The following is a 55,781-nucleotide window of genomic DNA, read 5'->3' as shown; positions in this document are numbered from 1 at the left end:
AGTGAAGTGGGTAATACCCACTCCAAAATATTTAATGTAGTGGAGGGTTTACATGTTACCTATTCTATCAAACAGCCTAAGCACGGCACATCAAACGAAGTTATACCCATATAAGGAGTTTGGATGATACTTTGAAGTTTCGCAGCCTTCACGCTTTGCCTCTTGAGCATTCTGAAAGATAAGCCAGTTTGTGTGTATCTACAATGGATATGCCCCCATTTACGCTGGATAGAACCTCTAAGCGTCGGCACAGCTACCCGTCATAACGGAGGGAATGCTCTAGAGTTAAGAGAGTTAAATTATTAGACATTGAACAGGCAGCTTCACACTGCTAAGTCGTGCTTTCTTTGCCTTATCGCAGCGCAAGGCATCCTCAGTTGGCACAGAATACCCAAAGGTAATGTATTAATACATAAAAGGCAAGAGCAACTACACGCGCACTGTAGGTGGGTGTTGATGATTCCGCACATCAACGAAGTCATTCCGCCTGCAGCTAATCCAGGCAGCATCCAATGGAACGGTCACAGCAAACACTACTCCGATGCAGATGCCCCTTAAGCGTAACAATTCAATCGACCGTTTGCTCCAATATTCACCAAGTAATGCAAATTGCCCTCGCTGTGTGTCTCTCATCCTAAGATTCTGCTGAAGACTAGCGAGTAGATGCGTTGCAGCTAAAGGCACGAAGTATACTAGTACAGTGAGCTACCATTGTTTCTTGGCACTTAATGGCACATGAAGGAACATCTATAGGAATAAATCCTTCAATACCGTGCAAAAGATGCCTAGAGTAGAAAGTAACTAATCACTTTTCATTTGTCAAAGCGAAATCACGCAATGCCCGCTTCGCTTTTGCCTTGCTATAGCGGATCCCCATAGCTTCCCTTGAATAGAGTGACCCCTGTAGCGCAGGTCGAAAATTGCTCTATGATTAAATCTGGCCATCGCCTGCCATGGAATCGCGTAGAGCGATTTAAGTACAGCAGTACTGCAGCGAATAGCGCAAAAATAATGTGGTACATTTGCATGTAGCAAGGGAAGCCGTAGTTAGTGCCTTCTAACAAGCCCTTTCTGTTGTTGCACATAAACCGCTAATTTTAGGGGATGCCCTAGAGGGGTAGTGAAGACGTACATACAGAACCTACGGGGCAAAGCGGTTCTAAGAACTCATGGCAAAAGAGTAGTCTTCGATTTGTACTATCGTCTCCAGATCGCTTTCATAGTCCTTGACGTCTTCTTCAATGCCCAAATCATCAAAGTCTGCAGCATCTCCCTCAGGTGAAGAACCTCTGAAGCGCGCAGCACCACAGGTCCACGGTGATCCTATACCGGCAAGCAGCATCAAGTAACTTTGCCTGCCCATGAATAATTGCACCCTCAGAAACCAATGCCCACGAAGGAGACGACATATATTTTCATGGCCTTTCAACTTGGGTAGCTGCTTACAGTCCACTTGAATACGCAAATGGCCCCCCTACTGCTAGAGCAAAGAGGGCGACACCGCCAACGAGGCAACCAGCAATCAAAGTGTTATTGTTGCTTTCGCCTGAGGAGCCGACATAACAATAATTCGCATTCTACACATTGGGATTTTTCTGCGTAACTTCCCAAGTCCTACTATAGGTTGACATATGAGCCGTAGGGCCTTGATATTCTCAAAGAGAGCAATGAGCCTGTTGGTTTTCGAAACTTTAACGAGAAAGCCTGTAGGCTTCTGTTGTATACCTAGAGGACAGGCAAATGATTCGCACTATCCAAGAATAATTTGGTTGGAATAAAACTCGTCACGTCTAAATTGCTTACTTTCGCCTTCCGTCGATTCTTCTGGTGTAGCGATTTCAGGTCCAGCTACTTCTTCACTCTCATACTCCATATCCTCAAGACTTTCGCAAAATGTAGGACTGCAAGCCTCCTCCCATACGTGATATAGTCTCGTACAAGACTGCGAAGCTTCTGCACTCAATTTGTCGGTTCCCCTATTGAGCCACAAAGGGGAAGAATAAAGCGATTGCCCGAACGCCTTTGCCGTACTGTTTATTTGGGCTCGGCATAAGAAAATTTCTCACCAAAAATGTACATTTCTAGAAATGCAACCAGTGGAGGAAGCATTGGCTAGGGCACTGGAAAGGATATGCTGCCCATTTGGTAGCAAATGAAGGGAAAGCATCGCAGCTGTTACGCAATTGCTGAAGAGATTGACGTTTCGATATTGAGTTTACCTGTGCCTCTGACGGATGCTGCAAGGAGCATCGCATGTAGTCCATGAAGTCCATTCCGCCTCAGCCCCCTCGCAACCAGGCTCTGTTTTCAGTTACACGTATGCTCAAGGTATAATGCGACGAGTTCATAGATATCGTAACTGGCGCCCTCGTGGCCTGTGCCCAATTCTATAATCTGTTACAGAGCAGAGTATGGCGGAGTCTTCTCCCGAAATAAGTACCCTACCCGAGCATGGCTGCGTATTGCATTCCACGTCTTCCGATAGAAGGGCACATTCACCACCCGCTGCAGCCCTCGTTCTTCGTCTCGCACCCCCTCCACATTCAGCAGAACAAGGAGTCCAGCTGCCCCATTCGCTACAGTCGAAACCAGCTGCATCAGACAGCACACTAGAAGTGTTCAAGTTACGTTAAACTCAACGTCGAAAAAAATGTAACGTGAGGCAGTGTCGAATCCTAGCTTACATTTTAGCCCTATCTGCCAAAACGGCAGCACCGCAATCTGTAGCATCACAATTGAACCTACAGTAATGTGACCTTTTAGTTGCCTTCCAAGAAAATGCCACTATCACCAAATGAAGACCCTAATTTCACACATTTCTGCTGACGCGCGTTCCTGTGGGGAGTTATCGTAGATGCGTTTGAGGTAGGTGGCTCACAGGGGTAGCGCATGTCAGATACGACACGTACACGCGGAAAGGCATACCTTTGCATATCGCGGGACATGGCTCTTCACCCATGACTCCTAGACCATCGTCACATACATCTGCACCTGTAATCCTAAATCTAACTCTCTTGCCTCCACAGAGAGTGGAGCAAGTGCTCCATTCTGACCATGGAGTGCATGTGGCGCCCTCAGTGAAGACTCTTGATGCCTGCTCCGAATGTATGTTCAAGTTAATAAGAGAGGTAGGATTACCTGCAAAGTCAAAAACATATGGGGTTAGTGCAGCTGCTAGGTCAATTCGTGCCGTTTCTGAAAGTCGTCCCTGTCTGAAGTGTGCAGTGGTCAATAGTCCGCGTTTCCCACTCCCCTAGGTAATTAACCATATTCGTACCAATTGAATGAACGGGATGGTAGGATTCTGGATATGCGTAGGATAGCTGTGAAGAGTAGTATTCTGCAACCTTGAGAAGGAGTAGCACCCATCGGGATATATCCCGTGCCCGCCGCGGCAAGGCCGGACACACCATTGCGGCAGGCTGGCGAACTGGAATCTGCCAAGGTTGGCTACGGCACGAGACACAATGATGAACAGAAGAGTACTAAACGCATATTGCTATGTGTGGGAGCCATTTTAAGTGGCACACTACCGCAAGGCACTTCGTGTGAGCGCTGTGGCACCGCCAAGCTATGGAAGCCATCGTCACGCAATCTCGATTGCTGTCCGGAGTCGAAACCTCTACGGGCTTTATTTCTCATTACGAAAGCACTAATAATGGTTGTCAAGCAATTAATAATGTATCTGAGCCGAAATTCAAGTAACGATTACCAACTGTGAGCAGTACAAAACTGACTCCGCATCAATGGATCGTGAAAAATGCCTGCCTTGCAGGCATGGTCTCAGCGATGCTTCCACAAAACTTGCACGTCTTTATTTGCCATCAAGTGTTAAGCATAGGAATTCAGTAAAATAGGCTTTTCCTTTCGCCTTAGATCCGGTATTCCCGTGCTTCATGTCCAGCTCGCTAGGTCACTCCCAAACTTATTCAGCCCTCAGGTAGTGACCCAGTGGGCTTCTCAGCATTGCTTCTTTAACTACTTGAAAGGATTCGTTCAGTATGCACTAGTCTGAGCACTAGTCGAGCAGTAATACATTGCATAAACGTTCGAATAACCCACAGAACTAGTCTCGGTACATCGCTAGTGCGACGCAGCGTCGTGTGCAGGTCTCCCCGGAGTCTGGCCGGCTACTTTTTGCATGTTAGACTAATATGATAAGAATCCAATACTCAGTACTAGGTTGAGTCAAAATAACTTATTCTCGACGAGGTTCGTGTAGAATATACGCGATGTTCCTGGGGAGATTTCTGCAAGAGATTTCACTGGAAACGAGCTAGAAGAATACGTTAACGAGTACTCGCATTTCTGAATCACCTTCTTTCTTTAAGGCTTGCTCACCGCACCAGGGCCTACTAAGAGCAAAACATTTTTTCCAACTGGCATATGCATGATTGTGAATAGGACAAATATATGCAGTCCAATTTCAGAGCTTGTTTAGACCATGTATTGCGAACACCGACAAGCAGACGCACATGGCCATCAGCCTGATCCCGAAATAATTTGCTGCTGAAGATAAAGATAGTGCTAGTTTAGGCGCAAGAAGTCAATATCCCCAGAGCAAGTGAAGTGTGTAACTGTGGCTCAGAGAAGCCCTACCTTATTTGTTTCTGGTGGCTTTCTAAATTCTGAATTTATACTAACCCAGCTTCCTCTTAAACAATTGACTAGAAAGCTGTAACTTTGGTCCTTCTGTGCTTCTTGAAAATGCAGACGCTCCTCGTACATTGACTAACTTGCCACATTGTGAAAGCATTGTGCTTAGCCACAGGAAGGTCAAGACCCTTAACACCGTATCTCTCACGCAATAAATGTAATTGTTTGGATTCCTACTGAGTAGATTGAAACCGTGTGCTCTATCTTTTACCTGTCGCAACAGCTAATTAATACTGTCATTAGAAAAATGGCACGTACACATGGTCCATTTATCGCCGTATGTTCTCTGAGCTAGTAAATCTGCAGCAGGCTGTTACCTACACAGAATCCCCATTGGCGTCTGATGGTCATGGAATCACAAACTGGCAGCTGCATGACCGGAAGCCCCAGTGTGCTGTGCAAGAACTGGTAGTACAGGAAATGTCGAAAAATAAATGAGTTGGGTGGCTTTGCATCATTGATAAGCAAGACTACCTTCAAATGACAATGGCTGAGTAAATTATCTTGCATAACAACCTTGATGGTAGTGATCCCACACCTAAAGCTTCGATTAAACACAGGTGATTGTGATGACTCTAGCAGAATGCAGACTCAAGGCTCATTCAAAGTCACAGTTCTACCGATTCACCTTCAGAACAGACAGGTCAAAAATCTCCAATCCCAAATTAGCACGATCGAAGCAGAAGCTAAAGATTTTCCCCAGCTCATTGGTGGAGTCCCTCCGTGGCGTGCTGGGGATAGTAGAACTAAAGTAACCCGTCAGTCTCTAAGGACCACTACTTTCGAAGGAATTCGTGCAATCTAAAGATGATACTCCAAGATCCTTCCCACGTTAAAACGGGCCTCGACAACAGCACGTACACTGCTACCCTGCGACTTACTAGTCCGCAGGCAGAAGGCGTTTCCCAGAATTTCATAAGGATGGGCCACATCGCAGAAACTCTTCCTTGTTGGTAATATGAGGAGAAGTCGTTGGTGCCTCACCGTAGAATCTGAATTTTCATAGCTCTTGCTTGTCCCAGTAAATGCCGATTCTAGCACATGTGGGTACAAGCTTAGTGCATGATATTTCAATCTTCTCTATTACTGCACCCACGTCCACTGTGTGGCTTTCAAAAAGAAAGCAATTAGCTAGGAAAGTTTTAAAATATAGCTTTTTTCGAAAATGCGGCAACTGCTTGGAAAGGCTCAAGCAGAGGTAAATCTTCTGGTGGAATTCTGCACGGCTGGTCCAAGGGGCCGTTTACTGTTGTTGTCGCAGTTGCACGTCTCAATAAAAAGCGAGTGAATGGTTCACAGCTTAGAGCTTGTGCTAACGCAGCTGGAAAAGTGAATCTTCACAAGTTAGGAAGGTTGCAAAAGGACGTTTGTGAAAAGCTCAAGACTCCTAAGGTAATGACCGGAATAGAAACGATTCTACAGGCCTGCCTGAGGATGTTGGCACCTATTGAGTATATTAGTATATTCTGCACGAAGCACAGAGAAACTATAGACAATTCTAGAAGAATTATTGTGTCTAATACTTCCTCTCCACGAGGTCCGTGGTGATGGCTCCTTGCTTATGGTTTATTTTACAACACTGCGTTGTGCTGTATCCAAACTTTTGAGGCTATCTATCCCACATTTGAGGGCAGTCAAAGTAGAGCTCGCACGATAAATATGCGTCTCTACATTGAGCTCGCAAAATTATTATTATAAAAGCCAAATACTTTAAGGAGAGAGGCTGTCCAAAGAGCTACATGCAGACGCTAGTGCAGCCCTGATATGCGCTAAGACACGCCAAGTTTCTTGCTCTGTGTTTGTGTGCAGTAAAAGTCTTGGGAAGGCAACCAGGCACAGCTAAGACCTACCTTCTCTCAGGCGGAATGCTATACACTCAAGCACGACGATGCTCGCTGCGACGTATATTCCTGATCAGACTGTCAATATATTGGGAAGCCGGATAAAGCGGGCAAAATTTACTTAGGCAAAACCTAGGCTTTCACTACACAAGAGATTTACTCCTCCTTACTTACTAGCAATCCATTGTTTTGTCCTGCCGGTAATACGTTGTAGTACGGAGAAGAGCATGTAGCCATATTTCAAACATAAAAACACACGGCTGGGAACAAAAGGAAGGGATTGATGGACGGTAGGAGGAAATACAACGGTATTCGCAGGTCTCGAGAGGGAGCATTCTCAGAGAAATGAAGCCTCTGTGAAGTCATTCCTAACTTCCGGTATTGTAGGGGAGTTTATCTGCATCAACAGCAAAGCCCTGTGAACTGAGGGGTCCAGTTATATTGGTGCTAAATATGTGGTCTCCTTCGAAATGACTGACCACGAATGCCATCAGGATTCAGTCATTACTGACAGGGTGGCGTGCGATGAACCTGAGGCTACCCACCGCATTAAAAGGCTTGCACACGCAAAGTAGTGCCACCCCTCGACTCTAGGGGTTCTGCTTGCCTTTCACCAATTGTATGGAGTTGCAGCAGCACCGCTAGCAGAATTCCACGGCAGTAGTGGGCAAAACAAGGGAAAAAAGGGAAGGCAAGAGGCCTGTACCACTGGGGTCACTAGACACGAATCGGTAGAATGAATAACACCTCCTTAGAAGAAACTTCTCCCTCACCCTGCATCGACCCCTTCAGTTCGCGCTCGCGATTGAGTTGACAAAATGGCCCACATTGTATTGAGCTACCAAGCCATACCGATTCTGAGGTACAATGAACTGGGAGTCTGAGTTGAGTCTTCTACAAATTCAGTGCATCACCGAATGAGGGTCGGGTATACTCTTCGGTGGCTAAAACGCGTCAGCAATGTCCGACAGCTCTAATGCTCTCCTTACGCTGGCCCCGCGGAGGAAATGCGGTTAACGGGGGCGGGTTTACTGAGGAAAGCTACTGCCTACATCGTCCAGTTTTTGTGCCCTTTTCGATGGGCTCGCTGGGTAAATTAATGGCTGTCCCGTGCTCTGCGCAATACTGCAACTTTTGGCACGATCTAGGCAAATAGAGAGCCGCACATGCGCAGCGGAACAACAGAAACAAATACGAAGTACGCAAGGCGAAAGCCGCTTGCTTTGATGCCTTTAGGCCACACTTGCAGACGGCATGGCATATGGAAATACCTGCTTTATAGGATTTCACAACGAACGATGGAAAACAAGCGCAACTGAGCGCTAAATGGGTGGAATGATAGGGACTGGACAGCTAGCTGCTCAAAGTGGGCTGATTACACGAACTGTGACGGATATGAGCCTCTACCTGGAGGAACATCACAAGTAAGACACAAGACGGAGTACAGTGATATAATATATATGCATTTATAATGTCTGACAGGTCTCTTTTTTCCTGTGAATTCTAATTAGGCGCCATGAACGTATCACAAGCACAATACGAAAAATGGTGGGTAGTGCTGTCCCGAAGCATCCAGGGATTTAGGCCTCCGGGTTTTGAATCCATCTGCACGAAGACAATCTCTATCATGTGCTTGGAAACAGCAGTGAGCCCTGGTGGAGCTGTGCAAGCAAATTTTATCGAGCATGTTCCGAGATGTGTTGGTGCATGCGAACACACGTGTGCTGGTGCATCCCATGGGATGCAGGCTACTCTAGAAAGGACCTCCAGGTGGTCTGTGTGCAAGGTGCATCGACGCTAAGGGTTGGACGCGTCCTGCTGAAATCTTTTTGCGCGCAACACTGCGCCTCTCCTGAAATTCCCCGGTTCCACCCTATTAGCCGACGAGGAAGTGCCTCGCCTTCTTCGGTGGCTGCTTAAGTCCTGGTCTTGCTGTGGCTGTTGCTGTTGCTTTCGGAAAGCATCGGTGTCCGGAACAGGCTTGTTGGAAGTCTAAAGCAAGCATACAAAACAGAGTCGATCACACCAGTGCCTGGTCATTGGAGGTGTCGAACTTGAACTTGGCAATACTACGTGCATACTATCGCCAAAAATGCGATCCTCCAAAAGTTATTACACCAAGCCGCTACCCGTCCCCTTCCTTCGTGAAATTGAAGCGGTGTGTGCATTGTTCCCCACCATTACAACGTTTGCATGTGGTGCCTCTAGGCCGTATTCCCACACCGTATCTCGGACCTGTTGTTCGTTGGCAGCCGCCTCTGTTACTGCTTCACCGACTCGCTCGCCATTTCCTGGAAGGCTTTTCTGCCCTTTGCTAGTGATGTGGGCAGGATACGTCACACCTTTGGCCGCTAGGGGTGGGGTAGGAGGAGGGGGTTCCTGGCCCTCCGTAGAGGAGGCCTCTCCAGTTGGCGATGAATTCATCGCTTTGAGAAGTTCCTCCAGGAGAGTACGAACGGCGAGCGAGTCATATTTTTCTCTACTAGATGGCAGGACCATATTTTCAGCCACGCGTTGAAGGGCGCTATCCATTGTTGCAGGGTGCAGCATTACGGAAGGGGCCTCACGTGACATTTCAAGAAGATCATTCACAGTCAAAGGTACAGCAGCCTCTGACATACTTGTGGCGTGCGAATGCTGCCGAGGCAACTGAGCTGGAGCTCCTGTCGAGGCTCCAGATGAACTGCAATGCGAAGAGCCAAGGGATATTCTCCAGTCCGTTTGATGTGTAGACTGTTGATGAAGCTGTTGTTGCGGCAGTTGTTGTTGCGGCAGCTGTTGCTGTGGCAGTTGTTGCTGTTGTTGCGGCAGTTGTTGCGGGATCGGTGCCCACTGGGGTGGCGGCATTGGCGAAAGCGGCTGGACAGAGAGCTCTTGAGAATGAGGCTGCAACAGTTCAGCCTCAAGGCACTGCATCTTTAATGCACTTCCTGGAATGCGGTCGCCTGCAGCCATGTCCTGAACTTGCTGGAGTTGCTGCAGCTGCTGAAATCGTTCACGTCCTTGTTCTGACCATGCCACTGGATTTCGCAGCTCGTTTTTCAAAGGATTTGCATGCGGAACGTTCCTGGGATTTATTGATGAAGCTTCGGTGTGCTGAAGACGGTGGGGTAGTTGGAGGTGCGATTGCGGAGCTTGTTGCTGCTGGAGCTCTTGTTGCAACTGTTGCGAGAAAATTAGCAGCTTCGTCTGCTCGTCTATTTGTGCGGCTCCTGGCAGGGAGGCGCCGGTTCCGCCTATGTTGCCTTTGTGGGAGTCGGCTTGCTGTTGGAGCTGCATCATGTGGACTTGGTGCTGCAGCTGTTGCACATCGTGGGGACCTGACGGTGCTGATAACGCGTTAGAGCTGTTGTGAGTTTCCGCCTGTCTGTACGGAAGCTTGTTTGAATGTTGCTGTTGCAGCTGCAGTAGCTGCTTTATAAGGGAGTGCTGCAGTTCCTCCAGGTGTTGCAAGAAACCTGGCTGCATATTCTGCATGGTGGTCCCAGGGAGGTCGTGTGGCATGCCGGCATGCTGAGGCTTTGCCATGCTGAGTTGGTTGAACAGCTGCACATCTTGCCACTCACTTGCTGGTGCTGCAGGCATCATGCGTTGCTGCTGTTGTTGCTGCTGCTGCAACACATGTAAATGCTGTTGCTGCGGCCAGCTCACAGGCGCAGATGACGGGGGTGCAGAAGTAAGGAGCTGCTGTGTAGGTACACCTCCCGCTGCAGCGGCTGCTGCAACAACAGCTCCGAGGTGTTGTTGCAGCTCCATCACGAGGCGTTCGTCTGCAAGGGAAGGTAGGGGGCCTGCAAATTTTTCTGCTGCCGCATTTTCTTGGCCGCTCCTAACTCCACCACCAGCACCTGAAGCAGGATATCCAACACCCTGTAATCGCTGTACTTGCGAGGCCAAGAGGCGCTCAGTATGGGGTAATTGAGCCGGCGAGGCATTTTCCGAGCTTCCCACAGTTGACGGCATGCAAATCATAGATCCCTGCGAGTTTGCAGAGGCCCGTAGTGCTTGCAGGAGTGGCGCCGGCTGGGTTCGTGGGCTCCAAGCGCTGGAATTCACGAGTGGCTGCTGCCCGCTAGTCAGTTGGAGCACTGAGGCTGGGTGCGCAAAGTGGGGAGAAAGTCGAAGTCCGCAGCTGCTACTTAGAGCTGGTGACGGAGGCGGGGTAGGGGGAGGTGGCGGCGTTGCAGCAAGGTGTGCATGCGAGTAATTGAGGTGAAGATACGAGGGCAAGGAGGGGTCTCCCTGGTAGAGAGATGATATATCAACGACTGCTCCCGGCACGGCATCTGCCGTCCCAATTATCTGCAGTACTGTTTCCTGCAGGGCAGGCATCGCAGGGGTGTGACAAGTACGAGGGGAAATCAGAAATAACGCATGCGTGTGGGAGAAGCGCCAGGCAAACTATACAAGAAAGCACAAAGCGTCTCGTCTTAAACATAGATTACGTGCGAGATGGTACCTTCATCTTCAAATGGTGTATCTTATTGTGTAGATAGCCGCCTTGGGCGGAAGAGAGAATCTCAACCCCGTTCTTCTTAGCTGCACAGGAGAGCAGACCTCGCTGAAATTATATTTATTTAAATACACTATAACGGCAGCTATGAAAGACCCTGTGTCACCCACCAGTAGTTGCAACAGGCCCCCCTCTCTTTGCATAGTATTTAAAAGCATCTAGCGTCATGAATCTAAAGCTTACCAACTTCGAGCACCGGCACGTTTCCGTCTGAACTCGGTGTAAACAGGTGCGTCAAGGCATACTCCGGTATAACAAGCTTAAAGCAGCCCTGTGGAACACAAAGGCATTAGAAATTTGTGCTTCTTTGCACTTTCTCTTCGGAATTGAGCTGAATCCTCTATCTCCGAGTGCAAATACAGTTGTTGCTGAGTGCAAAAATTTTCAATTTCTATGACACATGGGCGTGTGTTTCGGCAGCTCACCTTGGGCTTGCATATTTTCTTGCCGTTGTCGATTCGCCGCTCCTCCTCTTTGTGCATTGCTCTGTCAAGTGCCACGCGTGAGATTTCCATAAGAGCACGAGCCATTCCATCGCCAACACCAACAGCGGTTGCGGTTCTCTCCAGCAAGCAGGGGAAAAGCTCCCCTCTCTTGGATACACTTACTTTCAGTCCTGGGCCATTTCGCGACTGAAACTCCTCAATGCCTGAGAGTGTGAGGTTATACACAAGCTTTCCGAGCAACTGGAATTCAACCAACCACTCTACGGAATGCAACAAGCATCCTGATGTATATATCTGGAGTTTCGTGCCGCATTGTGAGGAACCGCTAATTCCAGAGCAGGCGGATTCTGCAGGTACAACTGCTCACCGACTCCCTTCCTTCCAACCAGAAATCCAGCAACATCTTCCCCTATGAGAAACTTGCAGAATTTCAGGGGTACATTTGAGGGAGCATTCTGTGAGTTGAGAATAGTTGTAGTTTTCCTGTTGCCAGCTGATGCGGCAGCTGCTGCCGACTCTGCACGACAGGTAGCTCCAAAATCAGCAGAATGCGTCATTGGCACCGGTCCAAGATGGGCGCCAAACCCTGGATGCAGACACTTCTCTTGTAGATGTGATTCAATGGGTGAGAAAGAGCCAATGAATCCCGGTTGGGGCTGCTCAGTGAGAACATGTGAGCCATTGGCTGCATTCAATGCCTGCCTCGTTGCTAGAGGCTGCGGAGTATATGGAGGGGCATCAGCCGACAGTACGAAGTCGGAAGGCACAGGCTTCCCTTCCACCGAACGTGGCGCAGCCTCTTTCTGCTTGATCTGCGGTTGAGTGCCCTTGGGCGTTAGCTGGCCTCTGGTATTTTCGTGTATACCGACCAGGCCTGTGACGGATCTCGGAGTTTGCAGCGAGTGTCCATCCTGTGGTGGTCTCTCTTCGGCCTGGCTGTACAAGGATCCGATTGGGCCGTCTTGAGAGAGTACCGGGGATAAAGGCGTTTCTGTTGCCGAAGAGTCCATCGTTCGAAGGGGAGCTGCAGAGCGATGCAACTGACACTGTAACGCTTCCACCTTCTTCATTGCTGTGAACACGCCGTAGTGTGCATGCAGCCCAGATCTTAGTGTAGGAGCTTTGCTAAGGCTACTCGGGAGCATAAAAAACTGCGGCCATAGGAAGGTACTGCAGGACCACTGAACGCTCTTGCCATCGTTCTGTTATCGACAGGGAACACCATACATATGCTCATGCTTGCCTTGTGACTTCTGGGTAGGAGGGTTCATCATTGGGATTCAGCTTGCCGGCGCCTCAAATTACTGCCGGTTTCCCTGTTACCCAGCGAAGAATGCGGTCCTCGACTTGTCGATGTATATCGCTTGAATAGCGTAACCAATCGTTCACTTCTTCGCCACCTTCCAAAAAGCGACGAGGGCCTCCAGTGTATGAAATGGAAGTATATTTGAGAATTTAGCTGTTGCTGCCACAAAACTGCCTCCGCGATTTGGGAGCTACGCAGCAGTGTACTTTCACGATGAATACATGTCAGGGGGTGCTCGAAACAGTGTTTTCCTCGCGTTCGGTGCTCTTCTCAGCGAGCTGCACCGAGTTTTGATAATTAGATGCAGAATGTGACTCCATGTGTAGGACTAGATGCTGGTTACAAAGTGGCCAAGTGCCCGCCAGTCACTGTTGCCACCCCACAGGACACAGGGCGGTCACAACTCGTTGATCAGAATGCAGCTAAAAAAGAACAATGCTCGAAGTTCCTATATATGTCCAGTTGATGACCTACACTTTTTTACCTGCACAAGACGCAATTCAGCCTTCATTTATGGGGTTGCTGATTTCACGTCATCGGGGTGTGCGAACAAACTTCTTGACCATAGTCGTGGACCCAGCACGTAAAAATAGGCCAAATCAGCCTCCAAGGGTTGGCAACATAAGATTCGAATGAGTGCTGAAAACTACGTGGTATCACGTGGCGGAATGATGACAGGTCACCTGGGCGACGCTGCGGTCTTCGGCGGTTCACGCAGCTTGAAGGTGTGGACCTCCTTCCCTTCTGCCGCAACTGATGTCTATTCGCGTGTCAAATAAATAAGAATATTTCATCAACGATCCATAAATAACGTACGTGATGAAGTGAGCGATATGCTTCATCGACTAGCGCTGGTGATAGGCTGGTACCGTCAGCGGCGACACCCCTTCAGAGCCCAACTGGTATCCCTACCATGCCGTGTTGAATGACGTTCTGCATGTGCCTTCTTTGAGCCCCTTTATGCAATGTATTAAAACAGGTAGTCTGTTCCTAAAATTTATGCATCTTATTGGAGAATATTGCTTTAGCCGTGGTCTACTGCACACATCCTGTATACCGAAGTCAAGGAAACACTGATGTGGGGCCAAACCAGAGACGTCGTACAAGGCCTGCTACTGATAACGCTTGAATTCGTACTCTAGCAAACGGTAAAAGTAACCTACAAGCGTTCTTCAATGACAGCAGCACTACAGGGTTGCCCCTGTCCACGCATCACTGCGTCGCATTGATCGCACGATTGTCACTCTTCTCGACAACAGCTGAGTGCTAATTCGAGGCAACATACCAGCCCAGGATGCCACTTATAGCTCCGGTAATCTCAACACTGGCAATCCTCATAAGCTGCTCTTCCAGCAAAGGACGTACGAAATAATCCCTCCAATCCACCACGAGGTGAAACAATATGCTATGAACCCCTAGCATCTACTGCACTCCCCTGCCCACGACTATACAGCAGCGCCAAATACTACCTAATCCTGGCAGTAGAGGCAATTAACTAAGCATGTCTCAACCTGCCTAGCTCAGCTGTCAGCCGCTGCACTTCCATCTTGATTGGCCAACATAAAGCAATTTTAGCAGTATTGGTCGTGCACACGGCCGCCGTATAATTGTCCCATTTCTGCCTTAACTAGGTCGTGCGCATCTGTCGTATGTTTTCAAACATTTAAACGGCAAGGCGAAAGCGCTAGGCAAGGACGTTCTCGTACTTTCCGCCCGGAACAACTGAAAAACAAACGCGATTGCAGGCAGCTCCGTGCACGTCAATAAGAGCTGTGCCCCACGCAACTTGCCAATAACGCTACCGAGAAGACCAAAAAGCTCCCCAGAAAAGCGATGTTACCCATGCAGCAGTACCATTTAGAGCCATGCAAGTGGTCTCCTAGGCGAAAGCCGGGAATTTCTGGGCGTCTCTACCAACGAATTAAGCAAAATAGCATTACACCTTTTTTCTTCAGATATGGAGGGAACGCCTAGGCGTCTGGCATAGTGACATTATGAAAGCAGTTGAATTCATTGAAGTTCGGTAATGCCCGCAACAAACGAGGATCGAACGGACAATCTGACTTCGCTCCCATCCCTCCTGCCCATGTGCGTATACGATATGGGAATGCAAGCCTGAACAGAAAAGAGGCCGACAGCAGTAAGCCACGTTCTTTAGCAAACTACGACATGCTGCACTTTCGGCAGCTTATAAAAACAGCTAAAGTCATTTTTTCTTCCTCGATCGGATTTCCGACCCCCTCTAGAGAAACGATGGATTTGGCCACTGTGGCTGCCACCACTCCTCGACAAGAAGCCGCATCAATGTAACCATGAACAGTTCCGCAAATGCAGGGCCTACAAGGACCAACCATTCGCGTTATACGTTCATGGTAGCTTCGTAGGGGCTGGAGACTGTGGAGGATGAGAAAGGCAATAGACTACACCAGGAAACTACGGTTTCCCCACGTAAGCCGCCGCACGTAGGCACATTCGGTGCATCTTAATCATATGAATCGGTGCAAACATTCCGTGCGAGCCCTATCCAAAGGCATAATGCAAGGGCAAAAAGTACCACTGACGCAGTCGAGAGACCGCGGCACACGTAGGCAGCAGGACAAGACCACAAGTGCACCTTTCGCTCGGTTCACTAACTCGAGGAACGTGCAGGCAACATATTTGCTGCCCACGTCCAGAGCGCACAAAGCCATACACGAACTCCTTAGAGTCATACGGAATAACTCCCGAGAAAGGATTGCGTGCCGAGCTGTGGAATGAGAAAATCTCGGCAGGTTCAGCCATGCGGCATGTACACCGCGGTACAGGGCACCTACCGCAGCGAGAATGCAGTAGGCCCCGTCCCGTGGTATGTTCTTTGTCCCCCTCTACCCAAGGATGTGCGAGAAATATGTGAAGCTCGTCTACCCAAAACAGAGGGGAAGCAAATATGTCTAAAAAACGTCGAAACTGGAGCAGGTCTAGTGCGACGCAAAACTCCTCCACCGTTCGAATCCGCATGTAAACAACGTTGAGCAGAAACTTTCTGAGCGCCGTTTCCCTTAATACCGCGAATCACTCTTCAGGAATACACGATAAGCGCGTCTTCTGACTTACCATCCAAACTACCAATAGGCACAGGGATGGAGAGCACATGGCAGAGGCAAACTTAGGCCCTGCTAAAACGAGGTTATTGCTAGCCCTGGGAAAACCGCCTTAAACGCCCTTAATTAGGCAGCGCTTAGACTCACCACGCGGAATGTCCGAAAACCCTGCCTCCTTGAACACGTCAGAAAGCTACAGCATTCCAAGCCTTAGGATCAGTACACGTCTCGACGCACAAATCAACCTCTTGATATCGTAGGTGAATACAAGAAACCACATTGTACGCAATTTGGAGATACCAACATCCTCCGAACGCTTACAGCGCTTGAAAAGGAGGTCTCGTTACCCGTGCATTCCATGTTCCCAACTTGAGCATCACAATGCATTTACACAACAGAAGAGGAGAAGCAGAGCACATATCATTATCCACCTCAGGAACTCAATGCACGCTACCTACTCTGTCAAAATATGAGCCACAGCATGTGTGTCTTGGACAATAATGTGGGACACCTGCCCCACAGCCCCACAGAAGCAGGACCGCTCAGAATGAATTCTACGTTTGGGGCTGCCAAGTGTGCATTTCTTCTTCACAAGCTTACCTTTGGGTGCCCTAATTTTTTCCTCCACCTGTAATAAGCGTCTTCCTTAGCACAACAGCAATTATACAGGTGTACAAAGGCTCAGGAGCGCTGTGCATGAGGATATACGCGAGCTGCACTCCCATGGCAGGCATTGTGCACTCCTGGCCACAGTCCATAGCAATTTAAATTCCTGCTAAAATAGACAATGTATGTTGCCTATGCAATATGCTTACCATTGAGTTTGTTTAAATATCTTCGCATGCGACCTTATGTTCCGATATAGAGGCATTTTGAGCAGTCATGCCTCACTTCAGCTTTAACCGTGTAGCCCATTACTTTTGTGGCTCACATGTATCCGGAGGCCTACATTAGACTCGGGTAGCCCCTCCCAATCCCGCGGGTTACCGACTCATGTTATGCCCTTTATGCTCCTCTTGAGGTGCAGCGGGGTAAGCTACATTTAAAGCACGCTTACTTCGCTAGCTATACTTAATTATGCACTAGCTAAGAAACGATGACCAACGCGTTTGGGTGCTCGCATATCTTATTTAATTGTTTATTGCCGAGTAGCGTGGCTCGGTATACACAATGCTGGGTGTATGTGAGTTCGCTGCTATGCTCAAGTGGCTATGAATGGTCGGAGTGCTTTGATAATGCAGCTAGAAACTCTGAATGTAATTCTCTCTTGATGTCTGAGGTCGATGCCTCTCTACGAAAGCATTATATGGAGCTTTACATGGGGTCTCGATATGCCCGCCAACACGAAGTCTGATGGAAAGTCAGTAACTGCCTTGAGGGAATCCATTGGCTTCCCCAAGAAGGAGAGGATCAGCTAGCCTTCGGGTTGGCACACCCCCTGGTCACTCAGACCGCTATCACCCAATTGTACACATTAATAATTACATGCATTCACAGATTTTGTACTCGTCACATCGGGCTACGTATATCGTGCGGCAACTAGCTATCATGGACAGCCAAACCAGTCAGGCACTACTAACTTTTGTAGAAGGGATTGCAAGGCATCTGAATAACACCAAGAGTTGTAAGTCGGACAGCAGTGATGAAAACTTATGAAGTTATGCCAGCCCTACACCCATTTTTGCTTTTTTGGGATTGCGCAGCCTACTGTCGAACTCTATTAACTGGGGAGCTGACAACTTCATGTACCATATTGCTGATTCGGTGGTGCATGCGTTCCCTGCTGTAGACTAAAGCTGCCAAGTATCCACTTCGAGCTGGCTGCCACGCAGCAACAATCTGCTGGGGGGCACCAGCCACTTCCAACTACAGCAAGAACTGTATGTTCGACCACGAGCAGACACTGAAACATGGTATACTATATAACTCCATCGACAGTGTCCACAGCTGTGATAACTTTGAAGGCATATTATATGCATCATTTTCTCTAGTTTGTATATGGGTGAATATGGCGTGTGCAAACGACACGACACCATACCGTAATCCTCCTCCCCGAAAGAACGATTTAAACGATCTTGTTCAACCGGGCAACCCAGCAAGCACAGCGTACGCTGCAACTGGGAGCAAGGCTCCAGTTTAGAGGTTAAGAAAATAGGGTATATTTAAACCCCCATCTGGCTGGCCTGAAGCAGTTCATACACTATGTCGATGCGTTGGCCAAAATACAGCGCCATCTGGGTAGAGCAGTGATGCTGAGACACTAAGTATGCAGAAGCGCAGGAATATATGGTATGACACCTTGTGTGCTCACCCACATCATCCATTCGCTAATCATGCTCATGGCCGTCATATCATGCTAAACAACAGTACAAGACTTTTTACTTAAAAGGGCGTCACAAGCGTCCTGGAACCAATATCGTTCAGAAGAAGGCAATGTTTTATTCCCTGCCGAACAAAGCACATATGCGCAGTTCACGGAGCTTCTGGCTTAGGAAGGTCTGGCCCCAGCGAATTCGCAGTAAGTGCAGCTTTTGCGGACGCTCCACTGCCCGGAGGTGCAGAGGCTCCTGGCTCGGCGAAGACACTTCGCTCCACGGCCGCTCACAGGGCCATTGCCAAAGACGGTTTCTTGGTCGCCGGGGCCTTTGACGCTGCGGTAATCGTGAGCCCTCCAGCTGAACCTACTGCCTGCGCAATTGATGCTCGAGGTGCAGAAGGTGCTGCTTGTTTTGGTGGTACTGCTGGGGCTACCCACCCCAGCGATTGTCTTGCGGACCCTCCTGCTATACTTGAAGGCTTCGCGCCTGCCTGCAACAATAAATATACAGCATTGGGTAGTATGGCATCACATTTCCCACGTGATGCCGTCGCCTCTTGCAAAATGCACGCTACTCTGCTCTAGGGCTGGCAAGTTCCACAGCACTTACCTTTCCCCCCAGTTCTTCCGGGAGGTCGTTCTCTGCAACCGGACTTCCCCAGTTGTCTACGAAATCGCCCTTCATGGTGACAAAAATCTTCGAGTTGCCGGCGGTTAGGTGCGCACCCGACTTAGACATGCACGGGGACACAAGTAGGGGCGCTCCTTGCGGAGTTAATACTTTGACACCGTTAGGATCAACAAGCGGTGCGATTACTGAAGGTGCAGCGGCTTTCTTTGTTGATTCAAGCAGCTCTGTACGTTCATCGCTTGTCGCTTTAGACCAGTCATACCCAAGCCAGGAACGAACCGCAGTGCTGGACACGACTGCGAGCAGCACCAGCGTTGCACACGCAAACGCTCCGCACAGGCAGCATGCCACAAAGGTAGCAAAGGACAGGCCAAATGCAAACACTTCATCTTCACTCTCGGTCTCATCCTGAGTCGTTCCTGTCACAGCGTCGGCATTAGGTGACACGTCGGCACTCAGTTCTTCACCAGACTCTTCCTTCGTGCTCTCCTCAGCTACACCGGCATGCTCATCAGTTGTAGGATAGTCATAAGGAATCTTCGTTTCATCCGATGATGAGGTATTAAACCTGCTTTGGCCACCCCCTGGAGACGCCGATGGCACAGACGAAGTGGGAAGGGATTCAGTATTGCTGGACACCGTAGTATTCGGGCTGACAGAAGGCGATGCAGCGGCACCACCTGCGCTATCCTCAGATTTGTTGCTTTGATGAGGCACATTTGTTGAAGACCCCGAAGGGGGGTCATCTTCCTCTTCGTCTTCAGCGACTTCATCAAAAGCATCGTCTGCGCTATCCTCAGATTTGTTGCTTTGATGAGGCACATTTGTTGAAGACCCCGAAGGAGGGTCATCTTCCTCTTCGTCTTCAGCGACTTCATCAAAAGCATCGTCTGCGCTATCCTCAGATTTGTTGCTTTGATGAGGCACACTTGTTGAAGACCCCGAAGGAGGGTCATCTTCCTCTTCGTCTTCAGCAACTTCATCTGAAGTTTCATCATGAATCGAGGCAGCACGTTCCAGAAAACTCTGCTGTAATTCAGCTGGTGTTCTTGATGCATAATCTCCAAAGGCTGGCCTTGCTTCACCGTCATTTATAGAAGCAATTGTATGTAGAGCCTTGGTTGCCCGCAGTTTTGGGGAAGGGTTCCCCTTCAGAGACACAGTGTCTTCAAGCGCAGCTGACTGGATATGCAAGTGAATATCTGACACAGCAGAGACCGCTGTGGGCAGCTCATGTGTTAAGGCCTCGTCTGCTGTGGCAACTTCGCCTCCTTCGTCTTCTTCATGCGCGCACATAGGAACATCTGGACACACCTCCTCTGACTCAAGTAAATCCGGATCACAACTGGGAGCCAGGCCCGTCACTGGGTATTGCTGCACAGAGCGCGTGCGAGTCCGGTACGCAACGACTGTATCATCAGAGAGGCACTCTGGCGTGCATTCGCCCCATTCCGAAAAGGGGCTGTACTGACACCAGTTAGTGGCATGGTTTGCGATGGCACCGGTAAAGCCACTCATCAGTTTTGTCACTTCCGTATCGGCCGTTGCTCTCTCCGTGCAGAGACGTGCTTCAGCACGCACGTCACATTGCAGCGCCGCCTTGGGGCGCAGTAGCACCTCTTGAAACCTGACTTGCCAGATTGCTGAAATCTTACGGCCTGTCGAATGTATCTCGCTCTCCTCGTTGTTCCAATCATCATCGGACACGTCAGGCGCTGCTACATAACAGGGTGACCATGATGTCCATGTAGAATAGATACAGGGGACTTCAGGGCACGCACTTTCTTGGCCGTTGGGCAGCTCTGAGTCACCATCAGTGGCAACTATCGCTGACGCACTAGAGTCTGCACGCGGCAGGACAAGTACAGAAGAAGGGCTGAAGTGTCCGCATGCCGTTGGGAACTGCGCACCTAAAGTATCGCCATTCTGCGTGATACGTGGCTCGAATATCTGAGAACAAAACAAAAATCAAGCAGTGTTGTAGCTCGGCAGAATACGTCAGTATTCTTTGTGCCTCGCCTACGGATCGTACTACATACGCGTATGTGAGCACGGCGTTTCGCGAGCATGTGCGACGCGCGAAACAAATTCACAACAAAAAGGTTCCTATGCACAGAAACAGTTGATACCGTTCCAAAGTCCACAGGTGACGAATGACACGCAAAACATGAACACCCTACAAACCCGCTGAGGACTGACTATGTTCGCAGCTCTTTCTTACGGCTTTTATTGCGCAGGCCTCCTTCACTGTATCGAAAACTGCAAACAGGTTGCCACTGCCTTTTCCCAGTCGCTCCACCGTCTCTTTTCGCAGGCTGAGTGTGTCCATATCTCCACGAAGTGGTGCATCCTTCGTAGTTGCTGCATTAGTGCTTGTTTGTACATCGATTCCATTCTCATAAATAGACAAATTTGCTGTCTGAACACTGTCGAGATCTAACAAGAGGCCCCCTAGTCTCTGGGCTTCTGCCGATACGTCCGCCATCACTGATCCTTTAGCCTCCATCTGAGACACTGTTGCGCGGAAAGTTTCCAGGAGTTTTGATGACTCTTCTAACAGCTGCCTGCACAAGTGCCAGGTCATGGGACTTGCATCAGGCGAGCTGCGCTTGCTGCTTGAGGTGGTAGTACGAGACGAACTCGATTTATCTGTTTGGTGGTGTGTTCGAAGTGTAAACGGCTCTACACACCCCCTGCCAAGCAGCTCCACGCCTGTGAACACTGGACAGGAGGCACTGAGGGGCCGTGCAGTATGAAAGGTCGGCTGAGTTACTTCTATTTGGGAACCCGAATCTCCTGCTTCCTCTGGGTTAGCCTTAACCTGCGATTGAGACGATCCCGCGGACTGGGCAACGCTGATTGCTTTGTGAGCTTGCCGCGCGGCTCCCTCCAAAAGCCCCACAGCCGCCAACAGGACGCGCGCGGCAGAGACTGCGTGCTTATTGGCTTTTGTAACCTTAGTCTTTAGTCGGTCTTCCCATTGAGAGCTGTTGGAATCAGTTTTGCCGCCACTCCCCTTCACTTTCATAAGGTTGGCGGCATCGTCCACTAGATTCCCCTGTCGAGTAAACTCCATAGCCAAAGAACTACGCATGCCCCGTGCAGCCTCCGCGAAATCAACATTCTCGTTTAGCACCAAAAGCGTCAGCGAAGCGTTTCCAGTCTTCTTGGCTGCCTCTACACCGCAGTCCGTCACCCGCGACACCTTTAGGCGTGTGTACAAACTGCAAACTGGATTGCGGCTTGGCGATCCTTCGTGTTCCCTAAAGTCGTGTGAGCCATGCATTTCTCTAACACCTTCCTCAAGAGCGTCTACTGCAAAACGGGCATTGACCAACGCTTCTTCGAGTCCAGCAGGGGATTCAGTGCCTTTGGAAACAATTTTACTCGCTCCCACATCTTCAATATCCTCAGTGTATATCACGGCTCCGCACAGGCGGTACAGCCGGCACAAACTGACACAGCTGTAAAGGCTAAGCTGCTGTGGTTCCAAGACAGTCGACTCCCACACCTCTTCTGACCCCTGTACTTGCTGGCTCCTGGCATTACTCCTCTGTTCTGAGCGCTTCCTGTCCCAGTCATCCTGGGTGATTCGCTCCAGCAGATGCCGGTCCTGGCACGCTAAAGAAAAGTCCACCTGAGGAAGAACTCCAAAAGATGCCACTGACTTTGGTTCCCTCGCAATTTGCATCAATGCAGTCGCTAAATCGGTCGGCACCTCAAGAGGGCACCTAAAGGTATTGCAAGGACGTGTTTTCAGTTGTGCTGGGTTTGTATCGCCAACTATTAACAATTTGGCGACCTCATCCTGTACCGCTTTCTCATACGAGTCGGACCAATCCGTAACATCTAAAAGGGCATGGCGCAAACCCTCTACAGCCAAAACATACGACCGATCTCGGTCAACTGACTGCGTGCCACCGTTGCATAGGCGAGAGCACACGCTCCATGAAATTTCGACGGAAGCCTCAGCAGCGATTTGAGGAGCATACGATAACGGGCTTCCCGCAGCCAAGGCTTCCTGAACTCGAGTGGATACGAAGGTTGTCTCGTCACCATAGAGGGGCTCAGCAAACAGCAGCTCGTTTTGTTTGCCTTCAGATCGTCTCAGGTTACCTAATGCACTGTTTGTTGGCTCGCTGTCTGTTGCACTGGAGGCTACGGGATACCATACAAAGGTGGCAAGAGCCGCGGCGGTGGCCAAGAAATGAACATAACTTATCCAGTGCTTGTGGAAGGAAGTTTCCGCGCAGCGCTTGAGGCAGCCCCTGGTGGGGAAACCAGAGAATTTCTGCTGTAAAACAAGGCAGCTAGAAGAAGAGGCCTGCAATTCACCACCGCACGGTTCGCGACTAAGCGGGGGCTCTTTATCTGTACATCCTGTGTTTGATTGCTTCCAAAAGGGAGATTTCTCATGATTCCCATCGAGTTTGTGTTGAGTGTGTATGGCCCGAAGTCCGCCAGAACCACGCATCCAAAAATGTAAGTTGCTTGTAGACTCCTTCCGATTTGGCTTGCATGAGCACACTTTTGACTCAACAGCGGCAGCTTCGCAAGCGTGTGCCTCGATGCTGCACCTTGAAGCTGTTGAATCCCTGAGTGTTGTGTCCCGAGGAAGAGCAATAAAAACTGAAGCCATCTCCCATAAAAATACGTTGGAAAATGCTCAGTGTGCAAGTGCTGCTCGCTTAAATCCGGTATTCACATTCCCATGCCACCAAAGTAACGAAAGAAACGCATCGACGGACTCGCCAAGGAAAAGCCAAGGCGCAGAGGTGTCAAAGGAAACCAATACCTATTGCCAATACCCCTCTAAAATCAATAATAGTGGGCCTTTGTTAAACATCGACTTAAAGCTGTCCATTCAAGCATCTTGTAGGAAGTCATCACGTCGTTTCCATCAGTCCGCAAACAGGACAGGCGTCGTTCCTTTCACCCGGCTGCGACGCCAGCCCAAAATATCCGCCTCCTAATAAGATGCATGCACAAAAAACAGGAAATATAAGAATACTTGGATTCAATGGATGTTTTGGTGGGCATAAAGCTGGCATAGCATTCCGAATGACACTGAGCCCCGATAGCTAAGCAGCACGGGTAACGCCTGGCTTCCCAATCGCTCACATTAACTGGGTTAGTTTTCAGTATTGTACGACTTCCGTTGTGACTTTTCTTGAGGATATCAGCGTGTCAATATGCTTACTAAGACCATTTACGACCAACTTCCGTACAGCTTGCAGCGTGGCACAAAACTTACAGCTGCATGCTTCTAGAGTAACAAGAATCCTCGTATGGTATACAGTTGGCACTTCGACAATGCAGAACTTGAGCAGAGAGTAGGTTTGGCATTGACTCATAGGGGTATGTGAGAGTCGCAGTGCCAGTTAGCCCCCTTAGAAATCAACCTGTGACCACGCAACATGAACACGCCATTCTCAGTGCACCCGGTAGTAAGAGTACTCAGGCTCATATTGCTCTATCATTCTTTGCATGACAAGGGCTCTTCCTTTTGATGTACTTTCCTACCGTGCTAAGCCGACCCACTCGCGTTTGCATCTTGTATGCCACGGATCAAATCAGCTCACAGCTTTGTAAGGTCCAGTTACTTTTAAAATAGTACAACTGCAATCATCCGCATAATGGAGCTAGAAGCATTAGTTATTGCCTTGCACTCCTTCTTTCTAACATGTAGGACTTTTTAATGTTCACATGCGGTATTCCTTTTGTTTTCTCCGTAATACCCCGGGCGCGGGTGTTACCAAACGCTTCAATTGCACCCTTGTGGACATGCGTAAACCCTAGGTGGTTGTACGTACACTTGGACTGAAATACATATCCTGGCCTCAGTTTTTCACCAAATTGTTTTCCCGTTTCTGCATGAACTAATGCAGACGTTAGTTTTTCCTTAGAAATTCGTGAATCGTTGCAATCATGATAGAAACAAGAGAACACCCAGGGAAGCGGCTTGCCCGCTTTCTTCCGATGATTGTAGGTTTCTGTATTTTGGAGGAACACAAAGGAGCCAATTATTCCATGACTTCAGGTAATATGCAGTGTTATGGCCATCTTGTATACAATATATTTGTTGGTAAGACACTGCGTTCTCCGAACTGAAGAGCGGAAGATTATCTAGAATGCCCTACAGTACCACTGTTTACCAATGTTTCAAGTTGAGGTACCCCCCGAGTACCGCGATCATGAAGCAATTGCAACCGGAGCACTTCACTTTTTCACTGGTAAACATCATGACGGGGAAATGAGCAGCGCAGTGGATTACATCATTTCATCAGTGCATGTTGGTGCTGCTATGGTCCTCTGGTCGTTTTATAAGACTTATTCCACAGAGCCAGGGCGTATTCCAGGTATTACAATACGTTAAATGTTATCTGTCAGCTGCTTCGTAATACTTGATGGCAGGCACTAATGAATGGCAGCGGCAGCCTCCACCTAATCTCATTCATGAAAGGAAACGGGATGGTACGCCAGTCACTTCTCTTTGACATGGATGTTGACTTCATTGTAGCATTTAGGGGGAGCTAGATACTGCCACAAGTGTTCGAAGTATAAACCCGACCGCTGCCACCACAGTAGCAACACAGGACGCTGCGTTCTTAAGATGGATCACTACTGCCCATGGGTATGTGAGACCAATTCCATGGTAGACATTAAACCTATTAAATGACTGTACTGTTCCAGGTTGCCAATGATGTTGGGTTTTTCAATTATAAGTTCTTCTTCCTGACGCTGCTGTATAGTGGGGGTACCCTGACATTCGTCTGCACAACAATGACGACCACTGGTGCGTCACCAACACCAAGACAAGCGACGAAAGTTTATTAACTAAGCGCTCTTAGTTAGGGCTTCGATTGGCGACTCGAATATTTCCTTCGAACAGGTTTTTTTTACACTTCTTGGAACTGCATTGAGTTTCTTTCTCCTCGCGTAAGTACTATTGGCATTCAAAATGTCCACTTGCATCCATTCTGCTTTAGCATTGTTCTTCCATTCTGCATTTTTCACTGCTGGTTAATAGCCACTAATTGCACGACCATCGAGTTCTGTGAGAAGCGACGCACAGGCAAGGACCACCCCTATGATGTTGGCACTGCTGAAAACTTCACACACGCACTCGTAAGAACGCTTAAATCATGTCTGTTGAGAATCACCAAGCATATTTTGTGTAGGGAGAACAACCACTGTGGTGGCTCCTTCCCGTTGGAGGGCCATCCGGGAATGGGATCATATTCCCTCGCAGCCGCTAGGGAACTACCATTGCAAGGCTTTGGATAACAAGCAGAACACAAGTTATATTCTCGATAAAAATTGTCACAGTGCACTAATCGGCACTCCAGCTGTCATCTATGATGACGATACCAAAAAAGTGAAGTGCGGTGCACACCCCTCGTTCAATTTAGACCCATCCGCGCCTGGAACTGTGCGCGAGAAGGGCCTTACCTAAGCACTAACTAGTCCAATTACAAGGCTCCTTGTGCATATCGAAATATACCTTATCCAATATAGCAATGCTCTGAGCAATAATTTTGATTTCCTCGCTCGTTGTTATTGCATGCACAAGTGACCCGTATATGATGCTCAACACCTTTGTGCCAGTAGAGCGACTGAAACGATAACTCAGGAAAAAAAGCGGCATTTGCAGAGGACATGTAGAAATTCACAAAATCTGCCCATATTTTTCTCTTCAGCACTAATCTTGTACTCCTAGCGAGATTTTGCTGTCCGTTTGATTTACCTACAACAGGCTAATTGATAGAAGAAAGCCAAGCCTTCGTGAATTCACTTACGCTGAGTGTCTGACTGAGCACCTGTCGAGCTCTACGGAATCATGTTCTGCGTAACAGCAATTGGCATTGACAGCAGTACTAGACCTGCAATGTTCAAAAGGGAGCATTGATTCCTATACACTTCCACGATGACAAAGGTGCCGTGGAATCAACTAAATCTGCAGGAAGCATACGAGCACAAGATCTACTGCCGCGTTCGTCAGACAGGAACTGCCGTGCTCCTGCGACTTCAAAACGGAGAAGACCCTCGAAATGTGTTCACATCCACTGGGTTGCCTCGATGCCCCCCGTATCCCCTCTGCTGTAAACTTTCTGAACTAGGAGAACTTGGTTCTGGTACAGCGTTAATTATTAAACTCTAGATGTTCACCCCTACAGCAAACTACTGATTTGTGTGCTGATTTGTGTTGTTCTACAAGGCAAGTAAATTTCATGTGGACCAACCTGTAACGGAATATACCTCTCACTTGCACCTCTTTTTGTTCAGGGATACCACTTCTATTCCAATTCATAAAATTCATCCTTTTGGTATCTGCTATTCATGGCCTCTTGTCGTTGCCAGTCGTTATTGGCGTGTACTCGCATAAGGTTTCAGATGGATCAGCAAACTGTTCTGTATTCAACCGAAGTAGGGTGAATGTCCTAGCGTCTGAAGCTTCCTTCACACATTACTATCATCTATCAGAAAAGCGAGTACTTGATTTTTAATGTCTAAATTCTATTGGCAAGCTCGTATATGTGTCGAAACAGCAAATTCACAGCTTTTGCCTGAGTGGTCGCAGCACTTTTTACAGCCGGATGCGTGGACGGCACTGCTTCCGAGTCGCAGCTTCCTGGTGCAACAAATCTTGTAATGGTCTTAAGTGCTGTCATCCTACTACCAATTTTATTCAGGCAGCAGGTAGCTGGAACCACGCTAAATTTTTTTAGCAGCTTATGGGAGGGCTCTAAATGCTGAGCTCCTGTACCCTCCAGAAGTTGAATAGCTTTTGCAAAGTAACTGTTACCATGTTTTGTGGACCTTTGCTTATTAGGAGCACCTAAGGAGGTCGGCAGGAGAGCAAGTCTTCCAGCCACAGGATTTCGCTCTTCTGCTAGAAGGATTTCCCGCCGATGCAACTGACGAACATGAGATAACCAGTTTTGTGTGCAATTCACTCTTGGCCAACCAACCACCAGAGTGTGTGGTCAAAGTTGTCATAGGTTTTGACACCAGGCATTATGAAGAACACATAACTCTCATTGAAAGGTTAAAGCGACGGCTAGATATTTTGAAGGTTGGCCTCCACGCCTATTCTTGCAATGGTTGTCATGGAAATGGATTTTTCTCATTGCTCGTAACCAATTGAATAAACTTTATTAATGAGTAGGCAGTTACTATATGGTATACAGGGGCAAAGTGCGAGACGTTGGTAAAGCAATGGGTAGTTTCGCGCCAGAGAGAGGGCGGCTGCCTTGGCAATTGATTTAGATTGCGGAAGTCTTTGAAGCTTTTCACATGTTACTCATGTGGCGCGCACCCTCAACCTTTAAATAAGTGCACGATACCTTTTAAAGTATTTAAATGTGCGCTGTGGTACAGTCAGGGGAGCCGCAACAAGAGCCTCTGTCCACGAACAGCGTGCGCTTGCTGCTAGAGCGCGTGGGGCAAGACATCCTTAGGTAATTCTGGGATATGCCCAAGACACCTAGGGGCCCGAAAGAACAGGTGCATCGCAAAAAACTCAAAAGCAAATATCAAGATGGCTACTGTGGGCCCTCCTCACGCAGCTAGGCATTCATCGTTTTGCGTATAGGATGCGTGCATGGATGTGCAGAAGTACAGGTTACGCGGTGGTTGTTTTCAAATATGCACAAGTAAGGTGCCATTCCTAAGCTAGTTCACGGTATGATATCGTTTCCGCGTATTCCTAGATAAGTGTGGCATCTGCCAAGACTGGTTATTGCTAAATTACATGTTGATGGAACCCCATTGCGAGCCACGAGGAAGGGGCGTAAAGTCCTATGGGCACATCTTACAGTGTCTTCGCTCAGGACCGTGATGATTGCTTGTCACGGTTTCGTACATGGAAAACAATTCTGCGGAAGTGGTCGTGCGTTATGTGTAACTATAGACTACTCCCGCTTTTCAGAGGACAGTATCCAATAGGCGTAGGTTGACGCCTGAGCCAACGTACATCCAAAAGTATCTCCTTGCTGGTGCATGCGTTCATCAGCCAACAGCACTGGTGACCACTTTATGAGTAGCATGATGGTGCAGTGGGACCATTCTGCTGCATTCGTCACTTCTGCCTGTGATAGGAATCTGGGATGCTAAGGGATTCCAAGAACGTAAGTATGGAATCTGCGTGGTGCTTAGGTGGAGCCTGCGCCAAATCCGGAAGACATTGCTTGGGAAAATCTTAGCTATTCCAAAGCAAAGCGGATCTTTATGCAAGTATGTTTACGACTAGACGGTTACACGCGCCCCAACCAGCTGAGTTATCATGATGTTAAGTTTGCATGCGACACTCCAAAACAAGTGTGCTAATATTGGCCAATCGTTTGCGTCGCAGGTCACGTTGTGGGCAGTTGCACTGGGCCTGTGCGTGGTGTCCTTTTGTACTGCGGCGATACTAATCATTTTTAATATCAGCCTCAAGAATAAAGCATTCACAGGAGTGAGATACACAGGTCCATCTTGCATCCGCAGGCTATTGCTTTCAAGGCAAGTGTATAATAGGTGCTCTTGTCCTTGCTATTGAGGTAGCAGACGGCAGACGGCGCTTTTTGGCCTATGATCTTTAGACCGGGATCACCATGATAAAACCTGTGGAAGAGTGGATCTTGTCAATACGTATCGATGAGGTACAGGAAACACTAGCCATCCACGTAAAGTCCTGCTGAGGCCACTAAAAGCTTTGACAAACCCTTGAGATACCGTAGCTTTCCTGCTGGACTGCCGTATCAAGCATGATCCGCTATAGAATTCTTCAGGGGAAGGCGTACGCTATGTGCCAACAGCAAAACTCATAACCGGTCTTCAAGGCCCATATAACAATAAGTTTGCCACCTTATATATCCCTACGAATGCCCGCCTGCTTCTTAGTTGCGTGTGGTATCTGAGAACTGCTGGTGCAGCTGAGTGGGAGTTCGTGGGTTTCATTAATTCTCTCCATGCTGCCAGCCATGACAATCAACGTCATCAACACACTCTTAAGGTGTGTATTTTACTTCTTGGTACGTCGGACATGTGGATAGTTTTGGGGTTTCACATCTCTAGGCAACGTTTCGGCTACTACAGCTCGGGAAGTTTCGGGCAGCCAACTACCAATGACTAGTGCGCATGTGGTGTGTGCTAAAGTCGTCAAAGGAGCGACACATTAGTCGAACGGGAGAGCAGGTCAGGCCCGCTTTTGCAAGACCACCAGTTTTTAAGCACAGCTGTTACAACCGCGTAGAATAACAAAGGGCCATCCAAAAAATTCGGCAGCTCTTGTTGCCGCTGGCGAGTCCTAATACCTCCCTGCAAAAAATTATTTGTATGGATGGTGCTCACACAATGAGAATAACATTGTCGCAGACTGCCTTCATGGTCCGTTTGACGATCACATATACCATCAATACCGGCCTGACTTACATCATAGTCCTACAAGATCCGAGATGGTGGTGTGTGGGGCACTCTAGCAAGCAGCTTTTAGAGGTGCTAAAATTTTATCGCAACCGCATAAAATACATGCTTCGTGTTTACCCTTGACACAATGAGAACACTGCAAGAACTTTGAATCGTCGCAGGTATGTTCGAGGGGGCCTCATTGAGTGCATTGCAATGCAGTTCTTTTCATTTCTCTTGAGTGAGATCGGATTGTCGCTCCTGCAAACGCAATGGCTGGTAAATACAGACACTTGGAATCACGCTGCTTTCACCCATCAGCACGCTGCATACGACAATCATTCAAAAAGTGCATCAATAGGGTCAAAATAGACGAGCAGCTGCCCGATCGTCTGATCGCCATACAGAGCCTTGGTAACCTCAAAAAATTCTTGTGAGCTATCTGGGGGCAGGCACGGGTCGTGCAAAGAAATTGTTTGCTACCGCTGACAAGGAAGCCCATTTCCCAGGAAGCATTCAACCGGTTATACGAGGGCCCCGACTTTTGCACGGCGACTAAGTATGTGTGCACGCATAGAGAGCTAGCTATAAGCTCGCAAATCGCCTGTTACGGCTGTCCCTGCCAATAGAAATCGCGGCTCGTTTAGAGTCGGCATTTTCCGCAGGTATGCAGCAATGCTGCAAGGGCTCTGTTCTCTCTCACTCTACGTAAGCATTGCACCATTCCTAAGCCTGCAGGCCATGTCCACCTGGGCCATATTGTATTGGGTGTACAAAGTGGCTCTCTTACGCCTGGCCAAACGCCCGAACCCCGAAATGACGGCAGCTATATACAAAGTAAGGCATTATATTCCTCATCAGGGACAATGATTTGCATGCGCCGAAACGCTGAAAAGCCGTGCACAGCTTTAATCTTTATATTCCAGAGGGCTGCACTGGTTGGCCACTGTATAGCCACCTTGCTTCTACTAGCAGGGGCATATATGAGGCTGCTCTCGATAGGCCGTTTTCGTTCTTCGTGCGTCGGTATTACTGCAAGCTGCGGGGTGCCTTCTATTGAAACCCACAACAAAAGGAAGTGCTCTGGAGCCTCTGAAGATCTACGGAATTTCAGGAGGGGCAATAGCGCTCCTATCGATTCTGTTGCCTCGACGCTTACAGCTAAAGTCCACCTACTTATGCGTTGTGCGTAACAGTTGTCAGCGATTATTTCCAGACTTTCTGGGAATGAGCCTAAAGCGTAGACGCGATAGTTGAAAATTCGCGTAACTCATTTCTCCTCCATAGTTGACCTTCTTCTGTGTTGCTTTTTTCCATGTGCTTCACAGCCGGAAAACAAAGCCAGCACATGGCGTACGATGCATTACTACAAACTTCAACACACCTTCTTTGCAAAATACCACGGCACACACCCTGTGTATGCATCTTGGGGCCAAGAGAAAAATCCGGATATCTTAAGCGAGCCTGGATTTGCCTCTTGCTCCAATGCTACGGCAAAGGAATTTGCAGCTAGAGGAGCAGGTTCGCGGGCGCAACGACGCATGGCCGCGATTGGGGGCGGACTACTTCCTGTGAGTCTGAGGAGGGCACAACATACAGCTTTATTTAAAAAGTTCCTAATAGTCCTAATGCTCATAAGATATCCTAGAGACCTATCAAGTCTTTTAACACGAGAAACGCAAATGGCTCCGGTATCAGCGCCACTCATGCATGCATGCATGAGTGGCAGCTTTGGTGCACGAACAATCTGGAAAAAAGATCATATGATGGCTTCAGGCTCGCCTGCGGAGAATGCTAAGTAAGGCAACGTCGTCGTTGGGCACCTCCACGGAAGAGGGTCGGGCGAGCAGCAAAAGCAACAGCAGCAGTAATGTAGCAGAAGATAACGCAATCTTCGATGTGACAGAAACATGCAAACTCAGAGCCACTCTCGTCGAGGGTCGTGCCGCTCCAGAAATCCAGCGGCTCCTCATGCAGTGTCGAATGCAAAGATGGAGCTGCCCGCCACATGAACGCGCCTCGTTTGCACGCGCATTTGCAGTTCCGGCTAATGCGCCGAAGAATCCTGTCGTGGAATCGTCTTCAAAGCATTCACGCGTTTCCACAGCGAGTTCTGGAGAAAGTGTGGCTAAGAATATGACAGAGAAAGACGCAGAGCCTCCGCAAAGCAGCAACGAGGTTGTTTCAGGACCCCCGATCCCTGGTTCCAGCTTTTCCGCTAGGTGGAATGAAGCAGGCGCGTCCGACGAACAGGATGACTTTTGCGAATGGCTTTGTAGTGTCGTGCTGAGACAGCTTTCTTATGCTGACTGCCTCTTCGGTGCACTATACAACGAATCGCATGCCGCTAGCACATCCCCCAAACAAACAGACACCTAGAAACTCGGCGTTTTTTAATTTAAAAACTCGCACCTGCCCCTGCTTCTGTGAAACACCACACAGCAACCTTACCACGCACCCGCCTTAGCAGCGTCGAAATCGAAAATAGAGTGTAGCAGTCTTTTGAGGTGACGTGTGTGGACGCGAAGAGAATTCATACACCACGTTGCGTCAAAGACGAACCATCATATCCCTTGAAGGCCACCGTCCAGTTAGGAAACCCCCCTTGCGAGTGGCGCTTTACACTCCGACCTTTACAGCCATTTTGCACGACACAGGCAAAAAGAGTAAAAGTTGTCGATCTTTGTATATCATGTCGTGGGACCGTTGCGTTCGACTTGAGGTGACCTGGCTAGCTATAACGCAGAGATGCAAAATTCTGGTTGAGACATAAGGCGAGCTTCTGTGATTTGTGCTCCAGTGTCCAGTGCATGTGAAAGAATGAACTCAGCAGCAGCAGCAGTGATGCGCATCTAGTGCGCCTGAAGAGTGCCCTACACGTCTGTAAGCCATGGAAATGTATTTGAAAGCGTTCGAGAATCCGCCACGGCAGCGGCAAAAAACAAGCACAAACAATGCGGTTCTCGTCAGTTTTCTCAGAGGGGCTACATGTGCCCGATTTTTTAGCATCCAATTCTCTCTCTCTCTCTATGTAAATATGCATTACATGTGCTGAGTACTGCTTGGCGAGTGCTGCAGAAATGCCTCTTCTATTTGGGGTGGCAGAGACCCCCGCGTTCTGAGATGTTGGCTTGCGTGTGAGGGGAGTGCAGTATCTCCCCCGGAGAGGACGTGGGCATGCAGATAATTTTCCCCGTTATCTGTCGTTAGATCGAAGCTTTTGCCCGCGATTGCCGCACCGCCTCGTGGCATGTCGCCTACACAACTTGCCGCATAGCCTGCAGCAGCACTGGTGACGTCCTCTCCTTTGCCCGTCATCTTTCGAGGGCTATGAAAGTTCAGTTTTTGCGCCTTCCGCTGCATGTCAGCGACGGGTGGCTCATACTGTGGATACAGCCGCGTCGGCGTGGCTGTTGCTGCTGCTGCCTCTCCCCCTCCTCCTACTCTGTCTCTCGGCAGGGAAAGTCTGCTGCTGCAGACTTGAACTGGCACTGAACTCCTCTGCGGCACCGTCGCTCCCCACTGCGAAAAGGGGTCCTCACAATCCACAGGCTTCAGGAAATGTGCGCTTTCTTGCCCCCCCACCCCACAGTGGTAGAGCAGGCGCTGGTGACGCTGATCGAGGCTCTGCTGGTGACTGTACGTAGGGGTCTTCCACGCATCCCTGCACTCCGACGGCTTGAGAGACTCCTCAACGTCGCTGCCGCTGCTTGATTTCCCGCTGCGACAACTCGAGTGCCCCCGTCCCTGCCAGGCGCCGCTGCTGCCGCCGCTTTCCCCGCCACTGTAGGGCTGCATGCGCCGCGTGCATGCAGTCATGCCGTCACCGCCAGGACTAGCTGTGCTGCGTAGGCGTCGTGAAGGGATCGGAGCCGTCTGGGGTCGGTCCGCTCGCATGTTGCTGCTGCAAAGGCTGTCGCTATCGCCGTCTTCTGCGCCTACAGTCTGAATCTGGGGAGGCACTGGCCAGCGCGAAGGCCTCTCCGCCTGCGTTTCATCTGCAGCAAGCGGAGCCTCCCGACTGTCTCTTCGCCAATACGCAACTCGATCCCCCCCTGTGGGTGCCCTCGAGGGAGTCCATCCTGCGGGAAGGGTAGAGGAGGCTGCCTCGAAAGCGCATTTGGAGGGGGGATCGGTGGTCTTGCTCGGATGGGGAGGCAGCTCTTCTTCCTCCTCTTCTTCTGGGAAGAGCAGCTGATGATGACTGGAGGCATCCTTTGCTCCCCCCGTCTCTCTGCGCTGCTGCAACACCTGCTGCAAGTGGTGCTGGCGCGCTAGATGGTCGTCTAAGATTCTAGTAGAACCTCCTACGGAATCTCCAAAGGGATTTCGCTTGCCCGTATATGCATCAGTCGGCTGCTGTCTTGGAGCATGCACTGCACTGTCTCCCCCTAACGCGGGAGCGAACAAGGCCTGCTGCTTCTGCTGCTGCTTCTGCTGCTGCTTCTGCTGCTCCTGCTGCTCCTGCTGCTGCTTCTGCTGCTCCTCTTCTTCCTCTTCCTCTTCCGCCTCTTCCTCTTCCTCCTCCTCTTTGCGGGGAATACCGTGTAGAAGGGCACCCTGCTGTGGAGGTCGAACGTCAGGGAAGCGCTCAGGGAAGTCTGGTGGCACTAAGACCTCTGCAGCAAGTTTTGTCGAGGAGGAGTCTTCAACCTCAAAAAGGCTTTCTCCTGATGTCGGAGATGGCTTGCCAGATGCAGGAGCTGCTGCTGCATGTGGCAGACTACTCCAGTGAGGCTTCTCGCCAGCTGCCTCTGCTGCGCCCTGCCAGAGCTGCTGCGGCTGCTGCTGATGATGATTGTATTGCTGCTGCTGCTGATGATGATGATCGTATTGCTGCTGATGCTGATGATGATCGTATTGCTGCTGCTGATGCTGATGATGATGATCGTATTGCTGCTGCGGCTGCTGCTGCTGATGATCGTATTGCTGGTGCTGCTGATGCTGATGATGATCGTATTGCTGCTGCTGCTGCTGATGATGATGATCATGTTGCTGCTGCTGCTGGTATTCCCCTGTGAGCACATATGCCCGGTGATCTTGAGAAAGATCCTTGATCTTGCAGGTTCTGCTGCCACTGCCACCAATACTGCCCTTTGCTGTCACCCCTGGAATTGCTGGAATGCGTCGAGGGGGTGGAGAGGGCAGCTGCTGGTGACAGTGATGCGAACTAGCACTGCTAGGAGGAGCTGTAGCAGCCTCCAGAGTGGCTGCAGCAGCTGCAGCTGCTGCAGCTACTGCCGCTGAGGCGTGCTGCTGGCCTCCTCTTGCATACACTCCACTACCAACTACGCCCCACGGCAGCCTCACTTTACGCGCGTTTGGCGATGTGCTTCTGTTGTGATCATCTTCACTGCTGTTGTGATCATCTTCACTGCTGTTGTGATCATCTTCACTGCTGCTGCGATGATCATCTTCACTGCTGCTGTGATGATCATCTCTGCTGCTGCTTCTGCTGCTGTCGGTGCCTTCCCAGTAAGAAGCTGCTGCCTTTAGTTGCCTGCCGTCATTTCCAGGCTTATCCGCAGCGGCTGCTTCTCCTGCTACTGCTTCTCCCGCTACTGTTTCTCCTGCCACTGCGCCTTCTGTAGGTCTTGGAGTTTCACACCACACACACGTAGTGAGGCAGCGGCGAGCAGTGGCAGTGAAGGGTGCTGTGGGGTGCACTGCTGAAGATCCAGCCTTCCGTATTTGGGGCCCTGCTGAGGAAGCGCGAGAGTTTGAACGCCTCGTGAAGCTGCACACTCGAGAATTGCGGCACCTATTGGATGTCGTAGTGTCTCTGCTGTCAACAGCCGGAGGCGGAGCGGAAGGCTGCTGCGCTGTCTCAGCCTCAAACGCTTCACGCTCAGGCTGCTCACACACACGCGGCTCTAGGCCTTGTTGACGAGGCATGGAAACAGTGCTTGCCGCTGTTGAGCACGCCGCACTGCTGCTGCTGCTGCTGCTGCTGCTGCTCTTGGTGTTGTTGCTGCTGCTAGACGTGGATTTTGGACAGACACTTCCGCATGTTGAAGGGATCTCATTCTCGCTGTCACTAGATGCCACCGACTCCCACGCAGCTGCCACTTCAGCAGCATCCGTTTTCACAGATTTCAAAAACGCTGCTGCTACAGCCTCATTGAGTACATCTGCTGCTGTTAAAGACGGAGCACTTGCAGAAGCCAGAGGTGTCTGACCACTCCAGGCAGCTGCCCCCTCAGGCCCCTTGCCACAGGCTTTACAAGAAGCCTCCTCCTGCTTCTGCTCCTCTTTCTGCTCCTCTTTTTCTTCCCCTTGCTCCTCTTCTTCCTCCTGCTCCTGCTCCTGCTCTTGCTCCTCTTCTTCTTCCTCCTGCTCCTGCTCTTGCTCCTCCTCTTCTTCCTCCTGCTCCTGCTGCCGGTGCAGCCACTGCGTGATTTCTGCTTCGCACTCTTGCAGTATCTTTTCTTTGTTTTGCTGCTGCTTCTGGAGCTTCTGAAGCTCTCTCCAGCGCAAAGAGATGCTGCAGCAGCTGCTGCTGGTGCTGCGATTTGGCGCTGGTGTTGCGGCCTGATGCTCAACGAGTTCTCGCTCCAATTCTTGCTGCTGCCTCTGCAGGCTGCCGATGGATCGAAGAAGCTGCTGCCGCTGCGTCTGCAGTCTTGCAAGTCTAGGTATGGCCTCCTCTGGCTCCTGCTGCTGCGGCTGCTGCTGCTCCTGTTGCTGCGGCTGGTCAAAAGTGAGTTGCGCAGGCTGCACAAGTGTAGGCGAGGGGGCAGACGGCTGCGCAGGTTTGGAGGCAACAAGCAACTCAGGATGCCTATACAGCGGCTGATTTGGAAGCAGCAGCTGTCTTGCGTAGGATTCAGGATCGAGAAGCGCTATGCGTGCTTCATTGAGCCTGGAACAAACACGACAGAGCCAAATGAGAAGCCAGCCCAAGATGCATTTGATGTGCAAGCATGCATACATGAATGCATGTATGCACGTAAGTATACAAAAGGGGAACAAGCACGAGATCACATGCGATCGCCTTTCAGGCTGCAGGAGCAGTGTTGCCTCTGTGCATGCATGCATGCATAGAGGCCATGCATTTCCCCCTCCTCTTTCTCTTTCTCTTTCTCTTTCTCTTCTTCCTCTATCCCTCGTGTGGGCATGACGTGATAGAATGCCTTGAGCGTCTTTCTAGCTGTATCTCCTAGAGTGCCCAACTAGCAGCGTGACTGTCTGTGTGTTGATGGTCGCCACATGCAATCACCCTGCTGATAGCATCTCAAGCTCAACCAACTTAGCGGCATCGTTCGCCAGCCACGTCTCGCGCGCCTGCGTAGCCGTGGACAGACGTTTTGAGCCACGTTGTAGCTTCGAAGCAGTATGCTGATATCTCAAAAATTACCTCTTAAAGTGATTTTCATGCCGTAAGCGAAGGTCCTCACACAGCGCAGACGCCTTATCAGGATGCCACAAGATGCTCATCCTGCGAAATGCCTGCAGGGGGAGAAGCACGACAACACAAGCCTTAAGGGAAGTGTGCGCGTGTTCTATCGGGCAGCTCGTGCAGACAAAACACATAATTACCCTTGTGCCAGACAGACAGCATGCAGAGACGGAGAGGAAGTGAGAGCGAGAGAGAGAGAGGAAGACAGAGAGGAAGACAGAGAGAGAGGAAGACAGAGAGAGAGAGGAAGACAGAGAGAGAGGAAGACAGAGAGAGAGAGGAAGACAGAGAGAGAGAGGAAGACAGAGAGAGAGGAAGAGAGAGAGAGGAAGAGAGAAAGAGAGTGAGAGAGACAGAAAGAAACAAGGACAGAAAGAGAAAGAGGTAGAGAGAAAGCCAAAGGGAGAGACCTAAAGAGAGAGATGCAGAAGTAAAGACATAAAGAGACAGAGACAGACACTGGAGAGGGAGACGGGGGAAGAAAAGCCGCGTATTCGGAGAAAGCGCGCCTAAGAGGAACGCCGCTGCATTCGCGAGCCTTTGTGTGACTGCGGTAGCAGAAGAAGGCAGATAATTTTAGATAAAGTGCAGAAGACTGCCTTCGAGCAGCAGCAGAAGTAGGCAGATATTTTAGATAAGTGCAGAAGACTGCCTTCGAGCAGCAGCAGAAGTAGGCAGACATTTTTAGATAAAGTGCAGAAGACTACCTTCGAGCAGCAGCAGAAAAGGGCAGATATTTTCTGACAAAGTGCAGAAGACTGCCTTCGAGCAGCAGCAGAGGTAGGCAGATATTTTAAGATAAAGTGCAGAAGACTGCCTTCTAGCAGCAGCCTGTGCAGCGCACCCGATTGACAGCTGCCTTGGGAGCTCCCTTCTCAATGCTCAAAACTTGGAAGCTTGACGCTTGAATTTGCGCTTCGTAGAGTCTCCGTCTGCGTGGACATGCGCATGTATGCGTATAAGCCTCTGACGTGTGTATAGTTCTGCCTATGGGTGTGACTGTGTAGATACAGCGGGCGGCTTCTGGAAAAAATACTTCTTGGGGGGGAAGGGGTACGAGCTTCTGACACCCCTAGAGAGGTTCATTGTTGCAGACCACACGCATGCTGCGCATGCAGCTTCTAACCCCTGCAGTCAGTCAGCGTCTCTTGGAAGACGGCCAGAACTGAGCCGCTTCTCTTCTTCACAGCGAAGGCAGAGTTGCGGTGCAGGGAGAAGCTTCTCTACACTGCTGCCACGGAGGAAAAACCCTTTTGAAGCGCAAGAACGAAGCCTTGAGCCGAGAAGGAAGCGCAAGTAACTCGCACGCACTTCTTATAGTGATCCACAGAAAACGCTTCTGGGCAGTTTTGACGCATCAGCTGAAGATAATTCAAGGCTCCTTCAAAGTCCAGTAGCCACTCGCACGCCTGCGCACACAAGGAGATTCAAAGCCGCTTCTACCGACTGCAGTAGAAGAGAGTGTCTTACACATTCTTAAAAGCGGCCATGAGGAGGTATTCGTTGTCTATGTATGTATGTATGTGTGTATGTATGTATATATGTGTGTATCTAAGTATGTATATATGTGTGTATCTATGTATGTACGTATGTGTGTATCTATGTATGTATGTATGTATGCATGTGCAAAATGTACGTACACCTCAATACTGGCAATTTTCCCCCCCGGTAAAAGGAGCCTCACTTGAACCCCTCCACACAAACTTTCGCCAGTGCCCCCTAAAAATACGTCTCAAGCGTCCTACTAGCGATACTTCCTAAGAGCCCCTCTTAATGGAGCACTGCTGCTCATTTTATGCAGTCTTTTTCGGCTGTACGTGCCCCCATGTGTGGCATTCGAGCAGCTAGCTCGTTTGGATGCTCTTCTCACCTCCGCAGCAGTTTCATAGGCTGCCTTGTAGTTGGGAGTCATGCTGAGACAGAGCACGCAGCTTTCCAGGCTGCAAATCCAGCGTCCTAGTCGCAAGGCACTTCGCCCCTGAGCAGGCAGACACGCGCAGTAACACCTGCAGCTGCAGCGACAGAGACGCTACAGCGTTGAATCTCTTCCCAAGGGCCCCACCCAGCAGCACTCCAGGCAGATCCACACACCAAGCTAGACTGGGCTGAACCTGGCCACTCTGTGCGCATCACGACGGCGCATGCCAGCTAGCCAGTTCCAGAAAGCCGCGCTCGAGACACCCCTTCCCCCTACACCCACATAGATCTATTGCAGCAGCAGCTATGCATACACAGGCCTTGTGCCTTGTTTCTGTTTGCGACTAGGGCAGCCTGCCTGTCTGCCTGCGCGGTTGCAAGGCTTGCACTTCGCTCTGGCCTCTGTTTTACGCCCTCTCAGCGGAGCAGATTCAGGCAGTGCTGGCTTGCCTTGTTGAATGCGAGCTTGGCTGTATTTTCCACGAGGGACAAGTTCGAAGAAAGAACGCCCCCCGTAGCTTCATCCAGTTGCTGCTGCTTCTTGAGCAGCTGCTGCTGCAATTTAAGAGCCTCCGAATACAGCGACAAGGCCGCTTCATTGCTGTGCTGTCTGTACAGCGTACTGGCCTGCACAAGTAAGCATAGAGCACTCACACACTCTAGTGGCACGCGTGCAAACCCTAGACAGCAAGCTCTTTTGCCCTCTTGCTAAGGCTTTTTGTGCATTCGTGAAGAGGAATATATTTATTTGTCATGGCCTTTAAAGCGTAACAGAGAAACACTGTCTGAACCCTCACTACGAGCAGAGCCAAGGAAGCGCTCTCGAGACGACCTCCCCGCTGTACCGCTACACCCCACCCTCTCCCTTCCGCCGCATATAGTGTCTGTTTCTTCACGTCTACGTAAGCGCAAAGCAATGAGGCAGGGTGCCAAAGAAGCAACCTCTACGGGGAAAAAAGGGGGATACTTGCTTTTGCAGCGTATTCAAAGACGACACTCCTCCACGTCCTCAGATTCGCAGAGACGGCAGCGAGCTGCTGCTGCAGCTCGCCATGCAGCTGCAATTCTCCCGTGGAGGCTGCCTTCTGCAACTCCTGGAGCTGAGCTGCCGAGAAAAGAGGCAGCAAATCGGCAGGAGTCTTGCCTTGCCGATTGTGCGCATAGAGAAATTCATGGGGCAGCGCCGACAAGCCAAGCAGCCCAAAGAGCTGTGGCATATTCCTGAACGCCACAAACACACGCCAACGAACTCACTATACACTTACGCATGTGCTAACACATTCATTATATACTTGCGCATGCGCCAACACACTCACTACACTATACACATGCGCATGTGCTAACACACTCAATATACAATAGACTTGCGCATGCGCCAACACACTCACTACACTATACACATGCGCATGTGCTATACACACTCAATATACACTTGCGCATGTGCCAATACACGCATTATGCTATACACTTGCGCATGCGCTAACGCATGCACCATACTATACACTTGCGCATGTGCCAACACAAGCATTATGCTATACCTTTGCCCATGCGCTAACGCATGCACCATACTATACACTTGCGCATGTGCCAACACACGCATTATGCTATACCTTTGCCCATGCGCTAACGCATGCACCATACTATACACTTGCGCATGCGCCAACACACACTCATTGAGGCAGATCTAGGAAGGAAGGCGCTATGCAGCCCAAGCCAGAGCAACTGGGAAGCCTCATGGATGGCCATTGCGAGGTGTTTCGCTAGTGGGGTTGCTTCGCGGAATGCGACAGAAGCGCAATGGTTTAGGGGGAGAGAAGGCGGAGAGAGGTGCGGCTTGTGGGCAGTGCAGTCGCGCGCAGCTGCAGCTGCAGGCTGGGGTGTCTGTACAGGGAGTCCGCCTTCCTGCCAGCGAAAGATGCTGCGTGACGGCTCGCTTGGTGATCGCTTAATGACTTGCCTGTGACACAAGAGGTGGAAGATGTTGTTTCCACTTTCAGCGTCTGTAAGCCTTGCAGCATGCAGCGTTATGGGGGCAGACGAATGACGCAGCATGCCTGCGGCAGCAGCGACTCCCCCCGAGCCTTTCAGGAGGAGCTGCAAGAGGACGTGCTGCTGCTGCTGAAGGTGGTGCTGGTGGCTCCCCCTCTTCCCATTGTTGTTGTTATTGGCAGTTTTTTCCGAGCCTCCAGGAGCTCTCAGAGTTTCCACTTGAAGAAGCTCATGCGAGGCAGCGCTGGTATCCGCGTGGGCAGGGGGAACGTTGCTGGGAGTTTCCGACGAGCAGCAGCGGCTGAGGCGTGAGCTGCTGCTGTCGGCACAGCTGCAGCCCTCGATAAACTTGCTAGCCACGGTGTCTTTGAGGAGCTGCAGCCATCGTGCATTCGCGAGCAGCACGCTCTGCTGTCTTAGCCGCAGAAGTGCTGCAAGGCTTTGCACAGCGAGCAGGGGAAGTAACACCTCCTCGGGGAGCGCAGGCTTTAGCACGTCATACGCCTCGCGTTCGATCGTCTCGTCTATTGCCGTCAGACCTCCCTGGTGAGAAAGCAGCTGCCTCTCGCTGGAGCTGCTGCCCGCTGCTGCCTGCTTCGAAGAAGCGGCTACGACGTGCCGCTGCTGCGCGTAGACGCGTATTTGCATGCTTTCTGCTCGCAGACGCTCCAAAAGCATGCCCTCGATCTCAGGATCAGCCCCTGCAGCTGGGCACTGGTGAAGAGCCTCTCTTACAGCCACACTTCCTGCCGCTGCAGCGGCTGCAGCATCAGCTCCTAGGAAATCCCCATGCTCCTTGCGACTCTCTGCGGCGTAGCGACACTTGTGCAAAGCCGCTTGCAACGATCCCACCGCCGCTTGATGCGCCTCCTCAGTGCTGCAGCAACAACTCGCGCTGCAACCCCACGCCGTGCAGGCTCCCACCTCAGCGGATATCAGACAGCACGAGCCTCCGTAAACCTCCCCCAGGAGCGGCGTGGCTGTGGGGGTGACATCGCGCTGTCTGTGCGAGTCTGCCGCGCAAGTCTCCCGCTGTCTGTGCTGCTGCAACGGCTTCTTCCGCGGCTCTCCACTCGCGCCTACGCCCCCAGAAGGAGCTTCCGTGGAGGCGTTGGCTTTTTGCACTTCTTCTTTCTCAGCAGTTTCTTCTTTGAGCTGCTCAGTCGAACCGCCTCCACCATGCCGCCCCTCGGGAGAAACAGACGTGGACTGGACTAGCCGCTCAGAGAGCTGCCGTCTCAAGCGGCGAACCTCCGCATACAGATGATGCGCATCCTGCTGTTGCTGCTGTCGAACCTCTTCGACTAAGAGTCGCGCCTCATCGCCAAGGGCCACACGCTGCTGCAGCTGCTGCAGCGATGCCGTGGCGTCTAAATAGTTGCCTTCTGCTGCTGCCAGCCTGTCTGCCCGTTCTTCTAATTGCTGCTGCAGCGAATTGACTTGTCGCAGCAGCAGATTCGCTTCCGCCTCTCTGCCGGCGAGCTGCTGCTCCTGCTCCCGCAGCAGCTGCTCCTGGTGGCGCAACAGGGCGTCTTGCTGGTGCAGCTGCTGCTGCTGCTGCTGCAGCAGCTGCTGCTGCTGCTGCAGCTGCTTGTGCAGCTGCAACTGCTGCTGCCTCCCCGCGTGCTCCCGCAGCTGCATGCGCCGCGCCACTGCGTGCAGCGTGGCAGCGTCAGCAGAGGCATGGGAGGTGTCAGAGTCTTCGTCACTTGCCCTGTGGCGTTCATCCTCCCGCATTGTCGGCTACGATGTCTGTAGGAACACCCAGGAGCTGATGCAACAGCTGTAGAGCTTCAAATGCATGCGGAAGCCCTCAAAGATAGAAGCCGGGTGCGCCTAATCGACGGCTTCCCGCATGCTCCTTCATAACACAGCAGCACTTGCTGGCTGGTGTGGCGGCCCTTAGGCGTAGCAATACTCTTAGGTGTGCGTGGGGCGAAGCGCAGAATGTGGCTTTCCCTGTTGTCAGAGTGCAGATTCAGTCGTGCGCGTTGCTAAGTGCTGAAGCGCAGGCAGGCAGGCTGACAGGAAGACAGACAGACAGACAGGATCCGTGTCTTGCAGCTGCGAAGACAGGCAGAGAGTGCCCATGTAATTAACAGCCGATGGCAAAGAGAGAAGGCGCGGCAGTCTGATAATGGACTGCGCAGGAGAAAAGCAGAGGTACCTGCGACTTCGGCCGGCAGAGCGCGCAGCCGTTTCCGATCAGCTAACACAACGCCCTAGCAGGCGATCCACCCCAAGGGCAGTGACCAGCAAAAAACCGTCAAATGGGATGAAGAAATCAATAGAAAAGAAAGGACGCAGCCATGGTTTCAAGAGAAGAGCACTGAATATTCAGTTTCGTATGGCTACGAGGAATTCAACGAAACCACCCGAGATGGGGATGGCGGGAGAGGGGCCCTAGCGGGGGGCCCCTGCTTTGTATTCCTGGTGGCACTGCAAAGAGGTGGGCTGCGAGAAGAAATAGCCAGAAATATTTCTGCAAAGGGATTGCTTTAAAACAGATATCCGACGGATCACATGTGGTTGTTACCACGGTTTACTCACCACACGCGCACCGGACTAGCAACTTTATGGGCTCCCTACCCTCCACGCAAGGTGCATCCCAAACACGTGGATTTTGAACACAGCTGCTGCGCAATGCAAAATGCATGCAGCCACATGCAAATAGCGCTTTAGAATAACTACGAGCTGTGCATGCAGAGATTTGTTATCAAGCCTAATCCAGCTAATGTCTGCGCCGTTCGTGTGAATTCTGGATGCATTCGGTGCAATGTCCTCCATCTCGCCCATTTTAGAGGTGTGGTGTCTAGACACTACCGATGACCGCGAATCCGTAATGAACTTCTCTGCACCACGGAGCTAAACGCAAAGCATAGACCAAAAAGAGGAATTCCATGTGTATGCGCTATGCCTCCTCCGTACGGTACTAGCACTTCAACCTTCGTGATCAAAGAGGGAGACTTCTTTATACCTCATTTCCATGGCCTTAAAAAAGCGGATTTGTTCATAGCAAGCCTCTCTCACCTCTCATGCACGCAGTGTCCAGCTGCCCAAGTGGCCGCCAGTCTCTAGAAACGAACCTCTGCGTCAAAATTGAGACTCCGGATCCTTTCTCTCTGTGTGGTGGGCCAAAGTCTACTTGGACGCTTTCTACCACACTAAATATTATTAGCATAGCACTACCAAAAGACTGACACACTGGATTGGCTGTATAGGTATACTATTAGTTGCAGATTAGGGCTATGGCATCACAAAAAGTAACAAAACTTTGTGCCTATGTGGAAAGCTGCAGTGTGCAGCCGCTAGGGATCACTGAAAGCTTTTCTCTTTGCAGCAACCACGAAGGCGTGCAAATGTCACTCTCTTCCAAATGGCTGGGATGCATATATCCAGCTTCAAGATGCCTCTAAGCATGCCAGAAATCAAAATTTTCAGCGACAGGCTGATTTCCAAGCGTACTTGTCCCTGCACCATGGACGCAACTCACCACAGAGTAGAGCCATTAATAGCTACTCTGCAGGGGACGAAGAGATCTAATAAACCAGTACGTTTCAGCCCAGCGCGTTTAGACGCACTTAGTCGAAACATCTTTCCCGTCTCATTTCCCTGGCGTAAGAAAAAAGAAGACAAATGCGTGCCGGCCCAGCCAAAGAGCTTTATGCGCTTGCAAGGCTGTCTCGCCACCCTGCCGGAGATCCTCTATGGTAATGTGCTACTTCAATACAAAGAAAGATGCAACTATACTCTTGGTCTTTTGATGTGCCTAACTAGGCACATACACCCACCCACGAGCGCGCCTCGGACATTTTCACAAATAGTTGAATCGTCGTTTCCTCTCCCCACAATCTATCAGCCACAGCCTTGCTTCGCTGAGTTCTTTCTTGATCTCAATGGGAAAACCCTTTTAGCGGCAAACTCATAGCAAAAGCTTTGTTGAATTTAGTATTGGCCTCCTCGTAAGCGCTCCCTCTCCCTACCCATGCTCTGTATTAACATCACGGAGGTCCAAAATGGAGGAAGCGTGGCAGCATCCACAAAAATTGCTGCTCGCTGTGAGTTTCTGAGCTTTTGCACCCGGTGGTTATCCTTATCAACTCGGTACAGGGGCACGCAATGTTCATTCTCATCGTATCAGGCCAGCCGTGCTATGAGAGGCAAAATCAAGAAACGACATTTTAGTTTGGGGGCTTGCAAATATGATCCGCTGACAACTAGCGTTAGTATACTGTAATAAGAGTCAATATCGTGTGCCTGTGCGGCCTAGCTACCAGGTGGCACTAGCTTTTAATGCTCGGTGTGTCGTTCCATCACAGGTCTACATCAAGAGACATTTGACGTCAAACTCAATACCCACTTCTTGAAAAGTAACTTAATACTTCTTGGATTAGCTTCCTTCTTTCCCTATCAACGCCCCTCAGAGTTGGGACATGCTAGAAGGAGACAACTAGAGTGAGGGAGCGTAGCTGCGCCCTCAAAGCACTCCGAGCATGCACACCAAGTTCGCATGGGATGTAGCGCACATTCACACAGCATTGCCTCTTCTCGTATTGTGCGAACAGTGTGGATAGGCGTTTGCGACAGCCCCAATCGACAGTAAGGAGGCCCCAGCGTGCCAGGTGGCTGACGATCTCCTGAAACAGACTAGAGTGGACGAAGTAACCACCAATATTTCGGCAGTGTGGTAACTTCCCATTACTGGCTGCACTCATATCGGTATTCCCCCATACCTGCCCGAGAAGACGGACATCGGAGATATTGCGCTGAGCACATCTACCGCTTGCACGCCAAGCACGACATTGCGTATGCAAGAAACTGTGCGCTTGGTGTGCCGAGCTCACTTTGGTTTTGCCAAAGATTAGCAACAGATGCGGAAGGGTGACGAAGTAAGATGCAGAACCTAAAAGTGTGGTTTCCACCGCAAATACGTGAGGGCGGAGAACACAGAGGGCTTCTATGCCGTGCTGCACTAATGCAGCAAGAAACGCGATCTCGCGCGCCGAGAAAACTAGAGCCGTCATTCTTTCTCGCCTATACCCAGCCACACTAAGGCGTGAAGACAGCATGACTGAAAAGTCGAAAACAAAGCTGCAGTAGGTGCAGAAGATGCGCGCCAGCAGAGAACTCGAACCTGCACCGCCCTTGCGGCGTCGCACATCGAGGCCTGCACTTCCTGCAGGCTGCCGCCTGGCTGTTTCGCGGTAGTGTGAGAGCACTGCTATTCTGCTCAGTTCAGAACCCTAATCTGGATTCCACCCTCGTGGAGTAGCTACCCGCAATCCCAAGCGCAAGGCCAGAGCGAGCAGGATGCGGGTTGCCAAAGGGTAAGCAACTGGAAGGGCCGACACCGCATACCTAGAAAGGAATCAAGCAGTGCAAAAAGCAGCAAAACCGATTCAGTGGCGTGAATGCGAAGAGTGCGCATTGGCAGGAGCACGCAACACCACGCGACTGTCAACCGTTCGCAAACAGACCCAACTCCTGGCCCGCTTCGAAGAGTTTGCAACAATCAGTACAACACAGAGCTTAACTGGCGGGTGCTGCTCTGTGGCGGCCTACACCCGCGACAGCAAGATGCACGATGCAGAAGGAGCAGCGCCACTGCGGCAAGTCACCAGCTGGTGGCGTTTAAGGCTGCCCCTTGCTACCGTTGCTGCTGCGGTATATCGGGATAATGCGGGATAACATCCTCGGGTATTTTTCCGCCCTCTCGAGCCCTAAACGCCTGCCAAGGGGAGCTGCTCTCCTGGCTGGCTTCACCTAAAGTGCCGCGAACGTGTTTCGCAACAAACGGCTACACACTGCTTGTCATTTTGCGCTCTCGATCACGCGAACGCGGGGATACAGTTAATCTGTATGAATTACTGCCCAATGCAGCACGCCTAAACCACCATGCCAGCCTTCACAGGACCCTATAGCCCCCAGCCCACCTTCTCATCCCCAGGCAGGCCCATACTGCACATACACACTTCGTCTGCATGCATGCATGCATCCCATGCCATGCCATTAGCCGCGCCGTGCCCCAGAGTCTCTCTCTAGAGTGCCGAGGCAAGGGGGAACGGGGGCCTGGACTTGCGTCAGCAGTTGTCGGATCGCGAGTATTCTGCCGCAAATCCGACGCTGTATTGACATGCGCACCTGGCGCGTCGTGTGTGATATATTTATATACCGGGAAGTGGCATAAATACACCCTGCTTCCAGCTCTGTGGAGCCCCCATCGGGCGTCGATGTGTATACGCAGGCCCGTCACGACTCAGGGTCTACGAGATCGTTCATGGTTTTTTGAATTGCACAGTTCACCAATGTGAATTTCGCATCCGCCGCGAGTGCTTTGTGATTCAGCATGACCGCCCCCTCAATGTCCTCTCCTCGCAGTCCAAACTGCTTTTGCACCAACGCCCCAACGTATGCTTGCGCAGCCAAAGCAATGACTTTCGTGTCTTCCTTAGGCAAGCACCCCGCCTCCGCTGCCAAGGCTTGCAGCTCGTCCCGCATGAACTCGTGCACCTTGATTAGGCGTTCTGTAGTAATCTGATACGCTGCCGCGCTGGGGCTGCACAAGCAGAGCATTACACAAACAGCATGCGCAGCGCAGAGGCCCGAATGATGTGCTCAGACATACAACCACATACATGCACAGACACATGCTTCCCTTGAACTAGAAAAGCGCAGCCAGCCCATTCAGACGCAGTGAAGCAGAGCATGTTCACGCTGTGCAAAGCCCAAAAAATGACGCGCCTCTTTTTTAAAAAATAAACGCAGGCATGCAGGAGGCAAGGCGTGCAGCCTCATGAGTGCAACCCTCCCTACCCCGCAACCCACAGTGACATGACAACTGCCGTTGAACGCCAAACAAGAAAGAAACGTCGATACGATGGGGCGTGCAATCCACTTAAGCGTGCACAGCCTATCGGCAACAAACTGAGCGCCAAGACGCGTAAATGAAAGTCAGCACACGACGGGGGACGGCACGAAGCTGCCAAGTCACTGTCATACTTAGGGGCTGAGGCGCATCCCATGATGCTAAGCACGAAATCTTTGACTTCAGGGTCTTCTCCGAACTTGTCCAGCAAGCTGTCGAACGTAGCGACGGTCAACCCGTACCGCGCCAAGGGATCCTCGGGGTTCTGTTTTGCCACCAAAGAGCATGCTTCTTGAAATCTGAAGCGGCATCCAGCACAGAAAATGGAGTAAAACAAAGCTGCCCTCAAGACTAGAGCCACAAACTACAAGATCCTCCATCACAAGCGACACTTTCCAGTTCAAAACACCTCGATACCGCCAGGGAAAGCGAAAAGACATCCAAAGCCCGCCCACGCATGCAACATCGACATCCATGATCGCGGCGAGTTGTACTGAAGGGGTCTAACACGTACGTGCACTCCTCATCCACGAATTTCTGAGTAAACTTCTTCAAAAGGCACTTCATTTTCTCTTGCGTGGCCATGATGTCTTGGAGGACCATCAACACCTGCTCCTTTGTGGCCTGCGATTTGCAATACATGCATGCACAATTTTCTTTCTGAACGTTCGGCGCTGCGCGTACACTATCCACAGTAATCGAAATTTCTGCTGCCGCCAGGGAGCACAGAAGAGGACAGCCCGCAACACCCATGCATCTTTCCCATTCTCCCCCTCCTAGCCCCCTTTCCCCAGGACGAAGAGGCAGCTACGGCTCCAGCATCGGGAGAAGGAGAGGTGCCCTCAGAACTGAAGACACAGCATGGGAAGACAAAGAGCACGTAAAATGGCTCACGTCATTTTGATTAAGCTTCGTGTTATCCGAGTCTCTCTCCTTGGATGCCGCCCCATCATCCCTAAGGAGATAATACGCAGCCACCCCCGTGACCGCTACTCCCCCTGCATCACGCGCAGACACATAGATGATACACCCGGCTTCAGTCAAACAGCTCAAACCACAGACCACCAGCCCCCACTGACGTGCTGCTGCTCCGCACATATCGCGCTCAAGAGGGAAAATCCCCAAGGGCTTAGCCCGCAATGCGTTGAACACGCGGTGTCAGCACCCGAAAACAACGTCACATGGGGAGAGGGGGGCATATACACACACACATACATACACATACATGCATGAACGTAGAGACACACCAACAGCAACACTCAGAGTTCATAGAAAAACGAGACGGGCGAAAACAACGCAGCGCCCGTGCTCAAAGCGCAGACACAAACATTCTGCATGAGCAAACCAACAGAACGAAAACGCGTCACCAAAAATGGAAGAATATTCAAATGCAATTCCCGGTGCATTTGTTGATAAACATGCAAGGCCCCTGCATACGCGTTGTTTTGGGAAATTTCTGCCTTTGGTCAGTAGCTGCATCGTGCAGCCGTAAAGTGTATCATTCAGATATTCAGGGCCCAATGCTATCATCAGAATGGCAGGAAACACTAGGGGCGGAAAAGAGAAGGGCGTTTCTGGATATAATAGATCTCAACAAAATGCTGCCACTGTCAGTTTCTCGCTTTCTAGGCGAAGAAATATTCCTCATGGAGCTCGGCGCCCAATGCTATCATCACGGCAGCTGCATTCGCTTACACCCTCAAGGCTACCACTTTGAAAGCTACAGCCTAACGCCCATCGGCCACAGGACAGCAATGATATTGAACGCGTATCATTGCATCCATACAGACGCGCTGTATTGCAATCAAAAGCAGGTCGCCTGTACGGAAAGCAGGGGGTCAGGAACCCTACAAGCATAGAAACCATGCAGCAACGGTCCTGCAGCATGGTTGGCCCCCGCTTGGCGAGGTCTCTAAGGGGGTAACGCGCCAGAAGACAACAAACTCGCACGAGAGGCGAGCCACCTGTGGAACGGCCGGCAGGCGAACATGTCCACACAGGGCTGTAGCTCGTCAGAGGGAGCCTTCCCACCTATCTGAAGCCACCGTGAGGCCAAAGAGGCTCACGGGTCAGTGAATTCCACGCAGATGCACCGGGATATGCGAAGAAACAGCTAGAGGCACGCAGCAATTCAGATGTACCGGCCATTGCCCATCTGCGGATTCGAAGGCGAGAACGCACCTGCAATCAGTAGAAGCTGCTTCCAGTCGGTATTCATTTCCAGAATCCGAGCTAAGACTTGAGAAGAGGGAGATTGGACCTGGTTCTATGGCGCCTGGCGCGCAGCGCAGCCCGCGGGGAGCATACACAGAAATGACGCCGGCAACTGCTGAGCTACAGCCTAAGCATAAGAAGAAAATTAGAGCTCACATATAGAACAACAAAATGGACTCTTACCCAATCGCAAAAGTATTCTCTTTGCCGTTAATTCCCCCTCTGCCGCTGCTGCGCGGCTTGCCCCCCAGGAAGCCCCATTCTTCGTTCCCCGCAGCACCACATGCCGCTACTCCCTGAGACTTCGAGACCCCAGGTAGACCCTCTGCTGCATCATGACACCTATTTATGAAGTTTTGGGTGAGACACTCTACCCTGTTGACATAAGCGAGCCAATTTAAGCTAGTTTTCCACTTTGGGTGCTGCACAGACGACGACCTGTTACAGAACCCGAGGCGGCCTCAAACAGTACGGAGAAACTGACACTCGCTGGAAATTGTGCTGTATAAGGCTGTGTCAAGCGAATCAAGCCAGGCGCAGTACCGCTGGCCACGAGCAGCATCTTTGTGGGCCTCGCGATGCACTCTGGCAAGGCTTGAAAAAGCGTCATAGATTCCACACTGAAATCATGCTTCAGTGATCAAATAAATGCCACGAAACGAGGCCAGCGTGTGACAGCCGTGCTGGACCAGCGCGCGATGTCGCATGCTGTTTATACAGACTCTTTGTGTGGGCTTCTATGTCACAAGCACCAGCGTAACAGTAACGATCCTCTTAGGTTATCCATGGGTAAGATACTGCATTCAAGAATCTGCACAAACCTAATAGAAAGTTTTTGAATATTCAAGACCAGCAGCCCGTTACCCTGCCCGCGCAGCTTAGAGTTCCCGATAGGATGGGAAGCAACACGCGCTGTTGCTTCCCATCCTTGAACGCTTTCTGTTCCGCTGCATATATTGAACTGAGAACTCTTGAACAGTTGACTAATTGTTTTATATGTTTGTGTATATTCTGTGTTGTTGAGCACGTAGTTCGACATAAGATGCAAACTTATGAGCATGAGCTCTAGATGCTATATGCCACACGCTGTGAATGCTGGCAGTGCTAAGGGTGCAGCTGCACACTCCAGCTGATCCTCTTGCCCCATGTCGGAACCTCTGACAGTCTTTGGTACCAGAAGACAAAGGATCTTCCAGAAAACTCTCACTACTTGTTTATCCGAAGTTTGTATTGAATCTGGTGTGTGGCTGTTGCCAGTAGATTCACTGGCTGTAGGTGCAGCGCGATGTCAGTTGCCCCTACAACAGCTGGATGACTTCCATCCAGTTAATACCTAATACAATATTTTAGATTCTGAGGAAACCAGCTTGAAGAAGATCTCTCTAGGAAGAAAACTGAGTGTGGCACATCGCCTGTTGGACAGCCATGGCCTGTAAGCTAATGTAAACATAGCAGCTCCAAAGTTTCTAGAGGGACCTGAGTGGTCAGCCGATAAATAGTTCATGGATGCATCGATGAGCCTATGCACACTAGAAATTCGTGACACTGTAAGGATGGGCAAATACTGAAAACTTCCATCGACCGGTTGCAGATATCGCGCTTTGCGTTTTAGAAAACGGAAACGAGTGTTCCTTTATACTTGTTTATATGAGGGGAAAGGACTTCAATGGAGATTATTGATGTAGAGAACACAGCCTTTTGGAGGGCTTACTGTAGTAGCTCAAGCTATCATACAAGCCCTTACCCATCCATTTGTGCCAAGACCAGCCCAACCACCAAGTCTGAGAGATTAGGAACGGCTCAAACAGTACGCTTTATCAAGAGAGAGGTGTAATCAAGGAAAAACATTTGCTCGCAAAAGGCATGACGTAGACGAACAGCTTGCCTTAGTAGTCAGCCGGAACGTTTAAGAGCACCTACAGCACCCTGGGCGACCGCGTCACCTGTTGTGGGAAAACAGCTGAAGCCATACGAAGATTCAATTTTAAGAGGAATCGCATTCCTAGAGCTCTGTTTTTGGCTGCAAAAATTAAGCCAAATGCGGCAAAAAAGTTGAGCCAGTCACAGCGTGGTCTTTACCTTTTCGCACGCGGAAAAAGGTGTCAAGTTCCACGGGCTTGCATTTCAAAAGTAATACCAATTCCCTGTATTTTCCTGGACTGCTGCCGCTTCTTCAGGAAACGCAAACTGGGACCTAGCTGCTTTCAACACTGCCGACTGTCGCGCTGCCCGGTGACGAGTGTCATTTCTCTGACAACCAACGGCAGTGGTGCGGCAGTGAGCGGTTGATCTCCCGAACGGGGAAAGAGTTAAGTGCACAAGAAAGCTTTTTATACGCTCTAATTGGAAAACACATCAGACAAAATATACACATATGACAGAAAGCCAAAAGCAGGGCAGCAACTCTTTGCCAGCAGCCTCAAGCGGATCGTTACTCGCGAATTTTCATTCCTGCACTTTTTGTTCTTTGGGGGGTCTGAAGGAAACCAACGTTCTGAGTTTTTTCCGGGGATTTTCAGTTTGGGGGGACGGAACAGCGTGCTACCTTGGTCGGCGTGTGGTTGGCCGTCTCGCAGAGATATGGTGCGCAACACATTGCGAATCGCCGTACGTTGCGAATTAGAGTGCACTCCTTGCTGTCTTCAATTTGTAACCAAACCTTTCCAGCCATTTTGTTGCTCTCACTTCCTGCCTTACTGTAGTCTTCCTCTTTTAGCTTCCGTTTGATCTGAACGAAAACGATGTGACGTACAAACAAAATGTACACGGTCGTCATTTACTTTTCAAAATTCTCTTCCTCTATATCTCTTACATACAGGTATGCTACGTCATGGGAGGTCGGACACTGGGGATGCACGTTGCCGAACCTTATCAGGGCATTTGCGCACTGATGTTTTGCATGCAGATGCCGTGATGTTCTAGCTGTTGCAAATCAAGGGCAGCATCATGCTAAAAGACCACACCCTCGCGTATGCGCAGCTAGCGACTGGCCACTGTATGATAGTAATACAGCTAGTCCACCAGAATGTCTCTTTGTGTAAAATGGCAAGCTGCACTGACTTGTCATCCATTTCCTGTCGCAGTGAGTTTGCACAACCCGTGGCGTTTAACCCAAAACGAAGGGGGGCTTCAGCTTTTAGCACACACCCTCAACAATGGCCACTGAAAACGAATTCAATACAACAAAAAGTATACTACGCTAATAATACCACAAAAAGTATACTACGCTAATAATACCACAAAACACTAATGCTCTATCCCATAAGCTACTACCAACGCCCCATGCTACGCAACTAATGTAATATATCAGCCGCTTCCTCTCTTCAAACTAAAAAATAAATAGGCTTTGAGGCAGAAACGACAAGCTGTACACATAAGGCTGGAATCCGCTTGATGCTGCACCTCCAGATTATTTCTTTTCATTCTCATCGCTTCATCGAAAGCAATGAAAGGTATAAAGTGCCAGCAAAGAATGCATGTGAAGTGTGGCTAAGCGAGAAAAACCTGGCACTAAGACATGGGCGTCATTTTACTGTCTGGACTGACCGGGAGTATCAAGCGTTACTTACGTAGTGTCTTTAGGAAGACAATAACCCTGGAGTTGCTCGCTCGTTTTAACTCCTCGTACTGCACGAGTTTGCACAAAAGTGTCTGAGGGGCTTCACCCGCGTGGTCACAGACGCGCTCTCGCGACACCGCGGCGATTCACTACACCTCAGTGCAGGCGCTAACTGTAAGACCTCATGTATGGTCTTAGTAAAGGGATACTTAAATCCAGGCTTTGCAGCAACAAACTTATAAGAAGGCATTCATTTTTTCGTTCTAGGTGAGCGGAGCTGCACCATTGAGGCACCCCTAGCATCTACAGCTGGTTCCACAGCTCATCTACCACCCATGCAAACACCGTGTCTTCTTGTACAGAGCTAACACTCCTGTGTCATTGTGTCAGCAGCAGCACACAAAGGAGCAAACCCATACGACCGCGTCGCCTCGATGGCTCGCTGTCGTCGGAGCAGTAAAAATTGTAAGCTTTTTGCAAGGACACAGCAGAAATGTATGATCCGTAGAGTTGATCAGAGTGCATACCACTTCAGCAGTTCCTTCGCCCCTCATAAAGCAATGCTTGCATGCCAATAGAGCAGGTGCATGCAGCATAAGAATTCAATGCAAAAGGCAGCACAGCTGAGAGGACCTGCGCATAAATACAAATGGAAAGGACACCTTTACAATAATCCAGGGATTTTCAAGCGATACCTATGCGCGAAGGTAGCTGTAACGGGGAACGCATGCACTGGGAAAGGCTAACTACTAGCAACCGCATTGACTACCGTCAATGGTATCCAGCATTGCAAGTCAACCACAGCCGCAAGAATTCCCGCAGGCAGTGTAGCCTGCAACTGCTTCTTCGGCAGCCAATGAGGCCAACGTTCCACTTCATTTCACGAGAGACTCCCGTCGTATGTGTCCTCGACTTTCAAATAATCTTGGATCCGGCACGTCTACCCTATGGCTCCTACGCCTCCATATGGGCTCCATTTTGCAACAAAGTCAGCGAATACCTCAAATAGTTTTGCAGTATTCCTAGAAAGTAAATATCGATATTTTTGTGGCACATTCAAGTTTGGAGGAAACTTGCGGAATTAAAAAAACGCAGATTCATGTGAGAGTGGCAAATGGCTTAAGGCAGCTGATCTCAAGATGTTTCGTTTGGTCACGTTCTGAGGCACCTCGTAATGTCAGTCGATTCACTAGGACCATATGCCCAGGCTCAAAGCACACGGATGACTGCTGCTTATCATCGCTTCATGATGATCTTTCCTGAGCTTTGTGCATGCTGCGCGAATGAAGGGGTCCGTGTGGAAGCGGACGGTACAGAGGGAAACGTAGCTATGCTGCATTCTAGGACTATTTGGACGCCGGAGACACACCAGAAGGAATGTGATCGTGCGATGAGATAAATCGCTGTAGCTAGCTGTTGTCTAGCTCCCACCGTGCTATGAGTGGCTGCTTACGCCGGACTAATAGATCCAGGCTGCAATCGGAGAGGGTTCCTTTGTGTAGACCAGGGATGCGGGGGAGTAATGTTCACACCAGGATACCACTGTATCACAGAACCAACAGGCAAGAAGAGAAATCGCAAGCCAAGCAATTGGATTTTGTGAGCACAGAGTTTCAAGTACTGTAGACGACTGCGGCTGGAGGGTTTGTCTGTCAAC

General features: G+C 50.3%; 7 protein-coding genes across 7 annotated transcripts; 3 read left to right on the top strand and 4 right to left on the bottom strand.

Annotated features, from left to right (window-relative positions):
• Nucleotides 1-8,373: 8,373 nt before the first annotated feature.
• On the bottom strand, nucleotides 8,374-12,466 carry LOC34621292. The gene is made up of 7 exons (XM_026337999.1): nucleotides 11,824-12,466; nucleotides 11,436-11,659; nucleotides 11,194-11,281; nucleotides 10,957-11,036; nucleotides 10,149-10,814; nucleotides 8,627-9,968; nucleotides 8,374-8,489 (listed from the first exon to the last, which is right to left on the bottom strand). Exons 1-7 carry the CDS (start codon nucleotides 12,464-12,466, stop codon nucleotides 8,374-8,376), a joined length of 3,159 nt encoding a protein of 1,052 aa, XP_026193784.1.
• Nucleotides 12,467-18,443: 5,977 nt separating this feature from the next.
• On the bottom strand, nucleotides 18,444-23,264 carry LOC34621143. Its single transcript, XM_026337997.1, has 3 exons — nucleotides 21,012-23,264; nucleotides 18,770-20,740; nucleotides 18,444-18,650 (listed from the first exon to the last, which is right to left on the bottom strand). Exons 1-3 carry the CDS (start codon nucleotides 23,262-23,264, stop codon nucleotides 18,444-18,446), a joined length of 4,431 nt encoding a protein of 1,476 aa, XP_026193782.1.
• A 1,454-nt stretch (nucleotides 23,265-24,718) lies between these two features.
• Nucleotides 24,719-26,049, top strand: LOC113147424 (palmitoyltransferase ZDHHC15-like). The gene is made up of 10 exons (XM_026337991.1): nucleotides 24,719-24,775; nucleotides 24,831-24,875; nucleotides 24,933-25,023; nucleotides 25,078-25,149; nucleotides 25,205-25,264; nucleotides 25,318-25,424; nucleotides 25,484-25,586; nucleotides 25,642-25,729; nucleotides 25,780-25,918; nucleotides 25,972-26,049. Exons 1-10 carry the CDS (start codon nucleotides 24,719-24,721, stop codon nucleotides 26,047-26,049), a joined length of 840 nt encoding a protein of 279 aa, XP_026193776.1.
• A 668-nt stretch (nucleotides 26,050-26,717) lies between these two features.
• Nucleotides 26,718-27,938, top strand: LOC113147425. The gene is made up of 4 exons (XM_026337996.1): nucleotides 26,718-26,925; nucleotides 27,077-27,217; nucleotides 27,372-27,490; nucleotides 27,624-27,938. The coding sequence occupies exons 1-4, from the start codon at nucleotides 26,718-26,720 to the stop codon at nucleotides 27,936-27,938; spliced, it is 783 nt and encodes a 260-aa protein (XP_026193781.1).
• A 2,515-nt stretch (nucleotides 27,939-30,453) lies between these two features.
• LOC34621144 lies at nucleotides 30,454-32,560 on the top strand. The gene is made up of 6 exons (XM_026337995.1): nucleotides 30,454-30,460; nucleotides 30,620-30,740; nucleotides 30,847-31,018; nucleotides 31,184-31,366; nucleotides 31,510-31,979; nucleotides 32,038-32,560. The coding sequence occupies exons 1-6, from the start codon at nucleotides 30,454-30,456 to the stop codon at nucleotides 32,558-32,560; spliced, it is 1,476 nt and encodes a 491-aa protein (XP_026193780.1).
• A 663-nt stretch (nucleotides 32,561-33,223) lies between these two features.
• LOC34621145 lies at nucleotides 33,224-43,223 on the bottom strand. Its single transcript, XM_026337994.1, is given in 15 exon segments — nucleotides 33,224-34,540; nucleotides 34,578-34,658; nucleotides 34,760-34,827; nucleotides 34,943-35,275; nucleotides 35,638-36,013; nucleotides 36,131-36,421; nucleotides 36,500-37,043; nucleotides 37,539-37,630; nucleotides 38,425-38,512; nucleotides 38,892-38,989; nucleotides 39,948-40,124; nucleotides 40,469-40,718; nucleotides 41,455-41,642; nucleotides 41,706-42,489; nucleotides 42,550-43,223. Coding segments are annotated over 15 exon segments (5,361 nt in total).
• A 4,512-nt stretch (nucleotides 43,224-47,735) lies between these two features.
• On the bottom strand, nucleotides 47,736-50,569 carry LOC34621146. The gene is made up of 5 exons (XM_026337993.1): nucleotides 50,533-50,569; nucleotides 49,246-49,349; nucleotides 48,866-48,975; nucleotides 48,486-48,650; nucleotides 47,736-48,042 (listed from the first exon to the last, which is right to left on the bottom strand). The coding sequence occupies exons 1-5, from the start codon at nucleotides 50,567-50,569 to the stop codon at nucleotides 47,736-47,738; spliced, it is 723 nt and encodes a 240-aa protein (XP_026193778.1).
• Nucleotides 50,570-55,781: the final 5,212 nt, after the last annotated feature.

Source organism: Cyclospora cayetanensis, unplaced genomic scaffold (genome assembly GCF_002999335.1).
Source record: "Cyclospora cayetanensis isolate NF1_C8 unplaced genomic scaffold, CcayRef3 CcayRef3_contig_22, whole genome shotgun sequence".
Taxonomy (NCBI): Eukaryota; Apicomplexa; class Conoidasida; order Eucoccidiorida; family Eimeriidae; genus Cyclospora; species Cyclospora cayetanensis.
This window is presented reverse-complemented; position numbering and strand designations above follow the sequence as displayed.

Coding starts and splice junctions, on each gene's coding strand:
- LOC34621292 (XM_026337999.1), bottom strand. CDS start 12,466: ATGGACTCTTCGGCAACAGAAACGCCTTTATCCCCGGTACTCTCTCAA. Junction 11,282..11,435: donor AGAAAATATGCAAGCCCAAG/GTGAGCTGCCGA, acceptor TGTGTTCCACAG/GGCTGCTTTAAGCTTGTTAT. Junction 9,969..10,148: donor CACCCCCGTCATCTGCGCCT/GTGAGCTGGCCG, acceptor ACCACCATGCAG/AATATGCAGCCAGGTTTCTT.
- LOC34621143 (XM_026337997.1), bottom strand. CDS start 23,264: ATGCGTGGTTCTGGCGGACTTCGGGCCATACACACTCAACACAAACTC. Junction 20,741..21,011: donor AGGCCTGCGCAATAAAAGCC/GTAAGAAAGAGC, acceptor TTTTGTTCTCAG/ATATTCGAGCCACGTATCAC. Junction 18,651..18,769: donor CGGAAGAACTGGGGGGAAAG/GTAAGTGCTGTG, acceptor TTATTGTTGCAG/GCAGGCGCGAAGCCTTCAAG.
- LOC113147424 (XM_026337991.1), top strand. CDS start 24,719: ATGATAGAAACAAGAGAACACCCAGGGAAGCGGCTTGCCCGCTTTCTT. Junction 25,265..25,317: donor TCATGAAAGGAAACGGGATG/GTACGCCAGTCA, acceptor TGTAGCATTTAG/GGGGAGCTAGATACTGCCAC. Junction 25,730..25,779: donor TTGAGTTTCTTTCTCCTCGC/GTAAGTACTATT, acceptor ATTCTGCTTTAG/CATTGTTCTTCCATTCTGCA.
- LOC113147425 (XM_026337996.1), top strand. CDS start 26,718: ATGACAAAGGTGCCGTGGAATCAACTAAATCTGCAGGAAGCATACGAG. Junction 27,218..27,371: donor CTGTTCTGTATTCAACCGAA/GTAGGGTGAATG, acceptor GAGTGGTCGCAG/CACTTTTTACAGCCGGATGC. Junction 27,491..27,623: donor CAATTTTATTCAGGCAGCAG/GTAGCTGGAACC, acceptor TTTGCTTATTAG/GAGCACCTAAGGAGGTCGGC.
- LOC34621144 (XM_026337995.1), top strand. Junction 31,019..31,183: donor TGACGGCAGCTATATACAAA/GTAAGGCATTAT, acceptor TGCTCTCGATAG/GCCGTTTTCGTTCTTCGTGC. Junction 31,367..31,509: donor AGTCCACCTACTTATGCGTT/GTGCGTAACAGT, acceptor TGTGCTTCACAG/CCGGAAAACAAAGCCAGCAC.
- LOC34621146 (XM_026337993.1), bottom strand. CDS start 50,569: ATGAATACCGACTGGAAGCAGCTTCTACTGATTGCAG. Junction 48,976..49,245: donor CGAAGCTTAATCAAAATGAC/GTGAGCCATTTT, acceptor TGCAAATCGCAG/GCCACAAAGGAGCAGGTGTT. Junction 48,651..48,865: donor TTCGTGGATGAGGAGTGCAC/GTACGTGTTAGA, acceptor ATGCCGCTTCAG/ATTTCAAGAAGCATGCTCTT.